At 36.4% G+C, this 72,089-nt stretch overlaps 3 protein-coding genes across 3 annotated transcripts; 2 read left to right on the plus strand and 1 right to left on the minus strand.

Moving 5' to 3' along the window:
- Positions 1-10,348: 10,348 nt before the first annotated feature.
- On the minus strand, positions 10,349-18,287 carry LOC144561376 (transglycosylase). Its single transcript, XM_078310340.1, has 14 exons — positions 18,147-18,287; positions 17,194-17,383; positions 16,911-16,961; positions 16,477-16,607; positions 15,621-15,737; positions 14,899-15,021; positions 14,743-14,810; positions 13,970-14,139; positions 13,045-13,098; positions 12,637-12,746; positions 12,300-12,413; positions 11,472-11,597; positions 10,873-10,931; positions 10,349-10,542 (listed from the first exon to the last, which is right to left on the minus strand). The coding sequence occupies exons 2-13, from the start codon at positions 17,365-17,367 to the stop codon at positions 10,904-10,906; spliced, it is 1,266 nt and encodes a 421-aa protein (XP_078166466.1). The 5' UTR covers positions 17,368-17,383; positions 18,147-18,287; the 3' UTR covers positions 10,349-10,542; positions 10,873-10,903.
- A 16,732-nt stretch (positions 18,288-35,019) lies between these two features.
- Positions 35,020-39,520, plus strand: GAPCP-2 (glyceraldehyde-3-phosphate dehydrogenase of plastid 2). Its single transcript, XM_078310341.1, has 14 exons — positions 35,020-35,322; positions 35,788-35,843; positions 36,120-36,178; positions 36,283-36,321; positions 36,418-36,518; positions 36,833-36,945; positions 37,114-37,213; positions 37,320-37,466; positions 37,629-37,689; positions 37,814-37,911; positions 38,420-38,562; positions 38,858-38,941; positions 39,059-39,148; positions 39,285-39,520. The coding sequence occupies exons 1-14, from the start codon at positions 35,218-35,220 to the stop codon at positions 39,337-39,339; spliced, it is 1,251 nt and encodes a 416-aa protein (XP_078166467.1). The 5' UTR covers positions 35,020-35,217; the 3' UTR covers positions 39,340-39,520.
- Positions 39,521-49,925: 10,405 nt separating this feature from the next.
- Positions 49,926-50,728, plus strand: LOC144561968 (uncharacterized). Its single transcript, XM_078311076.1, has 2 exons — positions 49,926-49,949; positions 49,997-50,728. The coding sequence occupies exons 1-2, from the start codon at positions 49,926-49,928 to the stop codon at positions 50,726-50,728; spliced, it is 756 nt and encodes a 251-aa protein (XP_078167202.1).
- Positions 50,729-72,089: the final 21,361 nt, after the last annotated feature.

Below are 72,089 nucleotides of genomic sequence, written 5' to 3' on the forward strand. Positions count from 1 at the left end.
TTCAAGGAACATGGTATTTGACAGACCCCGAATGAAACATTAAATAGAATTGTGTTCGTGTCATTTATGTTTTTCATTCAGTGTCAAAGTTCTACAGTATGAGGTATTTATCGTTCCCACTAAGAAATATATATGAGTAAGTGTTATCTAACGCTGTCCGTAAAAAGCAGCCATAACGGTAGCATTTCCATATATATAACTTAGCTGAGGAAGTGATAGTCTGCCAAGAATACTATTTGTCCCTCGTATCTCTATACGAGCTATAGCATCACTGGGCCCCTTGATAGAGTTAGATTATCTGCATGCGGTATAATTACAAGAGTAATTATATTTGATAATCTACTCAAGATCAAGAAAAGATACAGTTAACAAGGATGACACATATCTACCTTAAAACTGATCTGATAGCTACGAGACAGAAGAACTGACACAAGTAAATTGTTTACTGGATCGTGATATTGTACAGTACAGCATCATCTGTGTAATTGGATGGTCATGATGTGTTGCCAGATGCCACCCATGACTAACAGAAGTTAAAACAGTTTTAACTCTGTTTACCAACATAACACAGATCCTATTGGGTCACACCATATAGGAGCTACTCGGAGAATCTTACTGATTAATTATAAATTGATTATAATTAATATTAAGATGGTTATAATTAATTATACGTGATATAATTAAATTATAAATATCATTTAGAATGACAAGCAGAAACAACGGTTAATTTATAAACGTACACGTTACGTTGTATAAAAGTTACCGAACAATAACCGAAAAGAAATATAATTGTACATGACAATTATATATATATGATTTGGAATTTTAATTGTTAATTATGGATTTGAATTATGGGTTTAAAAGCCCAAAATAATCAAAGCCTTAATTAAAATTAAAGGCCCAAAGTCAAAGCCCAAAATCAAAGCCTTTTACTATTCATGCCTTAATGGGCCAAGGGCAAAATGGTCATTTCACACCTATGCCACCTTGCATGACACCTTAGGGGTGTAGAAGCATGGAGAAGAGTGTGGAAGGGTGTGGAAGGGGTATTTTGGTCTTTTCACATATTAAAGGATGAGGTGTCAAGGGCTTTTGGTAAATAGATTTGTTTTGAGGGGTATTTTGGTCTTTTGCGAACCTCCTCAAAACACTATAAATAGAGGGGTGAGGGTAGAGAGAAAATTTGCTAATTCACATGTTAATCTGATTACTTTGTTAATCGGTTTTTCTCTCTTCCCTGATTTCGGTTATTACGAGATTCGGAAAAATATATTTTTGCAAACTCTGCGGTATTTCGTGTTTTGCTTTTTAAGTGAAACTGAATAACTTGGAGTCTTAAATATATTTAATCTGTCCCTATTTCGGTGAATAGTGTTTCTGCAGAATTCCGCGGTTTACGGTATTTCTGGCAGAAGAAGTAAATCGCTCTCCGGTTAGTCCTGGTGGATAACCAATAGAGGTATCACACGTGTGATACTGCGAGTCGATTCCATCCCTGGTGAGGCTCTACTCGCTCGGTCTGCATTCCAACTAAGATTTGGAATCAAGGTATAAATTGTTATATTAATCTATTTAATTTGTAAATAGATTTAATGCTTTAGGAAATCAATTATGGAGTAGATCTGTAAATAGAATTAAACGAATCTTCTTGATTCATTTAATCCGTAGCTTAAGTTAGATGTAAAAATTTTTGTTTTACTCTTTCCGCAGCTTAAGCTAATTAAATGGGTTTGAACCGTTCCTCGAAACCCAACAAATTGAACCCAGTAATACCTGGGAACACCATCAGAACCAGTGAATAGGAGTTTCCGACAAGGAGGAATGTCATATCTGCTAGAAACTCCTATTTTAAGACGCAAATATTTCATGTTCTCACGATCCCGAGATAAGGGGTCAACTTGCAAGACAAAACCCCCTATCTCACTGATAAGGCGATTGAACTCAGAGCCATGTAACAAAGCTGAAGGCAAACCGTAAATTTTTACCCAGAACGAGAGAGGAGTCCATCCTCCATCATAAACTGATGGATCAAAAGCTTCCATGGGGAAGAGAATATCACCAAGCAAAATCTTGCTTTCTTTCAAAGCAATAGCCCTCCAGGTCTGATCAGGGGGGTAGAGCAAGAAACAGTCATCAGACAAAGGAATGGCCTTCCAGCTAAAATTATCAATTGGAAAACGCTCAGACAGTCGCTCCTGAATAAAAGGAGCACCCTTACGGTAATGATCTTTGATCACCACTCCCCTGCGAAGACTTTCCTCAAAGTCTCGAATAGTCTGTGTACAACCAAATCTCATGAGAGGGAGAGAACCTCCCAAGGATTTCATTTCAGGAGTAAGAGGTGGTCGGGAAGAAGAAGGAAGCATGGTAATGGCTTTGCAAGTATGTGATCGGTGACCTAAACGATTGCAAGCAAAGTAAACTAGAGCATTACGACAAGAGTTAGCCAAATGGCCACGATCGCCGCAACGAAAGCAAACAAGAGAGCCCTTCTTAGCCGAGGAAGAAAGAGAGGTGAGTTTATGACGAAGGCGGCTGGTCGCTTGGAAAACCCTAGAAGTCTCTGGAATGGAGGGATTCTTTGTCACACCGGAAGACGGAGCTATAGAAGGATTAGGCTGGCTAATAGATGTAACCGATGCAAAAGATCTCGGACCAGGTGAAACGACGTGGGGCTGCCAGGTGGAGAAAGCATCGGCTGAAGAAGTCGAAAGGGAGCGTTGTGCGTGACCCGGAGAGAGACAAGCGGGGCCATCACCAGCGAGAGAAGAGAGAGGATGTGCTAAAGACGAAATGGAGGGCAGTGGATTGGTTGGATCTAAGACACCCCCGGTAAGAAAGAGATCTCCTTATGGAGACATGTGAACTTCAAGTGACGCAGGCGGAGAGACAAGCGGCTGATGAGTTGGTGTTTGCAACTGGTGTGCACAGTCCAAGAACCGCAACATGGAAGCCTCCATCTCAGCAAACACAGAAGATATAGCCATAACGATCACAAGCCAAAAGAAACAGGCCAAGAACAGAAATCTTGAAAATCCGGTGAGGCTTGGCCCAAGAGCGAATTCACGATTTTTCAGAAATCTTGAACTCACAATACTCCAACAACTTGGACCATTCTTGAGATGCATGGAAAGACAGAATACATTTAAAAGACCTACACTATAATTTAAAAGACCTAAACTATTAATTTTCATGGAAAGAAAAAAAAACATTTATATAATATTTATTATTTATTAATTTATGGCTTGTACTATTATATAATATTTATTATGAAAAAAATTATACAATGTTTTTGATATATTTTTCTCAATTGATAATATATATTCTTCTAAAAATAACGGGACCATGATTATAATGTTTTTTCTATTATTTGTAATACTATCCATATGACGATGTATTCAATGTAATATATTTTTCAATAATTTTGGATTAAATTATATAAGCTATGATTTTTTTATAATTATATGTTATTCTTTGCTATTCAATAAACTTAACGACTATCGACAGGACAAATATAAAATTAATACTAAACGAAAAATAGAGTACAGATAAAATTTACTTTAGACATATATATTCGGAAAATCTTTACTTAACCCGTACCGTACCATTAGTATAGCTCTAATACATGGACTCTGAGGGTGTTTGATAAATCAAAGGTGTGTTTGAATTGCGAATAATAGTATGGGATCAATATTGTTTTTGGGTTAGTGATTATTTTTCTCCATTATTCTACGTTTAGATCATCTTAAGAATAGAACAATTTTTGAAGTTAGCGATATTCTTGTTATCCCATTTAAATGATGAAATAGCGCTTAGTTTCATTAGTAGAATTAACGCTATTTAATTCTCGATATTGCATCCGAACGCACCCTAAGTTTTTAATTTGTAATGCAAAATAAACGGTTTTTTTTTTTGGGGTTTCAAGAACACTAGATTGTGACAGTGCCAACGCAATAATTTTTTTGTTGAGCTAACTACTTTGGGGTTTGGGCATACAATGACTAATAAACCAATTAAAATCAAAATATGACAAAGGATCCGACAAGATGGCAGAATGGACCATGCATGATTAGTGCGCTCCTCGGTCAATATCGCATCTTACAAGGATCTTATATTCTCTTGAAAAAATAAATAACTTTTATTTTTTATTAGCTGCTTGTTGCATTGGATTCTTTAATTTTTACCTAACTAACTCTCACAATCTAATCCCGTGACAAGTGAAAAAATATATATGTAGGGTAATGAATTTGGTTGCCAGGAAATTGTTGTAAAAAAAGTTTCTTTCTATTTAATTAACAAGATTTGTCTTGCTATTTTAAAGTATTCCAACTCACTAAAATGGTTAATTTGATCATTTAACGAACTTTATAAGTCAAATAATATATTTTTTAAATGCTGAAATTGTAAAATTGACAATCATTTGGTGTTCTATTAAGTCAAATAATATTAAATATGAATTATTTCAAAATTTATATAATTTTATGAACAGTACAATTTTGTACCAAAGTTAATCATTTAAACGGAGAGTGTTGAAGTGAAGCGCCAATCATACCGTTACATTTCGTTTTTTTATGTTTCTAAACCAAACTCTGAATAAAAACATATAATACGTTTTATTCGCGAATAAAACGTTTTGGGGAGGGGGGAGGGGGGGGGGGGGGGCGGGGTTGGGTTTTTTTTTGTACCGAATTATTTCCGTATTATACTCGAATCACAAATTTTTGATTCCGTCAAACTGAATCTGAACTATTCGTTTATCACTATGCAAATTATGATTATGTATAGTTCCTTGAATTGAGAAAAAATTCCCAATTTTTCCGCCCACTCTTTTTGTTTTTTTAATAAATAATGGCCGAGCCTCTGGTCATGATTTCAATCTGCCCACTGGTAGTTAAAACTTTACAGCAGTAGTATCTGCCTTAGATTTGTTCTGTAATGAGTCTAACAACCAAACTAAGAGTAATGTTTTTATTAGTGTTCTAAATAGCGACGCAATAGCGGCGCTATAGTGTTTTTTGAACTTTTAACGCTAAGTTATGAAATAAAAGTGTGTTATTTTAGCTACGACCGCTATAGCGCACGCTATGCTATATAAGTTTTTATATAAAGGCCTGACTGAAAATTAATTTTAAAGATCATTTTTTTCAAGATCCAAATTAATTTTGCTTTTAAATAAAAAAAAAAGATAGATAGTTTATTCTATGATGCTTATTTTTTTAAATAGAAAAAATATATAATTTATATCATGATTCTTATGTTATTTTCAAATGAAAAAAGATAGATAGTTTATAATATTATTAGGGGTATGTTGAATAGCAATTTGAATTTTATACTGGTTCAATATGAATATTCTAATTTTTTAATCAATTTTGTGTTACTTATTGCTATATGAGACTTTAGATAATGTTGGTAATTAGTAGAAATATAAAAAATATTTTTTTTTTAAATAAAAACACTATATGATAGTTTTCACTATAGCTACGTTATTCGCAATAGTTTTTTTTTTCAGCTTTTTCGCTATGACGCGATAATCGCTAATTAGAACCTTAGTTTTTATATTAAAAAAAATGCAAACTAAGATTAATGTTCCCATAATATTTTACATTTTCTTGTATGCCCCTATATTTTAAATATTTGACAACACTCATAATTGTAAATGTTTGACAAATTTATGTATATTTTTCTGAACGCATGAGTTTATAGTTTAATTTAAACGAGTGCGTTTCTATAACAAGATATGCAAGAATTTGCATTGTCAGTGCTGGTGTTGAATTGTGCCAGCTGTCATACCGTTACATTTCTTAGCGGGTTTCAATTGATTTCCCTTTTTCAACATGTGGATGCATTGTTGAAAAACTCATCAAATTAAGGTGGAGAACTGTGATCCCCTGTCAAAAAGGCAAATAATTTGCTAAATTCTTTTTTTATTACTTAAAGCATGTAGATCTAGGGTTTTATACTGTTCAATAAGACTTATAGGAATTGACTATTGTATATTTAACCATAAATGAACAATTTACTTATTGATGTATTTAAAGCAAAAAAAAAAGGTTGTTAAGTTAGGATTTAGAATCCATTTAAATATATATTAGTATGCTGTAAATTAGATTTGTTATATTACTAACTCTAAACATCCTCATTTATAACTGTGTCCAGAAAACAAAACACTTGGAGCCTATTCGGTAACATGAAAATTTTGTGGGAATGAAATTTTTTAATATGGGAATGATACTTTCAATTTGTCAAAACGAAAGTTATTTAATCCATGGAAAATTTTAGAATATAGATGTTCGGCAAATGCATGAAAAAATTGTTAGGATGCTGGTTTTTTTTTTCTTTTCTTTTTATAGAAGATGTAATATTAAAACTAAACTATATTAAGTATATTTATACTAATCACTAATTATGGTCAATATAATTGGATATCTCAAATTCTCAAAAAATTTAAATGAGTGAATTAAGCTCCTTAATATAATTGTATAGAGCAAGGTGCAACTAATGAACGACCGCAAAATTACAAAAAACTCTTTAATCTTTGTCATTCACAACTTAGAAATCATATTGAAAAACTTATTGATATTTTAAAAATGCAGTTTCCGATTTAAAAGTTGCAACATATCACACAATTGATAAACAAGTGGACATAGTTCAAGCATCATGTATTACACACAATTTTATTGTATATCATAATGGCGTGGCGATGCCGCTTGGACTGTGAACGCTAAGGGCCCGTTTGGCAGCCCAGTAGGGAATAGCAATGGGTGTGGGAATAAAAAATTTTGAACTGAATTTTACTGTTCACCGTGGGAATAAAAACTTAGCTCTGAGCAAATTTTTTTTTCCCACGATGAACAGTAGGGAGCCGAACGGGCCCTAATTGAAAATAGATCCAAATAATATTGTGGACGTACCGAATGGAGATAAAGAGTATAGCGAAGAAGTCAAAAAACTTAACAATCAATGTCAAGCATAAAATGAAAAAAAAAAAAAAAAAGATGAAATTGTTAGGCTTATGTGGCATGATTATGTTAGTCATCAAAATAGAAATTTAACTTAAAAATTAGTCTTGTATTTTGTTCAATTAAAATTTCTTATACTTTTAAGTTCTATTTTGTTTAATTATTTTTAGTTTTGTTTAAATTATGTTTTGTTTAATTATTATGCTAATGTTGAAATGTTATTTAAAAATAATTATTTGTTCATCATTGTATTAATTTCTGAATTTATTTAATTATTATTTGAAATGTATTTAATTGTCATGAATTAAACGGGGCTCAGTTCCTCACTTCATGCTATTTAAAACGAATTGTATTCATTGTATGTATTCTCTTTTCTCCCCTCTAGTATTTGGAATAAAACGGAGCTCTAAAAGTAGAGTTTTTTTTTTAACTTCGCTCTGTTATAAAATAGAAAAGTTACCCACATAATTTTGAAAATAGAAATATACATTGGAGTCTCTGAACACTTCATAGGAAGAAATATGAGTAAAAAGGAAAAATAAAAGAGCTAGATCCTTAGTTGCTTTCATTAAATTTGTCATTCAAATTGGACCCAATTAAAAAGGAAAAAAAAAAGAGCCAGATCCTTAGATATAGAGTTACAAAGGAAAATAAAATAAAAGAGCCTAATAATCAAAATAAAATAATGATTAGCCCTATTAAATTCTTTAATTTGATTATATATTAAATTTATTAAATTGTGATTAAGCTAATAGTTTTAATTTTAAAATATGATATGTACAATTATATTGATCATAATCAGTAATTAGTATCAACACACTTAATATAATTTAATTTTAGTATTACATATTCTATAAAAAAAATTAAAATTCTAACAAATTGAATTCTAAAATGTATTTGCCGAACACATGTATTCTAAAATTAATTTTAGTAACAAATTTTCCATTTATTTGTTGAACACCTGTATTCTAAAATTTTCCAAGAGTTAAATAATTTTGGTTATTATAAATTGAATTCTCATTCCCATTTTCAAAAATTCTCATTCCTATAAAAGTTTCTGTTGCTGAACATACCCTTAGACCGATCTGTCAAATATTTATAACCAGGGATATTTTATCAAACATATAAAAACTAGGGGCAAGCAGGAAAATTCTAATATTTTATAATTTTGACTGACAGCTTAACTCGGTCAATACACCAACTTACATACATACCTTCTTCCATTCCTTTTATAATGAAAGCAACAGAAAATCAATTTGGCATATTAATGTATTACCAATATTCAATATTCAAGTTGGTTCAGAAATCAGAATGTAACATGCACCTGACACATTAAAAAACTTAAGCTAGTACCACTTGTCAGTGGTCCTAACTGATCGTAATTATAAGCTGATATTTCAATTATTACTTCTTAAATTACTGAATTTCCTCTGCTACAGCTTCTCTAGTTGGTTGAAATAACATACAAATCAATCGTTGCATTAACTGAAATAGATTATATATTTATTCGAAGTACAGCCATCTATCTGATTCAACTATATAACAGGCTAACACCAACCAAATGTCAACTTGCTTCTCTACTACATAATTAACTGACAAACTATGTGATGGTATTCAGGCTCAATTTAAAAGGTTGATCTAGTATTAATCAACTGATTAAGATATATGATAGTTATGACCGTTAAGTATACCAATAGGCGAGCAAAGATGTATAAACCCCTTTTGCCGAAATTTTTATTCATACCATATTAAAAAAAAAAAAAAAACCTTAAATTATGGGGATTTTGGAAAATACCAGGGCCTCCAAAGCCAATCTGCGGCTTCATTCTTGAGGGGTCGTAGATTGGTTTGGAGGTCTCACAAAAATTCAAATATATTTAATATTACAGTGCATTTTTTTAGTTTTTGGGGAGCTGCGAAGCTAATCTGCGGTCTCCCAAGAATGAGACTGCAGATTGGCTTGGAAGTTGTAGGCCCTGATATTTTTCAAAATTCCTCCAAAACATGTTTTTTTTTAGTAATGGTATAAATAATTCCATGATATGCAATGTTTGTTAACGTTACCAACCCATGATATGCAATGTTTTTTTTTATTATTCTGCATTTTATAACGTTATAATTTTTCAAAATTCCACAAAACATTGCATAATAATTTAACAATGCAGAATGAGTGAGTCTATGGTACTATGCATATTACGATTTGGCCCGTAATACGGCTCAATATTTGACTTTTCAAAATCTTAACTGTCAATTCAAACCGTTCATCTTGTTCTCCATATTAATATGTGTTTGGAGACCAAATTTTACATTTTTTGAAATTTTTTTACTATTTTTTTAGATTTATTGAAAATCACAATTTTTGGATGGTCCAAAATTTTCAGATCAAGTGATTTTCTAAATATCTAAAGAAATAGTAAAAAAATTTAAAAAAATTTAAACTCCAAACACATATTAATATGGAGAACAAGATAAACGGTTCGGATCAACCGTTAGGATTTTGAAAAGTCAAATATTGAGCCGTATTACGGACCAACCCATGATATGCATAGTACCATAGACTCACTCATGCAGAATTACACAAGATATATTTAACGAAGTTAAAAGATTAGTTCTTCATGTTGTGCATGTATTTGACCTAGGTTTTCTCCAAAGAGGTAAGGTCGGTTTGTCTGGGACCATACCCTATGAAATTGCATTGGAATGCCCACTTATCTTAAAAGTTAAAAAACCATTCCAACATTGGTCGAGAATTTGTGAAGATAAATGTTGTTCGGAAAGGAGACACAATGTGAGTAAATATAGGAGCTGATACAGAAAAAGGTACTTAACCAATTAACTATCCTTAAAACAAAATTATCTTTTGGGAGGAGAAAAATATACGGCCAAGGTGGGTCGCCGGACTTTTAAAGTGCATTGTTCGATTTTGGTCAATTTCAAATCTTCAATTCTCAAAATGCTAATTCAAATTTTATTTGTTTTCAAACACAGTTTTGTCCGCAAAGGCAAAAGCCTCGATCTATTTGAATTTTGAACAGAATAAAGAGGCCCAATTGAACCTCCGCTGCTAGCGTTGTTACCATAATGCAAACAAAATAATGAACACTACAGAAGTACAGATGACAGCAGCTAATGTTTTTGGCACCAAAACTTATTAATGGAAAAAAATTAATTAATAAAAATCGGATCGGTATCCGAAAATCTCGTTACATAGACAAGACGCCATAGTTAACAGCATTTTGCCTATGTAATTAATTAGATATTCATATAACGACCCGATTTTTTTTTTTCCATTTTCTATTAATACATAATTCGGCCAAAACTGAGTACAAGGACCTACATTTAAAAAATTTCAGAAAAAAAAAAAGAAATAAAGAAAGAAAGCGAACTAATTTGTTGTTACTGAAGAATGGTTTTTTATATTTTCTGACAAGTTTTTTATTCAATAGTACAAAGATACAACAATGACTAAATAGAAGATACAGCTGATAAATTTATAATAAAAGTGAGGACAAATAATAAGAATTACTAGAAAAATAATCAAGTGCCTCATCACCTATCACTGAAAGATTTCTCCAATTTATTCCTGTCATAAGAAAAAAGCCTGTGAGGAAAAGTAATGTAGCTCCTATCCTAGTAAATGCAAAATCACCTGAAACGACCTTAATCCATAATTTATTTTTGTGCACAGTTAAATCGAATTCTCTCAAATATTTTACTTGGTTCCTTCTCTTTTTCCAACTGAAGTGATTACATTATTATTTCAACCCACTACCTGACTCAGCCAAATAACACTTGGCATCACTAACATATTGGTTAAACTGAGAACCGGGAACTGCATACCAAAAGAAATGCGGGACATAAAATAAATATAAGCGTAGATAAATATTACATGAAAATCAACAAACTTATGTACCTTACACAAACCGATAAATGCAAGAGCATATTTATAGAATAGAACAGCTTCCTTGATCCCTAAAAGGTTGGCAAAATTAGGTAGAATTAGCATGTATTTGACTCATATAAATCATCTAACCGGCACAGCACCAAGCATACCAACTCTTTCATTCTTTTTTTCTCTTTTCTTACTGGAACTTCTATTCTGCTCAAAACTCAAAATTAAAACGGTTCATCTGGTGCATAGATGGTATTGCTTCATTTTCTGCAAGTAATTATAGTACTAATCTGACCAATAACATAAAGACCAGTACTGGAGTTGTACTGGACCTGACCTATGGTACACCCCAATATTTGCTCTAAACTAATATTCTCACCCAGGACAGGAGCAAAGCCGAAGCTACTGTTTAGGATCTTCATATTAATCTTAAGAAATTTTCAAAAGCTTTCAAGAAAACTTTTATTTGGGAGTAAATAAAATATGGTCATAGAAATCCTTGATCATAGGATAATGGGACATCTTAAGCACCTTCCTGTAAATTTTTCATATTAAATCCAAAAATGACAATTCTCAAATTTTCTTATTTTAATTATATTGAAATAGTAAGAAAATGTTACTTTTTAGAATCTTCATAGAATCTCAAAGTATCCTGGAATTTGGTCCAATGTGGGCCGGTCTCTTGAAGGTTCACATTTTCTGGCCCGCTCAAAAAAGCCTGTACTATGAACTCATAGCTTCTCTGCCTGAATATCAACCATTGAAAAACAGCAATTGCAAAAACGTTTATTAGAATTAAATTGGTTCAACCATTTTATTGTTAACATTGAATGCTTTCATCACAGTTTTTCTTTCTGAATTGTACTCCATGCTTCCTGTACTTGAAATTGACAACAAAAAAATATTGGGGCATTTTAGAATAGGAGCCTAGCATCAAATCAAGTTTATTTCAATCAAAGATTGACAAAATTGTCACTAACCTTTTCTTATTGACACAATCAAAAAGCTTCATTACGATTGTATAATGTGAAGCTTGCTTGATTTGGTTGTGGTTAAAATTTGTTAAACATGCAAAAATGTCTTTCGCATTACATTAATCTAGCCAAGATATGTATATTAAGAAAATACCAACAATGACGGCTATTAGTTCCCACTTGGAAGTTCAGACATTCAAAGAAAAATTTGCATAGCAAAAAAAGAGACAATTCATGGTAGGTAGTGTCAAAACAGACAACATTTGAAGGAGTGCACCTTTTCTATTATAATAAACCAGCAGTTTGGTCTTATACTCTATTTGATGAGATCTATAAATAATTATTGGGCATAAGCTGCAATTGCAATAAATGGTTTAACTTGCAGAAAATCCCAAATACTTGTCATTTCCACAAAAAAAAATATACTTCCTTCTTTTCAAAGTAAAAAATTATTAATTCAAAAATGCAACTGACCTCCCTTCATATTCTGATAGATATGCTAAGTAAGCCGCACCAAAGTACATAGATACAAAAGGATTGTATAGGTCATCCACTGAGATCACTTTGTATGCCCTATAACCTACATCACTATGAAGACACAAAAGCAAACAGATAAGTAGTTAAGTACATTGAGCAAGAACACGCATTATTGACACTACTTTATTATGGAAACCATTGAAAACAAGGCTGGTTCTTTGACATAAGCTACCAAACTCGTGACGAGTGCATTTGCATGGATCTTTTGAGTGGTTTATAGGTTATGCAAATACTGGGAAAAAAGGTCTACAAAAGTTCTTTCGAAGAGACGTACTTGTAAAGCCAGAGAGCAGTAGGATAGTCAATGCCAAGAAGACCTGTACGGGCCCTCAGTCCATTAACAAACCTCATACTGGTTACCTCTGCAAGAGCTGCTAGTGCTGACTGTACATATATGCATTATTTAAATTAGCACAGTAAATTGTTGCTGTCAGTGCATACTAGCCCAGTACCAGCTATGCATTAACTAGGTGCTGCCAGTTCAATTTTTATTTTTTAATAGGAAAAAGAAAAAAAGGAGATGGAACTTATTATTTTGTTAGTTCTGGCTCAAGATTGAAGCTTGAGTTCAGAGGTGTATACTGATATGAACTGGCCTGTATGTACCAGATAAGTCATTTTTAAAACAATTGACCTCATCAGCTGTTATGTCCTTGTATTAATTCTAGAGAGAGAAACTTACTGCTTTCACTCCTCTTGAACTGAAGTGCCGAGCAATTATTATTCCTGCTATTGCCTGATGTTTGCAGAAAATAGAATGAACAAGTTAGTTTTAAGTTTTTAACCCATAAGGTATCTTTGGCATTGATAGACAACCAAACCTATCACCACTTCCATTCTATAATAAAAGGATAACTACCCTGCTTTATCCTTGATTCATTAAAAAGAATAATAATAATTAGTAGGTGTTCTTGTAGCAAAAATGCAATAACTTCTATCTCATATATTGGTTTTTCAGAAGGTACACAAATATACCCAAAAAAAAACTTTTCCCTGACAAAAAAATCCAAATTGTTTTCAAATTTCAGTAGAGTGGCTCTCTCTCCAGCGACTCCAAAGGAGAAAAAAAAAGAAATCTCAAACCCTAGATCTACTTAGCCGCAGCCTCTCACTCCACACCTCTCGTCTCTACCTCCTTGAGAGGAGAAGAAAATGAGGGAGAGGGGAAGGAGCGGAGCTGAGAGCGCGGTATCGTCGCAGCTCGAAAAGTCGAGTCCTCATCTCGATCGGAGCGGGACGGTGAGTAAATCTGGTCATCAAAGCCCGGCGACGGTCTATAGAGCGGATCCGATCGTGGAGCAAGATGGGGATTAAGGTATTAGGGTGATTATGAGTGCATATTAGTAGGATTTTTTTTTTTGAAGGTTAGTATATAAGTAGAGGGTAGATTTAGTAAAAGAGTAGATCTAGGAATTTAGAGAATGATTAGAGTAATTTTGAGTAATTTAGATAATTTCAAGAGAATAAAGGAGTAGATCTAGGAATTAGAGTCACTTGACTCGCTTGTAAATATGTTTTTATCAATCGAATTGTTAGTAGGCAATAAAAGCCACTAACATTAAAAAAAATACACCCAAAAAAAAATATAAATATAGAAAGGCATATACCTTGACCTCCACTCTAGAGAGATATGGCTTCTTTTGGGCGTCAAGAGAGAAACGAACCCGGCCCCGCCTCTCTCCTGATTTTGCCCACTCCCTTACTACTTCAGGACTATTCCATATTGCATCCATGTCTTCAAATGATACTCTTGCATCCCAAAATGCCCATTCCTCGCCTAAAGTCCATTTTTTTTTTTCACAATAAATCACATCAAAGGGCATCTTTGCCAAATGATAGAGGTATACAGAAATTATTATTCTGGTTAAGTTTCTCACAGCATTTCAAATACTATGCACATTGCTATCCATGTCAGATGCATCTCAATAAATTACTTGCTTAATAGTTACCTATGATATTTAGCTGCTTCATTAAAAAAAATTAGGGGCATTTTTTCTGTTTTTTTTATGGAAGGTGTGGGCGGGGTGGGGAGCAGGGGCTTTAAACCTCAGATAAGCATTGATCTGGAGTTGAAGCCAAAATAAAACATTCAACTAATTCCTTAAAATGTTCGTTATCTAAGCTTAATATTCTTACAAGCATATTGCTTGGAAGAAAGATTTTGGTCAATTGGTAGATGCAGAAAGTAACTTTTCAAATCAAAATTTCTAGAAATATTAATATCATGTCTCAATTTTGACCTACAATTAAAAAATTTCAAGTGGGTTTAGTCCCACATCTGTTTTCATGCCTCAAAATAATGCCTGATGCACTTGAATTTGAGACTTAACAGTCCAACCATTACATGAAAAGTATTGATCAAGTAATAAACTTAGAATACCTGATTTTCCAGGAGTAGCAGTTGTAGAGTTGCTCGCTGCACCTGTCGGTAGCCTAATCTCATCTTCCCTGGGAAAAAAAATAACTTGTAAAATTTTTAGAAAAATATTGGAATGAATAAATATGAATAAGTCAAGGGAAGGGATGCAGGAAAAACCTCCTGGAGGCGAGACTCTCTTTTACAGACATATATCTCTGGAAATATATCAGAGTAGATTTATGTGCGGCTTTCTTTTTACCACCTTTGTACGCTCTTATTACAAATTCTTCGTTTCTTTCCCTGTAAAATATGCTTCATTAGAATTCATCTTCATGCTAAACACTGCAAAACTGCTTATAATACCTTGTTTGAATAGAAGGTAGAGAAAAGGAAGGGGACGGGAGGCAAAGGAAAGTGTAGCAACGATTTTTATTTGATTGGAATTTTAATAGGAGGGTAAGGTTAGTGGAGGTTACTTTTTTATTTAACCTCCCATAACCTCTTAAAGCTTATATTTTGCTACTCTTCGGGCAACAAATGCAATATAGACAAACAAAAATTACATTTGATGCTTGGTTCTTCTAGTTTGAAAAAAATTATGTCTTCATTAAATTTCTGTTATACAGCTCCCAAATGCTTAGATACTGTAAATCAAGGTCAAATAGAGAGCTAATTAAGACAAGATTGGATAAACAAGCATAACATGGTGCAAAAATGGGTTGCATTGTGGCTCAATTACACTACTGACTACTGAGATTAATCCCCTGATGAGAATTAACAAAGCTTAAGTGCATATTCTGGGAACCAAATGCCTCACTAGTCTGGTACTGACTACTGAACAAACAATAGCTAGTACAAGAATATGCCAGCGGAAATTACAAAAGTAGGCATGAACATACTTGCCGTCACAAGAGGAGAGCCACTTTATATAAGCCGCGCCAAAATACACATTTACAAAGGGCCTGTATAGCATGTCTGGGTTGCCTTCTATCTCATAAGCTCTATAACCCATTTCCCTACAGTTTGAAAAAGTACAACTCAGAAATTAAAATATAAATAAATATAAAAAAAGTTCGTTAGATATAATAGTGAGGGCCTCTTGATATTGTTCATGTTACTTTTCCTTATTAATCCCTAGAAGAACTCAACAAATTGATTTTTGCCTACTAAGTAAGAGAGCATTTTATCTTCTTTTTTTGTCACACCAAGAGTGCAAGAACACAAAGAATTTGGATATAACCAACTAACAATGGCACAGAAGGCACCCATTATTTATATCAAATAAAAGATGAAGGGCAGTAGGTGAGGAGTCTCATGATATTTGGATTAAAATAGCTACTGTTGTTTTCTTTTTTAAAAAAAAGGACAAAGTTCTGCTCAGATTTTTCACACAATTGTGGAAGAAAAGGAAACACAGAAGTAGCGTGGTATCATGAAGAAAAAACAGCAGCGATAAGGTATATTGGGGTGGTTATTTATACATGGGGTCCCTACAAAATGTTAATTATAAAGAATATGACTAAAAGCATGAAACTATCCTAAACATCCATGTTCAAATAGATAAAATGCTGACTTATTACACCTTTCATGATAAATATGTGAAAAATGAGGTGTTCTTAGGGGAATTTTATAGAAACATAGATCTGTGGGGAAGATTTCAAGTTTCAAGGGCATCAGCAATACTTTTAGATAAACCAGAGGCCGAAATGAAACTTTCTCGTTTTGAAAGCTAAGATGTCTTAATTGTAAATGCACCTTGCAAGCCAATCAGCTGTCTCGGGTGCCACTTGCATGAGACCTACCCTGGTTTCCTTCAATTTCTTGTTATACTGCTCTAAGAAGAGTTTTCTGTCACTGACTATCTCACATAGAGCACAAATCATATCCTGCACCAAAAAAAGTCAAATTAAAATTAAAAATTTACCAAAGTCTAAAATAATATTTTAATCACATAAATTTGAACAGAATGATACCCCAAATAAGCAGATAAGTTCTCTCAATTTACCCTCAATGTGTGATTAAACTTGATAGTCTGAAATCAGACTGAGAAATCAAGTTGAAAATAAAGCAACACCAAAAAAACAAATTAAAGTAAAACGTAACAAAACTCAAGTAACCAGTCGAATTACCATACACTGCTAAATACAAGAAATAAACTGGTGAAAATATAATCGAGATGGAAAGGATACCGGGTGAAGCTGCGAGTTGAAATGCCTATCGATGGTAAGTTTAGCAATAGCCTGAAAGATTCCAATATTACAATTATTTAATGTCTTACATTGTATTTCTTATTTTTGAGAGATAATGCACGCACGATAACTCTAATATTGTCAGAGGTGATAACTCAAAGCTTTTACAAGGTCTAAATGTAAGTCCTTTATTTTGAGTAGCTGTTACCAGGGAATTTTACCAGCCATGACCTGCACCAGAACATCAAACCAGGACTTATACCAACACAGAAGGTACACATACCAGCATCTCTGTCTGTGTCAGGTATAGCTCGCCATCTGGGTCCCGCGAGATGTGAACCTTTTCCCCTATCTTCTCCCCAGCATCTATCCATTCCTTGCTGACATCAGCAGTGTGCCACATTACCTTCATGTCGTCTGGGTCAACACAATCATCCCAGTATCTGAAACTCGGCATATTTACACTAGTACACCTATAAATTTTTAATTGAGAATATACTTGGGTTAATTCACAATTGTAAGGGAAAATTGCAAGTTCAATTATCATTAATTCATTGTTGAGGATAATATGATTTTGGGTGCACAAAGTTACTAGTACTTGATCATAAATGGTGGTCAAGTTGACAGTAATTCTGGTTGAAATTGAGAAATGATGGTAATTAAATGATGATCAATGGTAATTTGCACAATTGTGGTCAGAGTAAAGCTTGACTAATTTAGGATAAACTCCAACAGCTGGCCCTTATTTGCCAACTGTCAGCTATATTTGGTTAAGTGAATAAGAATTTTTTGTTTGAATAACTGGTACCACACTGGCAATTAAGATCTAGCGGCATTATGCCACGTACAAAATTTCAGCATATACTGTGTACCGGACAAAACTTATCTCCTTGGGAAATAACAAAATTGCACAATATTTTCCGGGTTTCCTTTTTTATGGTATACAGGTTTTCTCCTATCCTAGACAAACTCGGTCTGTAGAATTGTAAATTGTTAACTCCAACTTAGCAATTGAGCATAAGTTGCCAGCAGTTTCTCAACTTTACCAAACAGGTGGATCACGGAAATTTTTCCAGTTCTTTTAGAAAAACGAAAAGGGGAATTGTCTGAGATTCTCAGGTTGGTGCAATGCAACAAAAGGCGAAGCAAACACGAAATATCCTCGGAATATGAAAGCAATCGAGTTCGTCCCTTAAATTATGAAAATTGAAAAGAAGGAAGAGAAACATATCTTACTCGGAGTAAATGCAGAATTATGAAGCCCGAATTTCAGATCTTTCCCTAAATTTTTATTTTTATGAAAAGAGTAGAGAGAAGTTAAGATTTGAGAAAGAAACCGAAACGGCAGCGAAATAGGTGGCAAAGCGACTATAAATGATCCCTTGTTCGTCCTCAGATGACACGGGCCGAGCGTCGGAAGCGGGAGGCTTTAAGTTTAAGTCATTCGAAAGCACAACTGGAATGTGTCACTACAAGTGGGACCCAGATAGATCGTGTGTTCGTGAAAAGCTACTTTTAGATTTGTCGGTATGGTTAGTGAGTGTCTCTCAGGAGAATAAAACGATAAGATTCTCTCCAATAATGCAGTTTATTTTTAGATCATGAAACCGTTAAAACAATAGATAAGCATCCGATCTCAATCTATCCATAGAGATCTCCCTTGATTTGTTTATTGTATGACCTATTACTGGAGAGGATCCCCAGAAGTACTTATTACTTTATTAGCGGAGAACAATCATTTCTCCGAGCTGTCTTCGTGTGCATGAAGGTTGCTGCTAGCGCCAGATTTTACCAAGTAGATTTTCTGTGGAGCGCTCTGTGCTAACATTCAAGGATTTTTTCTTTTTCTGTTCACCCGCTAAAATTGAACCTTCAACAAAAAGTCAATTGTTTCTTTACTTTTCGCTTCATTGATTCCAATAATGTTGAGGATTTTTTCTAGTTAAATAAAGAATGCTTATTAAATTTTAGAACAATTTTAACTTATCCTTGAATTATTATGCAAATGGCATGTTAAATATTTTTAGATCAAATATTCAAAATCAACATTTAAAATTTTAAACTAAACAGTGGCATTTTGCAAACGTGAAATAAAGTGAAATATATAGATTTTAAAACTAGAGTATCGAACTTAATTGGAAAAATAAAAAAAGTGGGAAATTTGAAATGAGGAAGATCGAAACTGGTTAGACAAGTTCTTCAGGAATTGATTTTAAATATGGAATTACAATTAAAATTGCAAAAATGTTAGAGCTAACCAGTGTTGTAAATAACGGTATACGGTCGTCGGACGAACAGGGTACCGCCAAGTAATTAATCGGAAATAATCGGTCAATTAGTCGGAAAAATTTATGACGGTTTGATCACCGCCAACGACTAATCGCCCAATTAATCGGCCTATTTGTTTGTCACTATGCTTCTATCCAGAGTCTAGAGGCATTTTTGAACAAACTATTTGTATTTTATTGGATTGGGTCTTTTGATGCTGCTTGTTTGATGGATATTAAGTGGGGATTAATTAGGGGTATTTTGACCTTTGAGGTGGTTGGAAGAACAGTGTGTGTGTGTGTGTTGGGGGAGGTTGCGTTTTTATGTTTGCTGATATCATATGAACTCTGTAAGTTTCTACATGTTAATAGAGAAGTGGTGGTCTTTAAAACTACTTTCTTCAAAAATAAAAATAAAAAAAGGAAAAAAATGCTAGTCCTGACTTGCTTAAAAGCCAATTTTTAAAATGTTAAAAGAATGGAAAGTTGAACAGTTCGAATCGACTGTTTGAATTTTAAAAATAAAGATAAATATGATGATTGGAGTAGAAAAGTCGAAAATAATGGTAGCATTTAAATTTTTTTAACCCTACTCAATTTATAATTAGTTTTCCAAAATTTTATCCATAGCGCACAATCACATCTAACATATTTTTATTAGTAAGCGGGTCTAAGACAATTTTATTTAATCGTTAAAATCATTATTCATACAAAAGGGACCTGATTATGAAGCAAATTCCATTTCGGATGTTGCACGAAGAACTTCATTTTTAAGTGCAAACCCCCAACTTATTCCTTCGCAACAGACAAATATGGATTAAAAAATTTATATTTTTTTAGTCAAATTTTAATTACACACTTAGTGCAAAAAGTAATAAAAACATTAAGGAAGCTGATAACAGTATTCGCAGGGGGCTACCGAAAATTAAATGTGAAAAAATAAAAGTGGTCTATGTAATTCCGCTGGATTATCTACTGTTTGATTATAAAAGTTGATTAAATCATATCATTTTTTTAATTTAATTATTTTTAATGTTATTAATGAAAATTTCGGTATGTAATATGTGATGACATGAGTTTCAGCCTATCAATGTTGTTTCGCATTCAGAAATTAATGAAGTCGACGATATTTATTTATAACCTCTCTTTTTTGTACGTGGGACATTTTGACTCGTACAAAACCCATTTGATTGAAAAATCGACTCAGCAGCGCCCGAAATGTTTATTTATACTCTAATAAAAAAAAATAAACAAAATCATCTCATATTTTGAAGAATTTGAAAAATACTCAGGCCGTCAAACTGTTATGCAGTTCAAAAATTAAGAGTCGTCCTATGCCCCTGCGCCTCCTAGACTGATTTTGCGGCTCCATTGTTATATATATATATTTTTTTTTGTAAATGGCACCAAGGTTTTAATAAATTGGCACAAATATCAAAGTTCTGCGGTTCCATTGTTATGATTTTTAAATTGGCATAAATATCAAGAATTTTACTGTATCTCAGGTCAATCAAAGTTTTTTAAAATAACAATTGAAATTATTAAAAAAAATAAATGGGACCGCAAAATTATTTGAAGGATTTTAAACTGGAGTTGCATAATTATTGGGCGGCTCTTAGTCTTTGAGACCGCTGGGACATTTGACGTCCTGATATTTCTTGAATTCTTTGAAATCTGTGGTGATTTTTTTATTTTTTATTAGGGTATAAATAAAAATACCATTTTATTAAAATTAATAAACCAAAACACCAAATTGGACTGGAATTATTAAATTTCGCATGGCCGCTGCGAGGGGAAGCGGGCACTTATTTGGGCCGCTTTGGGGGCCAGCGGCCACATTGATTTTGCCTTTTTTTTTTCTTCTTTTTTTCTTTTTTTCTTTTTTGGAAAACAGAATTTTTTTTTTTGTATTAAAATATTAGAAATGTTGAATATATTTCTTTGAAAATAGATGAAATACAATATAATTTGATTTATTAGAAAGACTGCAACAAATAACCCGGATCAATATTTTTCAGATCGGATTTTTCGCGGCTGTAAGAAAAATTAATATATTTCTTTATGTGTTATTGGAAAAAAAAATAAAAAAAATAAGATTCTAAGTTATTGATCCCGGTTCAAAAGTCACTTCTAAGTAATCCAGAAAATATTGTGACCTTTCTAGTACATTTAATTTATAAAAAGTTGTATCTATTTTGATAATTCTTTTTGAAAAACAAAAATTAAATAAATTAAAGATTTTGATTTTGATTTTTTTCAAAAATAGATACAACTTTTTATAAATTAAATGTACTAGAAGGATCACAATATTTTCTGGATTACCTAGAAGTGACTTTTGAACCGGGATCAATAACTCAGAATCTAAGTATTTTTATTATTTTCCAATAACACATAAAGAAATATATTAATTTTTCTTACAGCCGCGAAAAATCCGGCCTGAAAAATATTGATCCGGGTTATTTGTTGCAGTCTTTCTAATAAATCAAATTATATTGTATTTCATCTATTTTCAAAGAAATATATTCAACATTTCTAATATTTTAATACAAAAAAATTCTGTTTTTCAAAAAAAAAAAAAAAAAAAGCAAAATCAATGTGGCCGCTGGCCCCCAAAGCGGCCCAAATAAGTGCCTGCTTCCCCCTGAAGCGGCCCGGTTCCAAGTGCCCGCTTCCCCAGGAAGCGGCCATGCGAAAAATATAATTTCCAGCCGAAATTGATGTTTTGGTTTAATAATTTAAAAAAATGGTATTTTTAAAAATTTCGGGCAGAGCTGCGCCAAATTAATTTCCCCGTCAGATTGGTAGTTGGTCTTTTCATCCCTTGGATCTGCTCGTTTATTCAATTGAACAATCCAACGGCGCAAACAAGAGAGAATATGCTTATGTCATATTCGATCACGCATTGTGGCCATATTTTATGTAGTAAACCTCCATGTCTCTAGGTTAGGGGTCTAATTTGTAATTTTGTGTCGCTTTCAACTTTCACATATTTGGTTAGGAATGCGCCATCATTGAATGCTAAAACCTTGACCCCCCCCCCCCCCTCTATTTTCTTGGATTTAAGGGTGTTTAACTGGTTTTGTTTGTTTGTGTAACACCGTGAAAAAAAAAATATATATATATATATAATAAAATTTTAAATGCAAATTGAATTAAAAGCCTAATTGTTAAATTAAATTGTATATATATATATGTATATTCTTCTTTTAGTAATATCAAACAAGTGGAGGGTCTATTTTGAAAAATGTCCAAAATGCATGTAAACAATTCAACCCCCTCTCTCCCTTCGTTGCTCCCTTGTGTGTTTGCTGCCAAAAGAAAGAGAAGGAGAGATCATCTCTTCTCTCTCAAAAATCCACCAAGAAACCTTGAGAAATTGAAGAAAAGAATGGAAATTGTTGAGAATCTCTCCTTCTAGTGGCCATCTAGCTTCCCCATTGGTACTCCATTTCTCTCCTCTCTCATCAAAAATCTGAATTTTATCTCCATTGCTAGGGTTTTGCTCAAATCTGAAATGTTTGTATAAATGATGAGTAATCTATCTCCATTATGCTTCTAGGTTGTTAATTTAGTGATTCTCTTCTCAATTCTATCTTAATCTTGATTTTCTATCTAGGGTTTGGTTCAAATCCGAAAATTAGAGAAATATTTTGATTTGTCTAGTCTAATCCAACAAACAAAGGTGTTGATTGGTAAGTTCTTCTCTCACTCTCTTAAAATCTGAAATTATTTTGATTATGATTGATTTAGGGTTTGTGTAGTTGGGAAAATTGATAAATCTGAATTTTTATGTGACATTGTCGATTTATGCAATGTTCTTGACTTCATGAAGTTAATTAGTGTTGTTGTGCTTGATTCAAACCGGCCCTTGCAAATTTTATAGTTACTACTAAGGCTTGAGTGTTTTGATCAGTTGAAACTCTCGTGTTAAATTAAGTTTGCCTATTGAAATTTGAAATGGATTGAATCAGTTTTGATGACCTCTTCTCTCAACCTACGTATGTCATTGATTAATTAAATTTCCTTTGCTTGAATGACTTGTCAACAATTGCTTGATTTTCCTTCTAAAATTCTGAATTAGTCATGATTACCCTTGAAGGGTTGATTAACCTATTTATACAACTTTGAATAACCAAAATTACCCTCCTCTCTATGCTGGTATTGATTTCCAGTTTAATAGTATTCCGTTTCAGCATTTTCTGGTATACTGGTATGCTATTCTGAGTTGCCCAAGGTCATTTCTGTAATTTTTCAGCATTCTGCATAGTTTTGCGTTATTCTGCAACATTTCAGGGTCTGTTCTGTAAATTTCCAGTATTCTGAACAGCTCTAGGCCAATTCTGGTAAATGACAGGGTTTGTAGTGTAAAAATTCGGGTCTGACAAGGTTTAGGGACTGATTGGTGACAGAAAATAAAATTGTTTAGAAAACAGTCCCTGGCTAGGGACCTCTTTGTAACAGGATGTAAAAAGTTGTAGGATAAGTCTTGTCTAATGGGAATTTCATAGAAATACTAGTTGCAAAATGTATTAAACTTAAGTAATGTTTTCAAAATAAATTTGAATAGAAGAAATTATTATTTTGAAGTTAATTTAATAATTTGTGAGCACAGATAGCTACTCAAGAATAAATAAATAGGAGACCAAGTTGGTATAAGTTGATCTCTTTTCTTTGTTCCCTCTTTTGTGCATGTTGTTGTTCAATTGGAATTCTAAAAGGTGAACTTTGCATATTCTATAATGTCCAACGTATTGAATCAAAATAGCAAGTGTTGATGAACAAACTTGATTTACCATTAAATTCGTGACTGCACAGTGAGCAGATTTTTAGGCTGATTAAGGAGCTAATTTGAATGGGCAATTCTAAATCATTCTGGACAAGTGAAGAGTCTATTTGATGCGTCTCGGAGTCTAGTTTCTAGCGGTTCAAGTTTCAAGTTGTTTGGAGTTTCCTATAAAAAGTTATTGCAATTTTAGTAACCAAGTGTCAGAATTTAGGGCTGCTGTCTATAATTCTGTTTTCATTTATTTTGTGTTCTTGTTTACTCTTTCTCAAATAGCGCTCTCTATTTTTAACACCAAGAAGGTGGATACAAAGTTAAATGGATTATGTTAAGGAAAGTATATAGAAAATAATATCACTCAAGTAAGCATATCAATCGTCGAACAAATATTGAATTAAGTATATATGTTAATATAGGTGTAGGCTTGGTTGAGCAAGATTTTGCGGGATCTTTCGAGACGTCCGAACCATAAGTGCGAGATACGCTCTTCATAATCAGGTGCGGGGGTTCACGGGATCTGTTTTGATTTGTATTTCTTTGAACTAAATAACTGTGCATATATATATATATATATACCTATTGGATTTCTAATTGAACCATTGTGCATACTAACATGTTGAATCTCTGCTTGAAAGCATTATTCGCCGCATTGCATGAGGAAAAGTAATAGTATAATTGAATTGATATGATTGTGATGATCTAGCATGTTGGTATGGTTTTATCGATTTCTGTTCTATCGTTTCTGATAATTGAATGGAACCACAGTACTTAATTGAATTGAATTGAATGAATGAATTGTAATTGCAAAGTCTAGAGTCGACGCTAGACTTTGATTCAGGACCCATATGCGCATACGGAGAATGACCCTAATTGACCCAGTACCGGTTGGGTGAGGGAAATTGAATTGTGATTGTAGGAGTAGTGAAACTGTGGTAAATTGAATGTTTATTTGGTCACTCTTTGATAAGAGTGATGATCCGTTGCATAATCACGAGATATGCGACCATAAATCGGAATTGATGAATTGATATGAATGTACGACTATAAACCAGATAATAGAATGGTTAAGCCCGATACGATAGATAGTTGATATCTATCATTTATAACCGGACTTGGTAAGTTATCAGTTAAGCCCAGAAAATTCTGAGAATTTCTCGATTGCTTTTGAATGTGATATGAGTTGGATTTCATTTGATTCTATTCTTGGTGCATGTGCATTCATTATTATTGCATAATTGAATTGATACTCAAATGCGGTGTGTGTTTAGTTCTGGTAATGGATTTCTTACAAATCCAGTAGCCCTAATTAAATTCCGCACTGAGGAAACGGATGACAAGTTTTCTCACCCCCCCCCATCCCCCTCGGGGAATTTTATTTGATTGAATGTGTTTCAGGTAAACGCGAGTAAAAGGGACTCGAGCTCGACAAGTGAGGCATAATCCGGATAGATTTAGGGTATGCCAACTCAATGTGTCCATTTTGGTGTTTGATTAAACCATCGCATGGTATTTTGTTGTATAGCCTCTTATCGGACCATGTCATGTTGATTGTAACCCTAAATACGACATAAATATACATACTTTATGTTAATATAGATTATTATGTTTTAAATGTGCTTGAAATGGTATTGGAAATAGGTATTATATGTTTGTGAGTATATGTCGAAAATATATAAATCATATTTGTATAAATATGATTTTTGACTACTTAAATGGTAAGTTAGATTGGTTGTAAACCGTTATTATGTTAGGTTTACATCGTACTTGCCTTGTGAGTATATAGGAGACTATATATTCATGGCGGGACTGCACGACCCCATGTTTCGGGGTGTGACAGTTTGGTTTTAATTGAATTGAATTGAATTAAAAAAAAAATTAGTTGTTCGGTTTAATTGATTCGGTCCGGTTTGAAAATTATAAAAGTTCGGTGTTCTGTTACGGTTTAATTTTTAAAATTAAATGAGCTAAAGTATTAGTAAATATTACTTATCTAGTTAGCACTTAAATTTGTAGGATAAATTAAAAATGTTCATACTACTTATGTTACGTTACGAAATTTTTATAATTAATTTCAAATGAATTAAAAGCAAGAATCGAAAATCGTGCTAACAAAATAGGAGTTTAAAACCTTAATTAAGGTTCATCTAAGTAAGTAAGTTAAGTGTGAATCGAAACCGCGTTGAAATTTTGAGATTTTGAAACTTTAGAGGCTGAGTGCGGATGGGTTGACCCGCACTGCGGGTGGGTGCACCCGCACTCATGCAATTCTGTGTTGGTCTGAGATTTCCTAAGTGCTGAGTGCGGATGGGTTGACCCGCACTGCGGGTGGGTGCATCCGCACTCATGAATTTCTGTGTTGACCTGAATTTTTCTGAAATTCTTCTAAGTCCTCAGTGCGGATGGATTGACGCGCACTGCGGGTGGAATGCATCTGCACTAGGCTCGGACTTTTCCTGAAATTATGTCGAAAATTTACCAAGTTCCGACTGCGGGTGAAGTGACCCGCACTGCGGGTGAAGCCACCCGCACTGCGGGTGAAGCCACCCGCACTGCGGATGATTTCTGTGTTAAAGTTCATTTTTTGAAAACCGACTAAGTGCCGAGTGCGGGTGAAGCCACCCGCACTGAGGATGGGTGCGTCCGCACTCAGGGTGATTTAACCCTAAAACTCAAATCCGATTTCTCTCTCTCTTCCACTTCATTTCTTTCCCCATTTTTAAGTGATTTTCACCCGAGAGAGAGAAAAAGAGCGAGAGAGTTTCCCGTTCCTCTCAGACCCCCGATTGTTACGAGAAATCGAAACTGGAACCGAGTAAGCGCCCGTGAATCTCTTCCAACTCCCTGATTCGGTATTCTTTTCTCTCCTTTTCTCTTTCTAAACCTCGAATTTTCTCGATTTCTCAGATTCTCATTTTAAACTCGAGATTTGTGTTCGAATTGCTCGAGGATTAGTTCCTCTACACTCCTTGCTTGTTTATTTGTCAATCTTTTTCCCGATTTCTTCCGATTTGTTGATTTTGGATTTCTAGGGTTTCGTGCCAAAATTGAAACTGGGCATAACCCAACCAATTAGACTTGTAATCGGTAGGGTTGCCTCCTGATCTTGAATTTCTAGAACATTTAACGACTGATTTGAGATTTGACCAAATTAGGGTTTAACCAAACGGTAAATCGAACTGTTACGAGAACCAAAATAGAGAACTGGTTGATATCTCCATATTATATCTAAATTACAACCCTGATTTACACTGAAACCTGTGCTTTAAAGTCTATAAATGTGGACTTTTTACTTATATTTCGATGAAATGTGGTACTGCTATGCTTTGTTTGGTATTTTGCAGGAAAAATGGCAAAAAACTGGATCTGACTACTTTTCATACGGCCCATATGACATTTTGTACGGCCCGTACAGGATCTGCCCAACTACACATAAGGTTCCACAACAGAGGCACAAAGTCTCCAAGACAAAGCACAGGCATACGGCCCGTACGGGGTCCCCTACGGCCCGTAGGGCGCTAATTCGGAAAATCCAGCTGGAATATGAAATGATCATAATTTAAGGAGGCCGAAAAGGAAGCCTTTTGGGGCGCGATCTGGGGCATTAAATGAGATATTTCCTCACCAAAAAGGGGGGATTCACCACTGGAACTTGGACAACCTTTCTTGGAGCAAAAGACAAGAGGAGGAGAGGAGGAAGGGAAGTGAAAAACGCGAGTTTGCAACGGATCTTCGGATTTCTCCACTGTTTTGTCATGAACTCTTTTATCTTCTGTTATTTGTGTTATCTTATGAACATGAGTAGCTAATTTACTTTGTTTCTAGGGCTAAGATGTAGTTTCTAGTTTGGTTTTGTTTGCATGCTACTTGGATTTTGTGTTGAATGCTTTGTTTTAACTTTGTTGAGTAGTATTTTGATTGCTTTATTTGTGCTTGCTTGAATTGATTAGTCATCCCGTTAGATGAATGCGCACATCTAAGTGTTAGGAGCCAAGTCTATGACATTTAATCCAACCGAATAAAGTATATGAAGTAGGGTTAAACCAAGGAGTACCCGAAAGGTGAAACTTTCCTTGAGGCGAAAGTCCTTGGATACTTTTAGTAAACCAACAAGTAACTTAGATAAATTAGGCCAAAATGCGAAAGTTGAGGTTTAACGCATCTAAGAGGGAAGTATTTGAGTCCGGTAATCGGGTACTAGGCCAAAATGCGAAAGTTGAGGTTAGGTATCTAGATCTGGTCGATAGAAACCCTAAACATTAGTATCAACACAGAAAACAGTAGCTGCAGCATTAACTCGGGGTCCCCTACGGGCCGTATGGGAAGCCATACAGGCCGTATGCCTCGGGGCTGAACAGAAATAAAATCTGAACCCTGGAAACGCCTTTTTATTAATTGAAAACAACTTTAATTCTTTTTATTGCATTTTTAAACTTGTCATAAATCATTAGAATTGTCAGAACCAAACCAAACCAATTTTCTCTTACTTCTAGAATCTCAAGTAATTTTAGGATAAGTCCGGTCATTTTCTTCCGTCCCTGTGGATCGATACCTGAGCATACTCATCGATAGGATAGTGCACTTGCTATCTGATTTGACAGAGTATAACAAAGGTTTAAAAGGTATAGCTTGCTATACTGAAACTTTGTAGCATATATTCTGTGCGAACACTGGTACCTAAATTGTTACCAAATGGAGAGTTTGTATGGTCCAGAGGACCTAGATAAGATTATGTGCGGTTTTAGAGGATTTTGGTAAGAAATAATGAACCGAACGAATTGATACCAAAAACATAGGAATTGATTAAAGAAGGTATAAGTCCTAGAAGTAACTCGAGTAAACCTCTCGATCATGAACCAATGTTAAACCTAGTATACGTGTAATATAGGTGTAGGCTCGGTCGAGCAAGACGTTACGAGGCATTTCGAGATGCCTGAACCATAATTTAAGCGGTACACTCGTCGTATTCAGGTGCGGAATTCTTGGACTTGTTTGATACTTTATTTTCAGGAATTAAACTGTGTATTCGTTTGTCATGTTGAATATCATTGATTGCATCATTGAATTGTGTAAAGCATTTGCATAGCCCAATCAAATTAAACTCGAATTGATGTGACTTGAGTGATTTGCATGCTGGTATGGTTGTAGGTTGTGTCGATCTATTATGATCTGATTTGATTGAAAGTCACCACGATTTGGATATGTATGTGAATGGATTTACGAAGTTAAGCACTTGGATCCAATGAATTTGCAAAGTCGGGCAGTATACTGGCTTTGATTCCCAGGATCCTAATGGCCTTAAGTGAACGGCCCTCAATGTTTCCCAGTACCGGTTGGGACGAGGGAGGGTGATTATGTTATGAGGTGTGAATTGGAATCGTGGGTGACTAGTGTGTAACGTCTATGGCTCGGTGGCATTCTCCTACGTGTTAATGCATTTGGACGGTCAATTGAATATGACGAATATTGGAAACGATTCTAAAAAGGATTTTCTTTATGTGATTTGAACCAGACCTTAATAACTGTTAAGCCAAGCGATTACAGATGGGTGTCAGATAAAGGGTCCAGCTCGGTTGGCCATCTGTAGGTGTCAGTAACCCTACATATGTGGGTTTGATAAAGGGTCCAGCTCGAAAGAACATCTGTAATTGCTACAAGCCCTAATGAATTGAGTTAAGCCAAAATATCTGTTGTGTTTGAAATTCATCTTGGAAATTCCGTAAACTGTGATTCATCTGATAAATTGTTGTCGAGCATTGGCATTCTGTTATTTATGAATATATATCTGTTTGAACTGTTTTGGTTTGGGTTTCATTGTTGAATATAGAGTTTGATTGCAAGTCCAATAATCTAAACTGTGGCAAATTTCGCACTGGGAATTTATTCTCACCCCCACCCTTCGGGTTATATTACAGGTACTGGTGCGACTGATTCCGGAGAGGCACGCAAGTAGTAGGCCCTAGTAGCTTACCATTACATGACCCTAGATTCGTTTTGTTGTATAGATTTAGGGTAGGCCTCATGGTTAGTATCCGGATGAGATACTTTTGTTGTATTATATTCTGACCAGACTGTGTACTCTGATTATATATTTAGAAACTCGTTTTATATTACTTGTGGTTGTGTTTGAATTGTGAGTAGCCTTGTAAGCATACACGGCGTTGTATGCTTACGGCGGGAGACTGTTGCGACCCGTGGCCGCGGGGTGTGACAACTTCGGTTTTAAACAGCTTAACCAAATTACAGTCTGGCTTGTGATCCAATTCAATTTATATTCATCTGAATCGAAGAATAATTTTGAAGTGCAAATTTTAATTCGAAATGAACTGAATCGGCCAATGAAAATCTTTTATGAATTGATGATGACATAAACACCACTAACGTCAACAAAACATTAATTTATTACAAAATTATAAAGAAACAATTCTAAACAAAACTTGAGAAATTAATGTAATAATAATACGTTGCTTTATGTATATTTGATTGAAAATCGTCTTTAAATAGTGACAAAATTGTGCTTACTTTTTTTTTCTCTTGGCTTTGATGGTTACATCTTCAATCTGTGACAAATCGATGCAAGACAAAATAAGGATTTATAACTGAACACTGTACCAAATAGAATTATAATTTATTCAAATAAAACCAATTTTAATTTGATTTAAATCATTGAAACCTTAAAGTTATTATTTGAATGTAAAAGTAAGACCTATAATATTATTCCTAAATAATCTCTAACTATTACTAGGTCATGGTTATAGTACGCGGATCACTAGTTTCTACGCGCTCTTGTCCGAAACCTACTTCTTAGATATATTTCACTTCTTCAAGTTCCTTTTTATTGCTTCGTTCCATGTCAATCGTGGCCAACCTCTACCTCTCATTGTGTTTTCGATACGCCTTATCATTATAGATCGAACTGATCATGAATCTCATTTAATTGAAAATTCAAACTTTTATATAATTACTTACACAAACATTACGATTTCTTCAATTAGATAAAATAAATAACTCTATGTGAGTTCATGACACATATCATGGTATGATATAACAACTATATATCACGTTTTGCGGTGTTTCTCAAACGATCAAACTACATTCTTTTATGAAATGACATATTTTTCTTTACGATTGATAATGCAGTGCCTCTAATTTACAAAGGAGTTTAACTGAATCAAATATAAAAAAAAAAAATGTTACTTCGTCCAAGGGTAGTAACTAAATTGCAGATAATTAAAAGTAAACAACGACAACTTGTTGCATTTATTATTTTAACTCGTTAAAATGCAGATCCAAAATGAAGAAAGCGTAGTGATAGTGGGATACGGTCGGTGTAAGCATTTAATGAGACCAACATTTGTATATTAAAAGTCTCAAAAGCCAAATGGACGGTCAAGACTTGTGCACATAATATTTCGAAGTACCTTTGTAGTTGTGAATCCGTATCACGGCAGGTACCTGAGGTGCAAGACTTGGTCCAGCTAAGTTAATCTGGACCGTCCATTTTTTAAAATTGTACCCTAGATACTTGGGGGGACCAACATTTTGTGCACATAACATTTGTTGGTGTGTTCGTACTTCGTAGGGTTTACAAGTTACAATCGCCTGCTCAGCAACAGAGCCACCTAACCCTGTGTTTTCTTCCCTTTCTGTCAACTTGATCTAACTAACAAACAAACCTTTCTCAAAATATAATATTGGGTACCGAACAAACACGAGATATGCCGTAGGCGATATTCCTACCCCCTATTTCTTTCGAGTGCGTATCCTCTGAGATATCTCATATTTTGCGTGACCGACGTGTCCGGTGTCTATTCGGGAATGACGTAGGGGCCAGTATTATTTGAGCTTTGAGATTTGCGCGGAATGTATTGGAACGAATTCGTATCCTCTGCATTAACTCAGAAGGAGATCTTTTGAGTTAATGAATTCTGATCATCCGATCTGTTTTAAAATTCGTACGCACTAGATCCGCACTAATACTAAAGGGCCCCTATATCATTAGCAGGAATCAGATTGGCTCCATTTAAAATCCGACGGTTGAGATTCATTAATTCAAAAGATTCCTTTTTGAGTTAATGCAGATGATACGCATTCTATTGGAACGGTTGAGATTTTCCAAAAAGTCAAGCAAAATATGACATATCTCAGAGCATGCGAATTCTTTTTTTTTTTTTTGATGAATTTATTTCTTCCTTGGTCTGTAATTGAAACAATCAATACACAGACAAACACAGTTACACAGTATCAAGCGACAGACCAAAATTTTTAAATATACAGTTAAAAAAAAAGAAACAAATAAGTACGGTTTGATCAAAATATTATTTTTAACACAACCGCAACTCGACGATACGGACATAAATTAAGTGTCCGCAACGTTAAATGATGGATACACATATTTTCCTGAAAAGTTTGATTTACACGGCTTTGAACGAGATTTTCTGATTTTCATGCTTTGATTGATTTTCATACTTTCATCAATCTTTGATTGGTTAAAAAAATTTACGGGGGTCCACAAAATCAATGCAACTAGCTTTGATCACAATTCACACACACACAAAAAAAGTATGTATTTGCCATTTAATGTTATGCACACTCAATTTGTGTCCGCAGCATAAAATTACAATCGTGTTTAAAATAAAATTCTGACTAAATCATATTTATTTGGCTTATTATTTTTTAACGGTAAAAGTAAAAATTTCGGGGCGACGGAATTTTGTCACCGGTCAATCATTTATTTTCGTGAATATATGAATAGTAGCCTTGACCATATCAATGGCAAACTATTATGTTAATCGGATGAAGTCTCATTTTACATCATGTAATCTGATATAGTAATTATAAATAAAGTGTACTTATATGTGTACTTATAAATAAAGTATTAATGTTTGTGACAGAAAATGGAATGTGCAACTGTGAATTTGCGAAGTAAGAATTTTGATTTACTTTGTAATTATATTTTTGTTGTCAAAGTTCAAACGGTTGATCTGAACCATTCAATGTGATCTTCACATTAATATATATATACATAAGCCACTGTTGGATCAACGATTTTCAAAGTGACTTAATAAATAGTAAAAAAATTCAGAAAAATGTAAAATTTGGTCTCCAAGCACAATTTAATATGGAGAACAACTTGAACGATTCGGATCGATGTTTTGAACTTTGAAAATTGAAAAACGAATTTGTAACACCAAAGCTCAGGAACTACCACTTTAATCTTAGCCAACCTCTATATATATATATATATATATACTAATTTTTAGATAAATAGAAAATTCATTAATTAATAAAATTTTGGACCATAAAAAACATTAATTTTCTATCTATTAAATTTTAAACAGTGAACATCTCTAGAAAAAATGTAGATTTATGTCTCTCATCACATTTTAATATGAATATCGTGTTGAGCGATTCAGATTAACTATTTGAATTAAAATATATATATATATATATATATATATACGAGAGATGAGGTAAAACATGGTTCTTACTTCACAACTCACCATAGCCCACCTCGAGAGATACATACTTTTTTAGACTATACATTGTTAGATTTTAGACAAATTGTTATGGTAAAATTGCATTTAAAGAGGTCAAAATGGTACGAATTAATAAAAATAAAGCTCTGATTTTAGAACATACTAAATAAATAATAAATAATATTTAGTTACATGTCATAATTAGTTATATATTTAAACTTTTGACATATAATATATGATATATGGTGATTGGTTAATGTGAACTAATTTAAGTTAACAAAGTTCACTATTAATTATTTGGGGAGCAAAGGACAGTCTACTATTACATATTTGGTAACACCAAAAATCATGATTAATGAACAGATGGTAGGTCGAAAATTAGATGGGGCAGCAAGAACGACAGAAATTCTTCCTTCAAATCCGTGCATTTCTTCGGGTCTCCAAATATCTAGCAAAAGCAAATAGAAGTTTCGTTATTTTTTTAATTTATTTTAATATCTAAAAGCAAAAAGCAAAAATATTTTTAATTAATCAGTGGAGGATCAATTTTGAATTATAGAAGTCAAACACACAATAAAAATCAATTTTACAATACATATGATATTTTAATCTATATCATATTGAAAATCATACTTAAACACAATCTTTTAAAAAAAAAAATAGTGATTAATTGACCCTATTCATATTTAATGGATTGGCTCTTGGACATACCTTTGACGATTTTAAAGTTTTCTTTTTTTACATATTGAAAATTACATTTGTCATTGTTAAAAAAAGAAAGTTGGGTACTCTATAAAAATGATGGAGCTTCAGGTATCTAAAATAAATATTATGTTTGTCCAGAGTAAAATCAACTTAATCTAATTTTATCTGTTTTATTTATTGTCTACGATCAAATGCATCAAATTTTGATGAAATATTATCCGTTCAATCCATCATTAACTTTGTTGGATGTGTTAATAATTATTTATTATTTTAAAATGTGATCACATAATTGTATATACTGTTGTAATACAAGACCATATGCATAAGAGATATGTATCACATCAATAACTAACTTAAAAAAAAATCATCACATGAATTTTTTTGGTATTTAACAAACTTATACTATTATTTTATTATTTTGATTAGTTTCTAAAGAATTCCATTTAGTTTTAAGTTTTCTTTATTTTAAATACACATTATTATATCCTATAGCATCTACAATTCTACATGTAGTAGGTCGCTTTATTATTTATTTTTTTGAAAACATGACAGTAGCTGTCATGTGATATTTATTAAGTCACTTTATTATATTAGTTAAAGCTTTAATTACACGAGTCTCAACAAAATGGCGAATTTAATTTGATGAATTATCGTCCGTCGATTTGCTTAGAAACCTTTTCAACATAAGATGGTCGGTGCATTTCAATTTCGGGAAATAAATCTGCTGTTATTCAGATTCCAACAACCGTTCACATTTTTCCCATGAGCAAATCTGGACGAAGAAATTTTTTCATGCGCGAATCTCAACGAAGATCAATTTTTAGCAGACGTATGTGTACGCTGGAAAATAGAGTGTGGAAATATCATCGAGTTGGCATGGCAATGACATAAAGAACTCCGCCGGAAAGAAGAACCTCGTGCTCTTTGCTTCTATTCTATTATATATATAAAAAGAAATCCTATCTATCGCCTTCGTCTCCCATTTTCTAGGGTTTCTTTGGAGAACTCCAAGCGCAAAAGCTCTCTGTAGTCCATACATACAAAGGAAGAATCCTCTTTTCTTTTAGTACCCAATAATGGCTACTTACTCTTCTCTTCTCCGATCTGCATCTCCAATTGTTGCTGGATCTCGCGATCTCTTCGCTTCAAACAGTGCATGTCGCGTTTCCGATTCTTTTAAGGTCATAAAATTTACTCACTTTTGGTTTTTGGTGGTGGTCTCTTTAACTCTTTTGCCTTTCATTCCTTTTTTGTGGGCAATTAGAACTGATGAAGTCTTGTGTAGAAATGTGATTTCTTACCTTATTCCTCTTTAAGGCTTTGATTTTGTTGGTAAATGTCGTTGGATTAATTCCTTAACCGTGTCTACTTATCGGACAGTAATATATCAATTGATTTGTTTAAAACTTTTAAGGGAAATACATATAATTGGAAGTGATTTTTGTTAGCTTTATTTCTCGTTTACTGGTACCATTATTTCTGATTTGGGTTCAATCCAGTCAATGCCACCTTTATTCTTTACGTACACGCATAGTGCACAGTTCCAAAAGAAATGCTTTAAAATGATGAAATTGGTAAAAATCTGCTATACTATTGCAACTCCCCTTAAACTAATATTCTGGAATTCTGATAATTTTTGTGGTCAGGTTATTTGCATTAAGAGTTCAAGTGCTTTTGGTTCTATTCATGCATCCTCTTCACAGTTGAGTCCTTCACTTAATTTTAATTTTAAAAGAGAAATTTTGTGCTTACCCATAAAAGACCTTAACTGTCCAAATTATTCCTGTAAAATGAGAACTCTTTTTTTATGGTTTTTTTCTTTCTAGATAATGGTGTATATGAAACTTTGAGATTTTCATGCCACACAAGAAATTATCCTTAATAAACCCTATTATATATAGTTTTATTAGATAGGTATGGACTTTCTCACCTGTACAATCTTCCCCCAATAATCATTAGTTTTTTGGTCTAAATATAGTGCTAGACATGTTGAGCCTGTCAGAGCTACTGCTACTCAGGCTCCTCCTGCTGTCCCTAGTAAGTTTTTCTTTGATTAATATGTTTTATGGTTTTATTTGTTGTATGCAATTTTCTGTTTGAAATTATGCTTTTATTTATCTCCGAAATTTTGGTTTCTTTAGAGTCATCTAGCGGAGGCAAGACAAAGGTTGGCATCAATGGTAATTCCTATATGTTTTATTAATTTTACACCAGCTTTTGTCTTTTTTAATTTTTCTTTTTTCCACTTATGAATTAAAATTTTATTTTACATTTAGGATTCGGAAGGATTGGAAGATTGGTACTGCGCATTGCTACAATGAGAGATGACATTGAAGTTGTTGCCGTAAATGATCCTTTTATTGATGCCAAATACATGGTATGTATTGGATATGCACTGTACCAGGAAGCTGGGTACCCAACCATAATATTAAGTTTTTTGTGTGGCAACATAATGCTTAGGTTTGTTAAAACCTTGTTAATATGATCAAAAGAAAGCTAAGAAGCATGCAAGTATCTTACCTTTCTGTTTTCTCGCACACTTACGTGTCAGATGTAAATACCAGAGATTGTAAGCTTTATTGTGTACTATATTTCTTGTTATAAGATCCTGGTTTACATCAGATTATTGTGAATTTGGTAGGACTAAAGATATATATTTTTTTATTATTTTTCAATTTTTATATTGTACAGGCATATATGTTCAAATATGATTCAACTCATGGGCCATACAAGGGAACTATTAAGGTGATTAACGAGTCAACCCTTGAGATTGATGGGAAGAAGGTGTCTGTTACATCCAAAAGGTTTGCTATTGTCATGGCTTATCTTGTTATTTTGTTTTCTATACAACCTTATTGGTTAAAAAAAAGTAGCATTTACCATATTGCTGGACTTGTACATAAACACATTATAACCATATTATCATTTTAAAAATAAGATAGTGTATAATGCAATGCTTGGTGTACATATAGAGATCCAGCTGAGATCCCATGGGCTGATTTTGGTGCTGAGTATGTTGTGGAATCTTCTGGGGTTTTCACTACTGTCGACAAAGCTTCAGCTCACTTGAAGGTTCTATCTCAGTGTTTTCCTTGTTTTTCTTTGCAATTTTTTTTTTCATATTGTAATGTGCCATACCCATTTCATTTCCAGCTGAACTTTTTATGGTCTTTTACAGGGAGGTGCCAAGAAAGTAGTAATATCTGCACCTTCCGCTGATGCGCCTATGTTTGTGGTGGGTGTAAATGAGAAAACCTACAACCCTAGCATGAATGTTGTCTCCAATGCTAGTTGCACCACCAACTGCCTTGCTCCCCTTGCCAAGGTATTGTAGCTAGTCATACCATTTACATGCATCTGTGTGGATAGTGACTTGCGGCTTCATCTAGAACTCTTTTAAGTGTTGTTTTGTAATAAATAGGCACTGTATAATCTTGTCCGATAGTTACTGTTCTTCATTAGCATATAATCATACGACAAAATGCAGGTAGTGCATGAGGAGTTTGGCATAGTTGAAGGTCTCATGACTACTGTTCATGCAACCACAGGTTGATTTTGGCTCTATTTTTTTTTTCTTAATTCACTATATACAACTACATATGATTCTTTCTTTCCACAGTTGGTGGTAATTTATGTAAAATCATGGAATTTATGCTCCTATTTTGGATCCAGCAACACAAAAGACAGTGGATGGACCGTCCATGAAAGACTGGAGAGGTGGCCGTGGTGCTGCCCAGAACATCATACCCAGCTCTACTGGTGCTGCTAAGGTAAATAAATACCCAGCCCTTAGGCTATGTAATTATGCTTCGATTCAAGTTTAGCTTCATTTTTACCTTAGTATATGCAGTTTAGCAAAAAGGATAAGTTTGTAGAACTAGTTACGAGAAGGGTACTTGATGAATGATGCAGCTCCTAGTTCTGTTCAAGTTTTGGCCTGAACATAAATGATTTTGACCTTCTTACTCCTATATTTATGTTTTGTTGAAAGATAAAAAAGAAATTATACTCAGTGCTGTATAATTTATACTCTACTGAAGATATTCCAGAAAATGACTTGTTTGATATCTGTTTACAGTAAGGTTTTTTTTTTTTCGATTGTTGAAATGAGAAATGATTTTAGATCACCCAAATGATTCAATCTTGGATGTTAAGAGATAAAATTGTAATATTAAGAGTACTGCTATGGTAAGTTGGTGATGCATCAAGGACCGTGCTTGTAAATTTTCTCTGTACTTTTATTTTTTTAAAACTTGAATTACCTGGATATAATGCCAGGCTGTAGGGAAGGTGCTTCCGGAACTAAATGGGAAGCTAACTGGCATGGCTTTCAGGGTACCAACACCTAATGTTTCAGTTGTTGATTTAACATGCCGCCTTGAGAACAGCGCCTCGTATGAAGATGTCAAAGCAGCTGTCAAGTATGTCTCCTTAGTTTTAGTAAATATGCTCATATCACAATGAATACTTGTATTGCTCTCTCCTTAACCTGCTTGTTCTACAAGTTCTTTGTTTATGGGGGTTGTTCCTTCCGCTAATCCCATTTGGATATTACTTGGCATAAGTTTCCTGTTTTTCCTCTGAGTTCTATTTCTATTTGTTCTTTTGGCTCAGTTGGTCAACTGAGCTAAAAACTGAACTATAACACAGAGGTTTGTTGGGTTCAATGGGCTTTCTGTATCATAAATAATTTTGGGGCAATTGTGCATTTTTCAGGTATGCATCAGAAGGGCCTCTGAAAGGTATACTTGGCTACACTGATGAGGATGTTGTTTCCAACGATTTTGTTGGTGACTGCAGGTAATTATTTTCACTATCTTTTCCCGTATCAGAGCAAATTTTGTATTTTGAACTGTTAAAAATGCCACGATGCTCCCTGGCTGTCTGGTACTAAATACTATGTTGGCGATATCTTAGGTCGAGCATATTTGATGCCAAGGCTGGTATTGGATTAAGCTCGTCATTCATGAAGCTCGTCTCCTGGTACGACAATGAGTGGGGTTACAGGTAATATTCTATTTGTTTCTTTTTTCAACAAAATTAAATCTCTGTTCTCTCTCCATTGTTCAACTTTTTCTCAGAAAATCTATACTTCAACCTTTCCAATCGTAACTAATTAGTAACTTCCCTTTCTTAAATTCAGTAACCGGGTGTTAGATCTGATTGAGCATATGGCACTGGTGTCTGCTAGCCACTAGGGCATCTTTTGTTCTTGGAATGATTTAGATTACTATTAAAGTTAAAATTTTGATGGAAGGAAAGGCTTGTTTTTATTTTTGAGATTATATAATAATTATGCAGCAGATTAAGCTGTATGTTCTGTTTGTAGTGGGATGTTTGGAATTGACTCTTGAGATTTCATAGTTCTTCAACCTTAAACCCTTGCATGTTAACCTAAAATAACTGCAAAATCTTTAGTGAGATGCATTTCCTGTGTAATGTTGTCATAGTTTGGAAGACTTTTTAGTTGTTAGAATGGTTCAGTTAATTTGGTTTTAACTAAATCAAATTTATTTTGGATAAGTTGGTTCGGTTGTTTGGATTAAAATAATGAGAATTTGATATATATATTTTTTAATTTACATCTTGATTTCAACAACTGAAAATAAAATAATTTAAACAAACTGAAATGAACTTGAGGTTTTCATACTAATTCGGTTTGTCTGAATAAAATAAAAGTTCGTTTTATTTGTTTTGATTTCTAATTTGGTTGATCAGGTTTTTTATGCACATGTTTTAATGTGTAAATTGAATAAGGATTTAGTCGGACAAATTGTAGTTTTGTTTTAATCAATTCGACCAATAAGTACTTCAAATAGTAGTTGTGGTAAAGACTATTATCATTGGACTCGTGAAATCGGAATAATTGTTTCTGCTAGCATCATCTTCTATTGGAGGTTCATATTCAAGCTTTCCATATAAACTAAAATTTTAAAAATTACAGATTATATGGGGATCAATCAACAACAACTATCTAATCCACGACTCATTTCTCCTTTAAAATAATTACCTCAACCCAGACAACATCATTTGTGTCTAACAATAATAAAGTAATTTATTATTAGAAAGCGTCTAATTGTTTACAACTAGTTATTCATAGTTTGTTCACAAAAAAAATTATCATTTAACTTGTGTAAATCCTGTAAAATTTCAATTCTATACTGTAATCTTATATAACAAATCATATACAAAATGCACTTTAAAATTATAACATCCAGCGGGACCACTTGTGTACTTGCAACTTGCACAACTTGGCGAACTAACTGTATTTGCTGCGGAATCACTTAGTGTACTTCTCTAACTTATAGTTAATGACAATTTTAAAACTTTCTAGAGCATTTTAAAACTGAACCACTTCTCAAACTTACAGTTTTTTCAAATAAACTCCAGAAATTATGCGAAATTATTTTTTTTGCATCAAAATTATTTTTTTGAAATTAAATTTATTTTATTTTTTTTGAAAAAAAAATTCATAATTTTTTTTCTTCAATTATTAATATTTATATATGCATTTATAGCCTGTAAATTAACACTACACATACTGTAAAACATACAGATGCAAACTATAGAACTTCAATACTGTAAAATTCTCAAATGCAAACTATAAAACTAACATATACAAACTATAAAAATGTAAACCATAAAACTGAGATAAACATAATGCAAACTTCCATACTATAAATTTAAAAGATGTAAACAGTAAAACTAACAGATGCAAACTATAAAACATCAATACATCAACTATTCACAACCACATTGTTAAACATTAGTAACTGTTCACAAGCATAAACTATCACTATTAAAAACATCATTGTTCAACAGTAGCAAAAACAAACAATAACATTCTAAATACAAATTCATACATTCCACACAAGCATATTATTCAACATACAAAATTTTTTACTTCATAACCCTTTGTTTAGTATTGTTTGATGAGTTAGAAGCCTCATCACTAGAACAATGCATTATTTAGAAATATCATCCTGCAAAAAAAAAAAAACAAAAACAAATAAGATTATAAAACTGTGAACTATATCCTGTAAAACACTCAACATATCATGTAAAAATGTAAATTATATCCTATGAAATTGTGAACTACATACTGTAAACCTTTAAACATCAATAATAATAGATAATATAAAATGATGCATATATCATGTAAAACTGTGAACTATATCCGGTAAAATAATCTACATAACATTTAAACTTGATTCATATATCCTATAAAATACTGTATAGATCCTGTAAATCTATTAGAAAAATACTGAAAATTTAAATAAATAAAAATGTTAAACCAGATCCTGTAAATATTGCATATATTTGTAAACTATTGCATATATATCATGTGAAACTTAAACAGATCAATACAATAAAGAAAAAGTAATATAATGCATAGCTCATATAAAATATATGATATATTATGTAAAACTATGAAACATATCCTAAAAAATAATCTACAATAATTTAAAGCCTAACTGACCAATCATATAAATTAATGTATAAAACCTATAAACTGATTACATGCATCCTGAAAATTTAAATCCGTAAATAACTCACTCAATTTAAATTTCACTGCTGCCCTTCAATCAAAATTGCAAATGATAAAGATCATAGATGATTCGTCGTGTTCTTCTTTCAAAAGTGAAATCAATTACTGTAAAATAAAATATCGAATCCTGTAAGTTCTTTAATCAAAAAGTTCAAAACGACAACATTACGAAAACGATCTATGTAATTTTGAATTAAAATATCAAATTCAAAATAAAAAATTCAAATCAGACATTGAAATAATGTGAGATCCGATATTACTCACGCGACGGAGTTGAGCACGAGGTCTCTCTTGGAGAGATGACGTCAACAATTATCGCTGCTGATCTCGAGAACTCATCGAAGAGAGAGATAGGCGGAGAGAGAGATCGGCGAGGAGAGACCGTTGCGGCCGTCGCTGTGCGTCGCTTGAAGGAGAATCAAGCAAAGAAACGATGCAATTTAAATCGTAAATGATGAAGATCAGAGATCATTCATCATGTTCTTCTTTTAAAAGTGAAATCGAATACCGTAAAACAAAATATCGAATCAAGTTCTTAAATCAGAAAATTCAAATTGATAACATTACCATTTGTGTACCAGACGCAAGTCAATGCTCTCACCGCGATTTAGATTTTTTTTCCAAAATCAACGTGAGTCTCTTTTTGATGAATCTTGGCAGAGCTGCTAGATATGTATTAAGGAAATGCAAAACCAGCGAACCATTACATCTAATTATATGAAATTGTGAATTTAAATCAAGACACATAAAAGCAGTCAAAAGAAAACAAACACCAGCGCCGACCCTCTATAACTTGTTCTACCAGTAAGAAATCAATGCAAGTCTCCGCGAGTTTTTTTGTTTTTTTCAAAATCAACGTGATTTCTCATAGTGGATTTGATTCCTTCGTCAACGTGAGTCTCACTGATGAAAAATGAATTTTCAGAGTTCGATCGAATTTTAGATCTAGAAATTTTTGTCTCCGTAAAGTGAGAAAAAAAAAAAAAAAAAAAATCGCCTCAGAAAGAAAACAAGTTGATCGAAGGAAAATTTTGAAAATGAGATTTAAAAAAGTAAATAGAGGCACGAAAAGAAGGTTAAATAGACAGAGTAAGTGGTCAGTTAGAAGATGGGACCGGTGTCCGTTAAAATTAGTTAAACAAGGAATGGATAAAACGTGAACAATGTGTTGTGGATAGAAATCTTTTCTCTAAAAGAAGAGTCATGTGAAATTTTTTATTCTTAGACGTATTCACTTCAAATAATTTTTAGCATAAACATATCTAGATAATTCGTTTTAATATAAAACTAGTTGCTTGCTTTTAGTATTATAACTATGGAAAATAGACCGTACGTGTGACTGTTTATTTTAAAAATATTAAACGAGTTACCTTTAACAAATTCTTATGAAAACTTAGGTAATTTATTTTTAACATTATTTAGTTCTTTTTAGCACAATTATAATTCATGTCTGGTGATGGTTCATAAATCACGTGTATTGAGAAATATAAATATATAGGCGTTAAACAGAACAATGAAATATAAAAGAAACCAACTAATTTTTTACAAGAATAACATTTTTGTTAAAAGTACAGAGTCTTTTGGTAATTTTTCTCAATTATTATGTCTTAAAAACAATTAACTGTTAAAGATAATTAATTACATATAACACATATATGTTAAGAAAATTAAATATTGGGCGCATCCATCAGTCCCTGTTTTCTGCCGTTTCTATAAAGTTGCCATTTGGTCTCTGCTAATTTAAGTTTGTACATGTTTGGTCCACAAAGTCATTTTCCAGCAGAAGAAATTGATCAAGTAGCAATCTGTGCTGATGTGGCATAATTCAAATTATTAATTTATTAAGTTTGAAAAATGAAAATTGGTGGAAGTCCTCATAAACGCTGTTAGTTTGAATTGGACCTTTTAATTGAAGATCACTCACTCACTCAATTTTCTTTTTTTTTTGAAAACTTGATAGTAGCTACTCATTCATCTTTCTTTGGAATAAAAAAAATGCTGCGGAAGCCGAAATGGTTTCCAGACTGAAGGGGTATTCGGCAACGCTCCTTAAGGGATCAAGGATTAAGATTTTAATCCTTGCTAAGGAGCACTTATTCGGTGAAGTAAGAGGATTAAGAATGAAAACTTAATATGAATAAAATATATTATGTAGTATGTAAAGACCTAAATACTCTTATATCAAATGTATCATTGTTGCTATGCAATTAAATTAAGAAGGCTCATTACATTATAATATAGTTTACATAATTACATTTAATTAAAATTAAGTAATTTAGTCAATAAAATCAATAACTAATTGTATTTGCCCAAAATTTAGATTGAGCGGACAGTCCTTCACCAAAAACATTTAAAAAATAAAAAATTTCATTTTTTTTGGCAAATTGGCATAAATTGGCATTCATGAACTATGGTAAGATTCATACAACATCAGATATGGGAGCAACGCCTATGCTATCCTGATGCATTCCAGAAACACAATTGACACAACAAAGTTGGGAGTGCTGCAAATTTTACATATTACAATAAAACAAATGCCCAAAATAATTACATTAAAGCATCATAAACTGATCACAACAAAACACAATTGATACATACTTAGATTTGGTGTTTGAGAAAAAAATTTAAGTTTCAATATCATACTCACTTATATTTGTTTAATTAGCAACTAGTTCATCTGAAGCGATATCACTAAAGCGTTGGTATCAATTCCAACGATTAACATGTACCAATTGCACCTGCAATAAGAACAATTTAATATTAGTGAGCAATAAGAACAGATTAACATGTACCAATTGTGCCTTGGTATCAATTCCAACGAGCACCAATTGGTCGTAGTATTACGAACTGGTATGTACCAAAAATGGTACCGATAACTGTTAGGCTCGATTTAAGGAGTAAATTATATGAAAATTCTGAACACCACGAACGCAGCAAGTTTGAATAGTTGTGGGCTTCACGCTAGTCTTTTTTATGCACTGATACTGAAAATAAATATGATTAATGAAATGAGTCAAAATTCAGATTGACTAAATAAGACTAATAATTCACCGGTACAGAAGGCAAGAATGATACCGCATCTGTAAGCCCTTTGGATCCTGCAAAGAAAAATATTATAGAATAAGAATTATGTTGAGAATACGCAAATTGGTATAAATTGACAAAATTAATAATAAAAAATTATCCTATAAGCACAAATAAATGCTAATTGTTCTTTTGTTTTCTCTAGAATTTGGTCTAACAGGCGTTTTCACCTCAAATTGCACAAATTCTACATCATCCAGAACTTCATTCCAAATTTGAAATAAAGCTAACTTGAAATCCAAATTTTGTTTCAATTCATAACAGCCTACAAGACCGCTAACTCTGATCATGACAAAGAAACTTCGACCAAAACACCTGATTTGGAAACAATAAATCAAAGAAGAGAACGAAAATCTGGTAAAAGAGAGTTTTAATGAGTTTGTTGTCGGCGTCGAAAATCTTAACAAATACTTTCCCCACCACCTCCGATGCAATAAGAGGGAATTTTAAACAAAATGAGGCAACAAAAACACATCAAGACAGATCTCGATCAATAGAGCGTCTCGGTGTGAAACCTCCTATGACATCGAATCGGTTAGTCTGTCGCCGGTGAGCTCGTGAGAGAGGCAAAGTAGCAATATGTGCTGATGTGGCATAATTCAATTATTAATTTATTAAGTTTGAAAAATGAAAATTGGTGGAAGTCCTCATAAACGCTGTTAATTTGAATTGGGCCTTTTAATAGAAGATCACTCATTCATCTTTCTTTAGAATAAAAAAATGCTGCGGAAGCCGAAATGGTTTCCGGACCGAATCATTCAAGCATCAAAGTTGAAACCTTGAACTGTATAGTCTGTATATGGACCACAATGGAAGGTGCATCAGAATTTAGGGTCCGTTAACGCAATTTGTTAGAAAAGAAAAAAAAAAAATACAAAATTGAAATAACGGCGCCGTTAGCCACTTTTCTCTGGAGAAATATATCTGTGCAGGGGACCCATCGTCCATCGAATCAGGAAATAATTCCGTTGAAGAGATGATGTGATGTGGCTAGGGGTGTCAACGGGTACGATAAGAGTTGGATGAAGGCATTTTTTATACCTGTACATGTTATAAATTATTTTCATCCACAATCTAACCTTATCCGCTAAACCCTAAACTCTAAACCTTACCCGTACCTTACCTTTATCAATTACTAGTGTCATACCCATGCATTGCAACGGGGATATATTATAAGAAACAAATATATCAATGAAAATAATAATTATCTAAAAATTAAAACACATGTTAATAGAAAATTTATATGATTATGTATTTTTAATTAACTTTAATCGTTATCTCTGATAACAATTTGATGATGTGATAATTTTTTATTTTTTAAGTACCAATGATATCAAATAATAGCTCCATTCGAATCTAATATCAAATATCATATAACAATTCAATATCAACATATAATATGATATCAAAAAACATAAATAAAAAGTGTTATCGTGTGTATGTATAGGACACACACACACACACATATTATAAGAAAAATATATATTCATACACATGTTCCAATTTGTTTTCAATTTATAACACACACACACACACATTGATATATTCTATATCGGAAATATATTATAAATTGCCCGCACCAATATGTATAGAAACAAAGAAAGAGAAATAAGGAAATAAAAAAAAATGATTTCCATTGTGATCCGTATAGAAACGAAGAAGGAAACAATAAATAAAAAAATAGAAGGTGGAGTCTTCTCAATTGAAGATGAGAAATATGAAAAAAAAAAGAAACAGATAAATATATCGCTAAATTTTAGAATTTATTCAATTTTAATTGTAACGTATCGTGCGGCAGCATATGTGGTGGGCATGTTTTTAACTAAATTTAGACTTCTATACATAAAACATATGCATTTAATCAAAAGAAGACAAAATATATAATTGGAGAGCTTAGATTAAATCCAAAGTTTCATCTCTCAATCGTAGCCGTTGGCGGATCGGACACCCAACGTGCTTAATAATAGAATAGAGATAGTTGTTGAATAACGAAACAGTAGCTGGTAAATAACGGATAATGTTAATATAACAATTATTTTTTATTATTTCCTAAATAAAATATTAAAACATATTCATTTCACACATATGTACGCGTTTTAAAGATCTAAACTTTATTGGAATTTGCTAGAATTTATTTACGTTTTCATTGGTTAATTAAATATAACACAATTATCTAGAGTAGTTGGAAAATGAATATTCATTACTCATTAATATATATAATATATAATTTTATTTATTTTATAATTACTCGATCGGGTAACAGGTATGGAATAAGCTTTTCCCCCTTACCCATTTAAATAACAAAAAAAAATCTTTACCCGTACCTGTGTCCGATAAGTTTAAGAAAAATAATCTTATCCACACTGGCGAAGATGATTTCTTATTAGAACTCAGACGGGATAGAATCCCATATTATTGGTTGGGTTTAGCTTACCCAATTTCTTAAGTATCGAGGTCAGATTCAATAATTCAGAATGAAAAAAAGACAAAATCGTTCCATTATGAGTTTCAATTTATTCATTTTGAATCCTTTCTATCTTCTACTTTTTTTTTATTTCCTTTTTTCTTGGATTCTTGAACCTATGAATTTATATTATTCCATTTCAATCTCTTTCCAATACCTCCCAAGGAAAATCCCCAATTGGATCCAAAATTGACGGGTTAGTGTAAGCTTATCCATGCGGTTATGCACTCTTGAAAAGGAATAACTTTATGAAAGATCCTGGCTTTTGTGCTAGATTCTTTCAATGACCTATGTTGTCTTGATCGTGGCTCAAACCAAATGAGCAAAACATAATAAAAAATAGAATAAAATGATCAAGAAGGGTGAGAGTAGGCAAATGCCTACCCCTGGATTCAATTGTTTTTTAGATTTAGTGGTATTTTATACTTGTGCCTACCCCTAAATGAATATAATGTCTACTCCTGAATTTAATTTACAGTCCAGTAGAAGAAAATTGCGTAGAAATGTAAGTCAGTCCAAATTGATTTGCGTGACAGAAAGAAAGAAAGAAAAAAAAGACATAATCTAATTAGCTATTCCACTTAGTAGAATCATTGATTTGTTAGGAGAAAAAAGAGGTCCGTTACTAAGGATATAAATATGTACTATGTCGTGATTAGTCACGTTGTAATTTGGATCACGTATCGTGTCGTGCTATGACCAAATTTGAAAGGATGATCATGACACGTGAATGGTCACAACACATTAATCACGCCACTACCTCACATGACGTGTCCAAATGTGACCGGTCACATTTGTCAAGTTTGGTCACGTTTAACTATTTTTTTCATAATTTAGGTTAGATTATTTAAGATTCACCACTCGATTAAGATCTAACGGTCCTAATTACACGTGACCATGTGTCATAACGTGACCATATCTTTTACGTGATGTGACTTTCTGTGCCAAATTTTTAAAAAATAGTCATGTCATGTGGATGGTCACATATGTAACCAGCACACTTGTTGGAAACAAAAATAATGGCTAACCTAACAGAGAAATTGTTAAGAAGAAGAAGAGAAGGCAGAGAAAGTTTCTGCAGCAAAATCTATAATTAACTTGTTATTCTCATACACTCCAAACACAAATACAAAAGCTGATTATATAGCCTCACATATATTAAATAACTGACTACCTAAATTTAGAACTTTTGACTCCCTAAATTAACTAACAGCTCTTATATTTTAGCTACTGTTACAAATAAGTAATGCTAAATATAGCTCCACTAACATTAAATAACTATCCACTTATATTTCTGCTGCAACAAATCTAAATATAGCTTTTCTGCTGCAACAAATCTAAATAAAACTGAAACACGTCTAAAGCTGGTCTAATCTATTTTTCACCTTCAACAGTTTGTGTTTCAACACTCCCCCTCAGCGGTAAAACAATTACATCTGGGATACACCTATGAGTTCCCTGTTAAGCTCGAACTTCTCCTTGGTCAGCACCTTCGTAAAAATGTCTGCATACTATTTGTCAGATCGACAAAATTTCAGCTGCACTTCTTGCTTCTCGACTGCATCTCTAGTGTAGTGATACTTGATGGCAATGTTCTTGATTCTGTCATGGCTTATTGGATTCTCGCTGATTGCTATGGCAGATTTACTGTCACTGTAGATGGTGACTGGTTCCTCCACTTTGCTGTTGACATCCTCCAATATTCTTTTAAGCCAAATGGCATGTGCAACAGCTCTTGCTGCTGCAACGTATTCTGCCTCGGCTGATGACAAGGCAACCACCGTTTATTTCTTGGATGACCATGAGCAAATACCTAATCCAAGTGAGAACGCATAGCCCGAAGTACTCTTCATGTCATCTTGGCATCCCGCCCAGTCGCTATCGGTATAACCAATCAGCTTTGAGCTCTTGACCGGTTTGTACCATATGCCATATGCAACAGTACATTTGATGTACCTTAGAACTCGTTTTGCCGCTGTAACATGCTTTTGTGTAGGACAATCCATATACCTTGATAAAAGGCTTGAGCTGAACATGATGTCTGGCCTTTTTGTAGTCAAGTACAGTAAACTTCCAACCAAACTGCGGTATTCAGTTGGATCTGCTTTTGCCGAACCATCTTCCTTCTTGAATTTTTCAAATGGAACAAGTGGTGTTGTGACACTCTTGCAATCTTGTAATCTATTCTTTTTTAATATGTTTTCCGCATATTTCTTCTGAGATATGAATATCCCATCTTGAACTTGAGCCACTTCTATACCTAAGAAGTATTTCATCAATCCAATGTCACTCATGTCATAGGTATTCATCATCTCTCCTTTAAACCTTTGCATCATTTCTTCACTGTTTCCCGTGTAGATTAAATCATCTACATATAGAGCAACTGATAGGGCCATGTTCCCAAGGCCCTTGTAGCCTCAAACTGGATCATGAACAAGTCCGGGATTAGGATCTCGTTTTGCGAGGCCAGCCCGGGACACAATGCAAAGTCCAGGATTGAGGCCCATAATAAGTTGGCCCAGCTATGACCAAGATAGCCTACACCCCGGTATAAGGCCCAAAGCCGCTCCCGGGTCAATAACCGCTTGTAACTGGCAGCCACGTCGGCTACCGACCTCTCCGCTGTCCACACAGCCACGATCACACGATCATAAGTGGCTACCACCACATAACCATATAACTGACCCATGTTCTGGATTACCCTGGCAGAGGTAAGGCGGTACGTAGGTCATGATATATAAGACCCTTCCCTCTGCAGGGAAAAGGGGTAAGAGAAGTCACAACAGGACACGCGGTAAGTACTGCGTTAGTAAGAGAAGAAGGAAGAGAACAGAAACCCATCTACTTCGTATCCCACGTTTTGTGCGATGCAGAGACGCGGTACACTCACGTTGAGAAAGCCGCGTATGCCCTCATCAAGGCAGGTCGGAATTTAAGACCATACTTTCAATCTCATCCAATCAAGGTATATACCGGAGTGCCTTTGAAGAAGGCATTCGCAAATTTCGAATCATCCGGACGCTTGTTGGCCTGGGCACTAGAACTGTCCGAGTTTGACATATCTTTCCACCCAAAAAGTTCACTCAAGTCCCAAATTTTCGTCGACTTCATAGCAGAGTACTCCGGTGCGCCTAAGGAATGGGAGGGGCAATGGAAACTATATGTCCATGGAGCCTCTTCATTACAAGGGGCCAGGGCTGGCGTATCCCTGCTCGGCCCACGAGGAGAGTTGTTAAATTATGCACTGCATTTTCAGTTCCCGGTTACCAATAACACGGCTGAATATGAGGCACTTATCGCGGGGTTGCGACTGGCTAAGGAGGTAGGTGCTCGTGAAGTCTGCTTACACAGCGATTCAGAGTTAGCAGTACGACAGCTTAACGAGGAATGTCGAACGATCGACGACAAGCTGCGTAGATACCGCGAGCATTTCCAAACTTTGAAGAGGCACTTTGATGAGGTGCAAATACAACACGTCCCGCGGACATAGAACAACCAAGCTGACGCATTATCCAAACTCGGAGCCGCAGGAAACCTCGATAAGGACAGACCAATCATCGTAATGGAAGTGCCTACTTCGAGCATAATGGAGGAAAGCCGGGAGATGTTAATGACTGAGACCAAGGAAACGTGGATGACACCAATGCTCTCGTTCCTCACCTCGGGTGCACTACCAGAAGATCCCCTAGCAGCCCGGCGCATTAAGAAAATAGCCCCCCGTACACCGTTTTTAACAACTGTCTCTATAAGCGAGGTTATGTCCGGCCATGGTTGAAGTGTATACCCGAAGATGACGCGAAATGAATCCGGCTGGACATTCACGAAGGATTATGCGGGAGCCATCAGGGGGCAAAGACTCTAGCCAAGCGCGCCATCCGGGCAGAATTTTACTGGCCAACTATGCAACAAGACACTGCGAATCTAGTCAGGAAATGCGACAAGTGCCAATTCCATTGCAAACTCAGCAACGTCCCCCCGTACGACCAGGTCTCTATCTCGGGGGCCTGGCCCTTCGATCTTTGGGGAATTGACATAGTTGGACCTTTCCCGAAGGCTTCGCTAAATAAGAAGTGGATAATAGTGGCGGTCGAATACTTCACCAAATGGGTAGAGGCCGAAGCCCTCTCCGAGATCACGGCTGTGGCCGCAAAAAAATTTATCTGGCGGAATATCATCTGCCGCTTTGGTGTCCCCTACGCTATCATCTCGGAAAACGGGACGCAATTTAATGCAGCAATGACGATGAAATTTCTCGCCAACCTCGGCATCCACAACAACTTCGCAAGCGTCAGCCACCCCGCCAACAACGGGCTTGCGGAGGTAACCAATCGCACAATATTAGATGGCTTAAAAAAGAAGGTGGCAGCTAACCGGAAGAATTGGCCCGACATGCTTGACCAGGTGCTGTGGGCATACCACACCACACCTAGAGAAGCCACGCAGCAGAGCCCATACTACCTTGTATACGGGATGGAGTCTGTCACCCCGATAGAGCTCATTCAGCCATCCCTTCGAGTCATGTCCTATGCACCGCACGACAATGAGGACGCCCGCGCCACCGACTTGGAGTTTGTGACAGAAGCTCGCGAGCAAGCAAGGGTTCGCACGGAAGAATACCAAAGACGCATCAAACGCGCATTCGACAGGAAAGTGGTACCCCGGGATTTTTCACCCGGGGACTTGGTGCTGAAAATGGTGGAAGCCTCAGGCAGGCACGTCAGAAAACTTGGGCCCAATTGGAAGGCCCTTATCGAGTGGTATGCCCTCGACGAAAAGGTGCGTATAAGCTAGAAGACATGGAAGGACGCAATCTCATCCGACCGTGGAATGTTATCCACCTCCGCAAGTTCTACATTTAAATAGCACCATGCCGAAATACATTTGCTGTCCGCAATTATTTCGATGTATCCTATTTGATTTTTTCTTTCGCATTTTTTTTTTATTTTAAGGGCTTGAGGCCTCGAGGACTGTAAGGGGATGCATACCCGACCTCGGACGGCTGTAGGTGATAGGTGTCGTGTATTGAGATTTATGATAATGTTTTTAGTTCATGAGTAACTTTGGTGAAGTAGACAGCATACGCAATTATGTTTCGCTTATAAATAAATAACGAGGTTCGCAAAAGACGAAAGCCTATGAGGCGACGGAGCGAACCTCGCATATAGACAAATAACGAGGTTTGTAAATGACGAAAGCCTATGTGGCGACGGAGCGAACCTCGCATAAAACTTAGCAACGAGTTTCATAAAAGACGAAAGCCTATGTGGCGACGGAACGAACCTCGCATATAAATAAACAACGAGGTTCGTAAAAGACGAAAGCCTATGTGGCGACGGAACGAACCTCACATATAAATAAATAACGAGGTTCGCAAAAGACGAATGCCTATGAGGCGACGGAGCGAACCTCACATATAGACAAATAACGAGGTTCGTAAAAGACGAAAGCCTATGTGGCGACGGAACGAACCTCGCATCTAAGCAAATAACGAGGTTCGTAAATGACGAAAGCCTATGTGGCGACAGAGCGAACCTCGCATCTAAGCAAATAATGAGGTTCGTAAAAGACGAAAGCCTATGAGGCGACGAAACGAACCTCGCATTATGAAGACTCATACCACCCCCTCTGCCTTACGAAGAACAGGGAGACACCATCAAGATCAATGCAAAAAGAGGGGAGGAGAAAGGGAGAAGTACCCCCCCCTCTACGAAAACAAAACGCAGCACCAAAAAGCAGAAGAATACGAAAAAAGGATCGCCTGTAAGAAAGGTAATAAGTTACAAAAATTTCTGTTACCTCCCCACATCCCGGGGAGTAAATTCGCAAATTCAACCGTTATACCTTCCTAGCAGGATGGCTATGTTTTAAATATTATACCCATTTCTGTTATTACCCCCACATCCCGGGGGCTTCAAATTACATAATTTTAGCAAGACAAACAAAAAAAAGCTACTACCAGCCAACCACCAACTCTTCGTGCCATTCGACCCCATCTGCCAACGATGTCCCACTTGACCTACATAATTATAACGATGTAAGGTAAAGACATGACAATATCGGGCTAAGGGGTAAATGAGGTTAATGTAAGTATGCCTTACCTGGCGCGATCACGACGCTGGAGAATGAGGGGAAGACACATCCATTCCAGAAGTCCCTGCGGTCTCCGTGATCGGCTCTCCCTCAGCACAGGCGGTCGGTAGTACGATCGCATCTGCAGGCGGATTATCAGGATTGTCATTCACATGACCATCAGGATCAGCTTCAAGTGGAACGGGATCTTCATCGTTCGGCAGAAGGGGAGGGCCGTTGGGGTTTGCGGGGTCCGTCTCGACGGGATCCTCGCCTTGCCGCTCCTCGGGAGGGGCCGGGCAAACCCCGTCACTTGTTTCTCCCTCTCCCCTAATCCACCCTGCGCTAGGATCATTCACGTTCACAGGCCAGTTGAACACTTTCCATGGACAAGCGATGGTCGCGGGTTCAGCGCTAAAGAAATGTTCCGGAGGCTTCACGAGTTGGCCGTTGGCATTCCGCAGTCTATCCTTTTTCCTATCCCAGGTAAACCCGGGAAGGCGCAAGGGGTAGCTGTCCTCCCTTTTGATATGCACGAACCCGCAGCGGCGGGGGTCGAAGGGATATATCTTGCTCAGCCTTTTTAATTCCTTGTAAATAGCTGCCTTCGTTAAATTGCCTGTGGCAATTCGGACAGCCTCAGCAAAGGCGTTGCTGTTCAAAATCTTGTCTATAGCACGACGAGATATATCCTCCTCCCTACAAGCAAGGTCTCCCTTTACTTTGCCCAATTCCTCGTTTCGAGTTTTTAATTCCTCTTCCATTTCGGTAATTTTCGCACGAGCCTTTGCTAACTCTTCTTCTTTCTGAGTTAGCGCGGCTTGTTGTTTTACGAGAGTCCCTTTGTAGTTGTCCATCTCCCTTTTCAGAGCTCGAATTTCCTCGAGTCTGATGTTTGAGAGACGGTTTCGACTAAGCATCTGATCCCTGAAAAAATCCCTCTCAATAATAGCTGAAGTAGCCTTAGAAACACCGGGCTTAGGGGCGTGAAGCTGAAAAGTCTCTTTCTCCAATTTATCCCACAGGGAACCAATAATGACCCCGGAATGGTGCTGATAGTGCATCGCCAGGCCGAGAACACCTCGAGAATCATTCTCGATCATCTGATGCTCCTCCAACGAGGAAGTCACGCGAAACGCCTCTCGAGCATATCTCGCCCGATCTTCGTTAGTAGGGGTGATGTTCCACTGCATGTCATTATACCCCAGAAAGTAAACCCCCAAACTGTCAGGGTACTCTTTCGGGAAGTGGGTTTTCCACACCGTTCCCTTCCCCTTATCCGATTTGGGGATGATTGCTCGGAGTTGCTTGCGGAATTCCTCCTCGAGCTCGTCGGGCAGCTCCGCGAGGTACTCTTAGGGGGGAAGGGAAGAAAATGAAGTCTGTATCGCAACGGCCGAAGTTGGGATAGGAGGGGCACCCACCGGTGTAGTCCGGGTAGGAGTTGAGACTGGGCGCTTTGCCACCGCCTTCCTACCTGAAGGATCTTCGGAAGGTTTTCTCTTCTTGGAAGGTTCGGGGAGGGCTACCTTCGCCTTCTCCGCAGCACTGGATCTCGGGGGTGGGACCCGAGAAGATGTTCCCAAACCCACTCCGGGTTTCGGAGCTGCGGCTTCCGGAGCTGCTGAGGGTGTCTTTGGAGCCGCACGAGAAGACTCCTTTATAGCTCCAGCAAATAACTTATTAGCCGGATCGAGGGGAAGAGGAAGTGGAGAAGTAAACTGGTAAGCAGGGCGCATGCTTCCAAAGGCTACAAGAACAAAGTAAAAATATAAACCGTTAGAATAATAGTGGCATAAGAAATGACTATGTGAAATGTAAGCATGATGCAAGGCAAGGGGCTGCAGATATGGGAACACTAACATTCGACGAAGGCAGTGATGAGTTCCATTCGGACTTTGTCTGAGGGAGAGAGAGAGAACACTAACTCCATGGCGTCTTTTTTCGCCTTCTTGGACAACGGAGTAGGTTTTCTCAGGGTTCTCCATTCGGTCCGGACTCCCCGCCAACAATCTAAATCTCCCGCGTTTTGAAGGTACACCCAAGTGTGGTTCCAGTCATCAAATTTATTCGATTTAGCAGCCCTTGAAGTATCGAACAGACAAGGGCTGGGGGTGCGCCTCCTTATACCTACACAACATCCATTCACCCACATCTGGTTAAAAAAGGTCCCGAACACGGGAACAGTCGACTTTTGATTCTCCAGTTCGGAGGAGAACTGCTTAAACATTTCCTCGAAGCTGGAGATATAACACCACGATGTTGCCGAAATTTGTGCTGGAGCGATGTCAAGGTCAGCCAGCAACCTTCGAAGGAAGGAGGACAACTTCACCCTAAACCCGCAATAGGGCATTTTCCAGTAAACCGCGACCCCCTTCTCGGAGTCGTGGGCACAGTCGCCTGGACCGGGAACAGTGAAGTGGAGTTTATCCCGCATAAATTCTCCCATATGTTCCTCCGGAACAAGGGTCTGGTAAAAACGATCCAAGTATCCCTCGACCCTAACGTCGGCTTTAGAACCTATTTTGGCCGATTCGGGGAAAGTGTGATCATTTGGGTACCCCGGCCGGGGAACTAAAGGGTCGAACTCCTTTTTTTTTAGGACCTGGCTCGATTTGGACCCCGTAGCTAGCCGGATCTTCTTGCGGGGAGGCTCAGGTTCCTCCCGCTCCCCCTCCAGCCCGACCTGGTGCGGGAGAACCTCGAAACTTGTATCATTTGTTCCCTGAGAGCTTGAGCAACCTGAGTTTGTTGCTTCAGTGTCTTCCTCCGAGGTCGTGCTACTACGAGCTTCCCTTACTTGGCCTCTTAGGGCATGAGGGGGCGGTATCATCGGACCTTTACCACCCCCGTAACGATGCGGAGGAGGCAGGTCGGAACCAAGAGACCGACCAAGATCAACTCCCTCGTTTGACCGGGGTGGAGAGGCTTCTTGGGAAAAGACCCAGGGGATATCAGAGGAATCGGCCATGTCACTAAGTTATAAGACAACAGAGGAACAGGTTTACTTCGATGCAAAGATAGTCAAGTATGCTTTTATGGTTATTATACATGCCGGGTTAAGTGCTATACACCTGCTAAAAGGTTTTACCATTTCCGGGGTTAAACTACGATATGCGATGTACGAGTTAATGCAACAGGAATTATCTCGAGTAAATTCGATCCGGGGTCAATTGTCCGATGTAGAATATGGGCGCTGAGCTCGATAGATTGACGTCCCGAGATAAACCGTGTGCAAGATAATGGAATGAAAATAAGAGAAGGGTCGGTACCTTATATAGTTGCATTATGTATCTTGGGCGCCAACTTCGAGGATCGAAGTGTGTGACATCTTCTCGTATGTGCTCGGCGTACGCATGACCCATCCGTGTCATTCAGGCTGGTAGACACGTGGCGCTCTTCCATTCGCCTTCGTAGTAGCAATGATAACTTTCCTCGAGTAGCGCTCCTCGCCGTTTAACGATTTTTGACTAACTCTTGATTGGATAAAGGTCACTTCACGCGTCCTCTGGAATTTCCGGAGACAAGGCTATATATACGGGTTTTTATCAGCAGATTTCGACTTAACCTTTCCCCCCATAAGAAGTAAGTGCGTCTGAGATGAGTGATCCCCAACCTAACCTGGAAAAATGGAAAGTCTTCATCGATTTCGTTCTCGAAGACGGAGCCGACAAATGCCAACAGGCATTTAACATATTGTGCGAGATCGGGCATTATGAATTAATGACCCCGCAAAACCAGAATAGCCCGGTCGATGTCCCGGCAAACCTTCCTCGGGCAGGAGCAACGACGCCGCAGTCCACCGCGGAAGCAATCAACCCGATGTACATGAACAAATGCGCCATTTGTCTGCTGAGAGGGCACTATTTGGACATGTTCATATGCGAGGGGTGTGAGCAAAGCTTCCACCCCGGATGTATTTCTGATCGATTACCCTGGGACAGAGGTGACACACGCTTCAGTACCTTTTTGTGCCCGACTTGTGCCTCTGAACGTCATCTCTTCCCGCCTTACAGTTTAGAATAATCATATGTAGTTCCATTGAGAACGTTTGATGTATGGAATTTATGAGGGATGTATTTTGCTGTAAACTACTCTATCTCGGAACATATAAGGCACTTATCCCGCCTTCACTTTGCTATTTTCATGATCTCTTACTTTATTAGAATAGTTAATTACGTCCACTTTATCGATTTCTATGAAAAATAGCACGGTTTCGTTTTCTGCGAACATTTAATGCTGCCTGACAAACGGTCAAGTCAAACCTTGAAAATACGCTACGCCATCGACTCAATTTAATGGCGTCGCTTAGGAAATATGAAAAGGAAACAGCTCGACTAATCGAGACGAGATGACATTTATGATCGCCATCCTATTTATTACCGACGCAAAGACCTTTCGCCTTTAAATACCGCCTAAGACATCTTTCCACCGCGCACCCTTCCCTCCTGTCTCATCTCTATCTCTATGCCTTTCAAACGGTTAGCTCGCAAAGGCAAGCGCCTTGCGACAGAATCTCGAGACCCAAACTCGGCCCCATTACATCCTGTTCCCTCTACTCCCGGGATACGAGCCCGAATAACCCCCGAGAAGATGAAGGGGTTACTCAAGTACTGGGACCCTGGAATGGGTATTAGATAATGAGAATCTCCGATTAGGAGATCTCGTTGAATGGGGGCTGGCCATTAATGAAGCCATCGATGGTGATGAGATCGATTGGGCCCAGCTCGAGGAAAGCAGCTCGGATGAAGCTGACCGAGATTCTGGCCTGCAAGATGCCTACGGTGTTTCTATTGACACCTGTGGGGTTTGTGGGAAGGTCGACATCCGAACCCGCATTCCTTCTTGCTGGTTTTGCCATAAGAAGGCACATACCTCGTGCTTACGGTGGGTCGCCCGGGAAGATCCCCGCAAGCCGGGGCATTTTGTGTGTGGCAATGTCCACCCCCGACACGGGTTTGGTTCTTGGAAGGGTAACATGCCTTCATGCAACCTTCCCCTGTTATGCTCTGCTGGTCCGGTGTGACGTTTGTTGTTGTTCAAAAGCGACATCACACCCGCCTATTTGCCGAGCATGGGGAACCCAAATATATATTCTCTTGTGGTAGGCTAATAGGCTTAGCCGTTTTCTTTTGTTGCAGGCTAATATAGTTCCCGATATGTATGCTGCCATTTCTAATGATAAAGTTTTATTTTTATTTTTGTGATTGGCTATCAATTGTTCCTACTAACCTCGGGGGCTACTCCTGATGTATTAACATTGATAAAAAAAAACACTCCGCGTCTATTCTAACTTCGGTTTGTAAACCGTGTATATCCCGCGTTTGACTCGTAATCCACGCACTAAGAATAATCTCAAACCGCGTATTGAACAACAGAATTCGTGTAAAATAATAAATTTACCACGTCTGTACTAATATATATAATCAGAAAACTCCGAATATAAGCCACAACTCAGAAAACACAACATGAGCACCAACCCCGGACAAAATTCGAATAATACCGTCTCTTCCCGAGATAAGGAAAATTTCTGTCCGACGTGTAAACAGTACGCAAGCGACGAGAAATATTTACATGCTTGGAATGTAGAGAAACATGGCATCCCCCGTGTATAACGGAATACCTACCAAAAGATGAAAATGACCCGCGATGGCGAGCATTCTTTTGCCAACCTTACGCTAAATACTTATCCAAACGGCGCTATACCCCGAAAAGGAAATACACACAGTGGCAATCCGACTCCGAATAAGTTCCTCTGAATTAAGCATTTATTGTAACCTTATGTTCAAACGGTGAAACCGTTAAAATGTACGCTACGGATTGAAATAAGAATAAACTATTTACCCCGGGATACGTTCTTTTTACTTTTTGATTTATCGTTTGGGAACGACTTCAAGTCAAAAGCATCTGTACGAGATACCTTTTGACTTCGGGGGCTGATGATAGGGCCATGTTCCCAAGGCCCTTGTAGCCTCAAACTGGATCATGAACAAGTCCGGGATTAGGACCTCGTTTTGTGAGGCCAGCCCGGGACACAATGCAAAGTCTAGGATTGAGGCCCATAATAAGTTGGCCCAGCTATGACCAAGATAGCCTACACCCCGGTATAAGGCCCAAAGCCGCTCCCGAGTCAATAACCGCTTGTAACTGGCAGCCACATCGGCTACCGACCTCTCCGCTGTCCACACAGCCACGATCACACGATCATAAGTGGCTACCACCACATAACCATATAACTGACCCATGTTCTGGATTACCCTGGCAGGGGTAAGGTGGTACGTAGGTCATGATATATAAGACCCTTCCTTCTGCAGGGAAAAGGGGGCAACGAGTAATACTCACTGATTCCCTTACACTTAGACACACTCCCCTAAGATATCATATAGGTAAGAGTTCGATATCTCGGAGATTCTCCTTCTTGACCCCGAGGTAACCCATCTACTTCCGGGATTCAACCCTCGAGGTCCTTACTTGACTTCCTCAAGTCGACCACTTCTCGGCCTGCGAACTCAAGCAGGACGAGCCTAGCCCAGCAAGAACATACGGCCTGCTACTTGACATAGCCCGTATCAGCAACGATTAAAATCTGAGTACCTCTTTTCTTGATATAGAGAGTAGGTTCAGACTTGCTCTTCTCAAACTCGTTTTGCAGAAAATATTTGTCAATTTGACTGTACCACGCTCTTGGAGCCTGTTTCAGTCCATAGAGCGCCTTCCTCAATTTGTAGACTTTGTTATCTCCCCCTTGAACTGAAAACCCTTTGGGTTGCTCAACAAAAATTTCTTCATTAAGTTCTCCATTCAAAAAGGCTGATTTGACATCAAGCTGAAAAATGCACCATTTTTGTTGTGCTGCTAGGGCGATGACTATACGGATTGTTTCTAACCGTGCAACTGGTGCGTATGTCTCAAAATAGTCAATTCCAGGTTTTTGCTTGGACCCCTTTGCAATGAGTCTTGCCTTAAACTTTTGAACTGAACCATCTGGATTCAACTTGGTCTTGTAGATCCATTTAACACCAATGACACTTCTATCAATTGGTCTGTCCACTAACTCCCATGTTTTATTCTTTTCAATCATCCCAATTTCTTGCTCCATCGCTTCTCTCCAGTTTTCTTGGTGTTGGGCCTGCTCGAATGGCAGCAGTCCAAGAAGTGTCCAATCATCACTCTTCATGGTTGTACACCGTCAACAACTTGAAACTACATTTTTCTGGCATTTGAGCCAGCCGTATATCATGGTTGTACACCAGCTTCAACGGCCTCTGACGATTAAGCCCTAGATTCTCCACCTTGAGGGCTTTTTCATCAAACAAAATATTTCTACTCACCATAATTTGGACACTTCTTGGACTGCTGCCATCATTTTCTTTTATATGCGCTCCTACCGTGTCCTTGTTGCTTGCATCAATCTTGCTTTCAGTGTGTGCCATGAAGAGTGATGATTGCTCATTTTCCTCTACAACATTGGCTTGCTCTTCCTCACGCTTCTTCTTGTAGCAATCAGCCTTCACATGGCCGATTCTGTGACAATAGTGGCATTCAACGCCTTGCTTGCCTTGTTCGTCTTCCCTCTTCTTCTTGTAGCAATCTGCCTTGACGTGATCGAACTTGTGGCAATAGTAGCACTCAATATCCTTCTTTGTTGTTTGTTGTTGTTGACGGTTGTCTCCGCTGCTCGTGCCTCTTCCACGAAAACCCAGATGTGGAGTATGCTTCAATTGTAACACGAAATTTCTTTTGTCTTCCATTCCAATATTCGCCAGCACTTGGCCATGCCGATCAATTATCCTGCAGCCATGCTTCTCAAAATGCAATGCATAACCATTTTGAACCAGTTGTCCCACGCTTAGCAGATTTTGCTTCAAATCCGGTACTAGGAGCACATCCCTTATCAACCGTGAACCCATCTTAGTATGTATTACGACGCTGCCCTTGCCCTTGGCTTGAACCAATGCGCCATTTCCCATTCGAACATTTGTTGTAAATGAGGTGTTGATTTCATGGAAGATCTGATGGTTGCCGGTCATATGACTTGTACAATCGCTGTCTATATACCAGATGTCGCCTCTTTCTTCACTGGCAGATTGACATGCATAGAAGATTGTTTCAGAATTCTCTCTTTATTCTGAGAAGTTGACTTGAGCAGGAGGTGGCTGTGCTTGATTGGGTTGTGGAGAGTTGTTTGTTCTGCAAAGCCGAGCTATATGGCCTTTCTTCTTACATTTGTTACATTGTTTGGTAGTCTAACAATATTTTGTATCGTGGCTATCCCTCTTGCAGATTTCACACCATCGGTTGGCCTTACTAGATTTTGCATTCTCATTTGTTTCGGTTTGTTCAAGATTTTCTGTTTTTTGGAAAATTCCAGATTTGAAGGCTGGACTTGCTTTGAATGCGTTTTCATTAGACATGTGTCTTAGTAATTTTCTCTCTTCATGCGCTTCAAGAGAACTAATCAACTGTTGTATGGGTGAGGTTTCAAGGTCTTTGGACTCCTCTATAGCCGTGACTATGGAGTCAAAACTCTCAGGAAGGCTAATCAACATCTTTTCTACAAGTTTATGTTCGGTAATAATCACCAAGCGAACGCATTTGATTTACTAAATCCATAACTTGTGAAAAATACTCTTTTACCTTCTCTGAATATTTCATTTGCATGTTTTGGTATTGCCTTCGTAAGGTTTGTAATTTGACAACTTGCACCTTAGACGATCCTTTGAACTCTTGCTGCAACATGTCCCAAGCATCCTTTGATTTGGTTGCGTTGATGATGCGTGAGAAGATATTTTCTGCTACCCCTTGTTGAATAAGGAATAGCGCTCGTGCATCTTTCATCTTGTCTTCCTTCAACTGTCTTTTCTCTTCTTCTTTTAGTTGGTGTCCGGCGGCATACGTGGTATACCCATCTTCAACGATATCCCACAAACCTTGTGAGATAGTAGAGTCTCCATCTTCACTTTCCATATGCCGTAGTTGTTACCGGTCAGCATAGGAGCTGGGAATTGCGCCATGGCTGCGCCTGAAGACATTCTTTCAATGCTTCGTCGATGGGAGATATTCTTCTACTCTTTGGATTGCGCCCTTTATGGCTCTGATACCAATTGTAGGAAACAAAAATAATGGCTAACCTAACAGAGAAATTGTAAAGAAGAAGAAGAGAAGGCAGAGAAAGTTTCTGCAGCAAAATCTATAATTAACTTGTTATTCTCGTACACTCCAAACACAAATACAAAAGCTGATTATATAGCCTCACATATATTAAATAACTGACTACCTAAATTTAGAACTTTTCACTCCCTAAATTAACTAGCAGCTCTTCTATTTTAGCTACAGTTACAAATAAGTAATGCTAAATATAGCTCCACTAACATTAAATAACTACCCACTTATATTTCTGCTGCAACAAATCTAAATATAGCTTTTCTGCTGTAACAAATCTAAATAAAACTGAAACACGTCTAAAGCTGGTCTAATCTATTTTTCACCTTCAACAGTTTGTGTTTCAACAACACTTGCCGTGTTGAAACTGTGTCATGCCGTGATGTATTCGGTCGTGCTATGCCTTTTTTAGATCCATATTCAGTACTTCGCTCCGATTTGTCCGAAGAAAAAAAATTATACTATTATCAATATTTTGTACCTACCACAAGTGTATTGCATTTACAACTCCAATACAACAATCAAATTGAAGGTGTTTGGAACACTCTAGTAGTGTCTCCAAATGGCAAGATAATAGGGCATTTATCTAATACAACAATCCAAATGAAGTTTTTTGGAGCACTCTAGTAGTGTCTCTATATGGCAAGATAATAGGGCATTTACAACCCAAATACAACACTCCAACTGAAGGTGTTTCGAGCACTCTATTAGTGTCTCCAAATGGCAAGATAATAAGGCATTTATAACCCTAGTATAACTCTCCAATTGAAGGTTATTGGATTACTCTATTAGTGTCTCTATATATATGCATTTACAACCCTAATACAACACTCGAGTTGAAGGTATTTGGAGCACTCTAGTAGTATCTCTAGATGGCAAGATAATAGGGCATTTACAACCGTAATACAACACTCCAATTGAAGGAGTTCGGAGCACTCTAGTAGTGTCCCTTTATTTCAAGATAATAGGGAATTTACAACCCTAATACAACACTCCAATTGAAGTTGTTAAGAGCACAGTAGTACTGTCTCTATATGGCATTTTCAACCCTAATACAATACTCCAATTGAAGCTTTTTGGAGCACACTAGTACTGTCTCTATATGGCATGATAATAGTGCATTTCTAACCTGAATACAACACTCCAAATGAAGTTGTTTGGAGTACCCTAGCAGTGTCTCCAGATTGCATAAAAATAGGGCATTTACAACCTTAATACAACACTCCTATTGAAGGTGTTTGGAGCACTCCAGTAGTGCCTTTATTAGGCAAGATAATATGGCATATATAACCCTAATACAACACTCCAATTAAAGGTTTTTGGAGCACTCTAGTAGTGTCCCTTTATGGCAAAATAATAGAGCATTCACAACCCAAATACAACACTCCAATTGACGGGGCTTGGAGCACTCTAGTAGTGTCTCAATATGGCAAGACAATAGGCATTACAACTGAAATACAACACTCCAACTGAAGGTGTTTGGAGCACTCTATTATTGTCTCCAAATGGCAAGATAATTGGGCATTTATAACCCTAATACAATACTCCAATTGAAGGTTATTGGATTACTCTATTAGTGTCTCTATATGGCAATATAAAATATGCATTTACAATCCTAATACAACACTCCAGTTGAAGGTATTTGGAGCACTCTAGTAGTTTCTCTATATGGCATTTACAACCCAAATACAACACTGCAATAGAAGGTGTGTGGAGCATTCTAGTAGTGTCTCTATATAACAAGATAATAGAGAATTTACAACCCAATTACAACACTACAATTGTAGGTGCCCGGAGTACTCTATTCAAATGGAAAGATAATAGTGCATTTACAACTCTAATTCAACACTCCAATTAAAGGTATTTGGAGAACTCTATTAGTGTCTCTAGATGACAAGATAATAGGGCATTTACAACCCTAATACAACACTCCAATTGAAGATGACTAGAGCACCCTAGTAGTGTCTACATATGGCAAGATAATAGAGCATTTATAACCCTAACACAACACTTCGATTGTAAGTTTTGGAGCACACTAGTAGTGTTTTCTTTATGGCAAGATAATAGGGTATTTACAACCCAAATACAACACCCCAATTGATGGTGTTTGGAGCACTCTAGTAGTGTCTCTATAGGGCAAGAAAATAGGGCATTTATAACCCAAATACAACACCCCAATTGATGGTGTTTGGAGCACTCTAGTAGTGTCTCTATAGGGCAAGAAAATAGGGCATTTACAACCCAAATACAACACTACAATTGTAGGTATCTGGAGCACTCTAGTAGTGTCTCCAGATGACAAGATAATAGGGCATTTACAACCGAAATACAACACTCCAATTGATGGTGTATGGAGCACTCTAGTAGTGTGTCTATAGGGCAAGAAAATAGGGCATTTACAACCCAAATACAACACTCCAATCGAAGGTGTTTAGAGCACTCTAGTAGTGTCTCTATATGGCATGATAATTGAGCATTTACAACCCAAATACAACACTACAATTGTAGATATCTGGAGCACTCTAGTAGTGTCTCCAGATAACAAGATAATAGGGCATTTACAACTCAAATACAACACTCCAATTGATGGTGTTTGGAGCACTCTAGTAGTGTCTCTATAGGGCAAGATAATAGGGCATTTACAAACCAAATACAACACTCCAATCAAAGGTGTTTAGAGCAAGCTAGTAGTGTCTCTATATAGCAAGATAATAGAGCATTTACAACCCAAATACAACCCTCCAATTGTAGGTGTCTAGAGCACCCTAGTAGTGTCTCCAGATGACAAGATAATGGGGCATTTACAACCCAAAAACAACACTCCAATTGATGGTCTTTGGAGCACTCTAGTAGTGTCTCTTTAGGGCAAGATAATACGGCATTTACAAACCAAATACAAAACTCCAACTGTAGGTGTCTGGAGCACTCTAGTAGTGTCTCCAAATGGAAAGGTAATAGGGCATTTATAACCCTAATACAACACTCCAATTGTAGGTGTCTGGAGCACTCTAGTAGTGTCTCCAAATGGAAAGACAATTGGGCATTTATAACCCAAATACAAAACTGCAGTTGAATGTTTCTGGAGCACTCTAGTAGCATCAGTATATGGCAAGATAATAGTGCATTTACAACCCTAATTCACCACTCCAATTAAAGGTATTTCGAGCACTCTAGCAGTGTCTCTATGGGGCATGATAATAGGGCATTTACAACCCAAACACAACACTCCAATCGAAGGTGTTTAGAGCACTCAAGTAGTGTCTCTATATGGCTTGATAATAGAGCGTTTACAACCCAAATACAACACTCCAATCGAATGTGTCTGGAGCACTATAGTGGTGTCTCCAGATGACAAGATAAAAGGGCATTTACAACCGAAATACAACACTCCAATTGATGGTGTCCAGTCTCCAAATAACAAGATAATAGTGCATTTAAACCCCTAATATAACACTCCAATTGAAGATGTTTGGAGCACCCTAGTAGGGTCTCTATCGGGCATGATAATAGGGCATTTACAACCCAAATACAACACTCCAATCGAAGGTGTTTAGAGCACTCTAGTAGTGTCTCTATATGGCTTGATAATAGAACGTTTACAACCCAAATACAACACTCCAATCGAATGTGTCTGGAGCACTATAGTGGTGTCTCCAGATGACAAGATAATAGGGTATTTACAACCGAAATACAACACTCCAATTGAAGATGTTTGGAGCACCCTAGTAGTGTCTCCACATGACAAGATAATAGGGCATTTACAATCCAAATACAGCACTCCAATTGATGGTATTTGGAGCACTTTAGTAGTCTCTCTATAGGGCAAGATAATAGGGCATTTACAACCCAAATACAACACTCCAATCGAAGGTGTTTAGAGCACTCTAGTAGTGTGTCTATATGGCAAGATAATAGAGCATTTACAAACTAAATACAACACTCCAATTGTAGGTGTCTGGAGCACTCTAGTAGTGTCTCCAAATGGAAAGACAATAGGTCATTTATAACCCAAATACAAAACTCCAGTTGAATGTTTTTGGAGCACTCTAGTAGCATTAGTATATGGCAAGATAATAGAGCATTTACAACCCTAATTCACCACTCCAATTAAAGGTATTTCGAGCACTCTAGTAGTGTCTCTGGATGGCAAGATAATAGGGCATTTAAACCCCTAATACAACACTCCAATTGAAGATGTTTGGAGCACCCTAGTAGTGTCTCTATGGGGCAAGATAATAGGCCATTTACAACCCAAATACAACACTCCAATCGAAGGTGTTTAGAGCACTCTAGTAGTGTCTCTATATGGCTTGATAATAGAGCGTTTACAACCCAAAGACAACACTCCAATCGGTGTCTAGAGCACTCTAGTAGTGTCTCCAGATGACAAGATAATAGGGCATTTATAACCGAAATACAACACTCTGGTGTCTAGAGCACTCAAGTTGTGTCTCCAGATGACAGGATAATACGGCAATTAGAGCCCAAATACAACACTCCAATTGATTGTGTTTGGGGCCACTCTAGTAGTGTCTCTATAGGGCAAGATTATAGGGCAGTTACAACCCAAATACAACACTCCAATCGAAGGTGTTTAGAGCACTCTAGTAGTGTCTCTATAGGGCAAGATAATAAGGTATTTACAACCCAAATACAACACACCAATCGAAGGTGTTTAGAGCACTCTAGTAGTGTCTCTATAGGGCAAGATAATAGAGCGTTTTCAACCCAAATACAACACCCCAATCGAAGGTGTTTAGAGCACTCTAGTAGTGTCTCTATATGGCTTGATAATAGAGCGTTTACAACCGAAATACAACACTCCATTTGATGGTGTCTGGAGAACTCCAAATACAACACTCCAATCGAAGGTGTTTAGAGCACTCTAGTAGTGTCTCTATATGGCAAGATAATAGAACGTTTACAACCCAAATACAACCCCCCAATCGAATGTGTCTGGAGAACTCTAGTAGTGTCTCCAGATGACAAGATAATTGAGCATTTACAACCCAAATACAACACTCCAATTGATGGTGTCTAAAGCATTCTAGTAGTGTCTCCAGATGATAAGATAATAGGGCATTTACAATCCAAATACAACACTCCAATTGATGGTTTTTCGAGCACTCTAGTAGTGTCTCTATAGGGCAAGATAATAGGGCATTTACAACCCAAATACAACACTCCAATCGAAGGTGTTTAGAGCACTCTAGTAGTGTCTCTATATGGCAAGATAATAGAGCATTTACAAACTAAATACAACACTCCAATTGTAGGTGTCTGGAGCACTCTAGTAGTGTCTCCAAATGGAAAGACAATAGGGCATTTATAACCCAAATACAAAACTCCAGTTGAATGTTTTTGGAGCACTCTAGTAGCATCAGTATATGGCAAGATAATAGAGCATTTACAACCCTAATTCACCACTCCAATTAAAGGTATTTCGAGCACTCTAGTAGTGTCTCTTGATGGCAAGATAATAGGGCATTTAAACCCCTAATACGACACTCCAATTGAAGATGTTTGGAGCATCCTAGTAGTGTCTCTATGGGGCAAGATAATAAGACATTTACAACCCAAAGACAACACTCCAATTGAAGCTGTTTAGAGCACCCTAGTAGTGTCTCTATATGGCTTGATAATATATCGTTTACTACCCAAATACAACACTCCAATCGGTGTCTAGAGCACTCTAGTAGTGTCTCCAGATAACAATATATTAGGGCATTTATAACCGGAAATACAACACTCCAATTGATGGTGTCTAGAGCACTCTAGTTGTGTCTCCAGATGACAGGATAATAGGGCAATTAGAGCCCAAATACAACACTCCAATTGATGGTGTTTGGGGCACTCAAGTAGTGTCTCTATAGGGCAAGATAATAGGGCATTTACAACCCAAATGCAACACTCCAATCGAAGGTGTACTCTAGTAGTGTCTCTATAGGGCAAGATAATAAGGCATTTACAACCCAAATACAACACACCAATCGAAGGTGTTTAGAGCACTCTAGTAGTGTCTCTATATGGCAAGATAATAGAGCATTTACAACCCAAATACAACCCTCAAATTGTAGGTGTTTGGAGCACTCTAGTAGTGTCTCCAGATGACAAGATAATAGGGCATTTACAACTCAAATGCAACACTCCAATTGATGTTATTTGGAGCACTCTAGTAGTGTCTCTATAGGGCAAGATAATAGGGCATTTACAACCCAAATACAACACTCCAATCGAAGGTGTTTACGGCACTCTAGTAGTGTCTCTATATGGCAAGATAATAAAGCATTTACAAACCAAATACAACACTCCCATCGAAGTTGTTTAAAGCACTTTAGTAGTGTCTCTATATGGAAAATAATAGAGCATTACAACCCAAATACAACCCTCAATTTGTAGGTGTCTGGAGCACTCTAGTAGTGTCTCCAGATGACAAGATAATAGGACATTTACAACCCAAATATAACAGTCTCATTGATGGTATTTGGACCATTCTAGTAGTATCTCTATAGGGAAAGATAAAACGGCATTTAAAACCCAAATACAACACTCCAATTGAAGGTGTTTAGAACACTCTAGTAGTATCTCTATATGTCAAGATAATAGAACATTTACAAACCAAATACAACACTCCAATTGTTGGTGCCTGGAGCACTCTAGTAGTGTCTCCAAATGGAAAGACAATAGGGCATTTATAACCCAAATACAAAACTCCAGTTGAATTTTTTTGGAGCACACTAGTAGCATCAGTATATAGCAAGAAAATAGTGCATTTTCAACCCTAATTCACCATTCCAATTAAGGGTATTTCGAGCACTCTAGTAGTGTCTCTAGATGTCAAGATAATAGGGCATTTAAACCCCTAATATAAAACTCCAATTGAAGATGTTTGGATCACCCTAGTAGTGTCTCTATGGGGCAAGATAATAGGGCATTTACAACCCAAATACAACACTCCAATCGAAGGTGTTTAGAGCACTCTAGTAGTGTCTCTATATGGCTTGATAATAGAGCGTTTACAACCCAAATACAACACTCCAATTGAATGTGTCTGGAGCACTATAGTGGTGTCTCCAGATGACAAGATAATAGGGCATTTACAACCGAAATACAACACTCCAATTGATGGTGTCTAGAGCACTCTAGTAGTGTCTCCAGATGACAAGATAATAGGGTATTTATATCCCAAATACAACACTCCAATTGATGGTGCTTGGAGCACTCTAGTAGTTTCTCTATATGACAAGATAGTAGTGCATTTACAACCCAAATACAACACACCAATCGAAGGTGTTTACAGCACTCTAGTAGTGTCTCTATATGGCAAGATAATAGAGCATTTACAACCCAAATACAACCCTCAAATTGTAGGTGTTTGGAGCACTCTAGTAGTGTCTCCAGATGACCAGATAATAGGGCATTTACAACTCAAATGCAACACTCCAATGGTAGGTGTCTGGAGCACACTAGTAGTGTCTCCAGATGACAAGATAATAGGGCATTTACAACCCAAATACAACACTCCAATTGATGGTGTTTGGAGCACTCTAGTAGTGTCTCTATAGGGCAAGATAAGAGGGTATTTACAACACAAATACAACACTCCAATCGAAGGTGTTTAAAGCACTCTAGTAGTGTCTATATGGCAAGATAATAGAGCGTTTACAATCCAAATACAACACCCCAATCGAATGTGTATGGAGCACTCTAGTAGTGTCTCCAGATGACAAGATAATAGGGCATTTACAACCGAAATACAACACTCCAATTGATAGTGTCTAGAGCACTCTAGTAGTGTTTCCAGATGACAAGATAATAAGGCATTTACAACCCAAATACAACACTCCAATTGATGGTGTTTGGAGCACTCTAGTAGTGTCTCTATAGGGCAAGAGAATAGGGCATTTACAACCCAAATACAACACTCCAATCGAAGGTGTTTAGAGCACTCTAGTAGTGTCTCTATATGGCAAGATAATAGAGCATTTACAACCCAAATACAACACTCTAATTGTAGGTGTCTGGAGCACTCTAGTAGTGTCTCTAGATGACAAGATAATAGGGCATTTACAACCCAAATACAACACTCCAATCGAAGGTGTCTGGAGCACTTTAGTAGTGTCTCTATAGGGTAAGATAATAGGGCATTTACAACCCAAATACAACACTCCAATTGTAGGTGTCTTGAGCACGCTAGTAGTGTCTCTAGATGACAAGATAATAGGGCATTTACAACCCAAATACAACACTTCAATTGATAGTGTTTGGGGCACTCAAGTAGTATCTCTATAGGGCAAGATAATAGGGCATTTACAACTCAAATACAACACTCCAATCGAAGGTGTTTAGAGCACTCTAGTAGTTTCTCTATATGGCAAGATAATAGAGCATTTACAACCTAAATACAACCCTCCAATGGTAGGTGTCTGGAGCACACTAGTAGTGTCTCCAGATGACAAGATAATAGGGCATTTACAACCCAAATACAACATTCCAATTGATGGTGTTTGGAGCACTCTAGTAGTGTCTCTATAGGGCAAGATAAGAGGGTATTTACAATACAAATACAACACTCCAATCGAAGGTGTTTAAAGCACTCTAGTAGTGTCTATATGGCAAGATAATAGAGCGTTTACAATCCAAATACAACACCCCAATCAAATGTGTCTGGAGCACTCTAGTAGTGTCTCCAGATGACAAGATAATAGAGCATTTACAACCCAAATACAACACTCCAATCGAAGGTGTTTAGAGCACTCTAGTAGTGTCTTTATATGGCTTGATAATAGAGCGTTTACAACCCAAATACAACACTCCAATTGAATGTGTCTGGAGCACTATAGTGGTGTCTCCAGATGACAAGATAATAGGGCCTTTACAACCGAAATACAACACTCCAATTGATGGTGTCTAGAGCACTCTAGTAGTGTCTCCAGATGACAAGATAATTGGGTATTTACATGCCAAATACAACACTCCAATTGATGGTGCTTGGAGCACTCTAGTAGTTTCTCTATATGACAAGATAGTAGTGCATTTACAACCCAAATACAACACACCAATCGAAGGTGTTTAGAGCACTCTAGTAGTGTCTCTATATGGCAAGATAGTAGAGCATTTACAACCCAAATACAACCCTCAAATTGTAGGTGTTTGGAGCACTCTAGTAGTGTCTCCAGATGACCAGATAATAGGGCATTTACAACTCAAATGCAACACTCCAATGGTAGGTGTCTGGAGCACACTAGTAGTGTCTCCAGATAACAAGATAATAGGGCATTTACAAACCAAATACAACACTCCAATTGATGGTGTTTGGAGCAATCTAGTAGTGTCTCTATAGGGCAAGATAAGAGGGTATTTACAACACAAATACAACACTCCAATCGAAGGTGTTTAAAGCACTCTAGTAGTGTCTATATGGCAAGATAATAGAGCGTTTACAATCCAAATACAACACCCCAATCGAATGTGTATGGAGCACTCTAGTAGTGTCTCCAGATGACAAGATAATAGGGCATTTACAACCGAAATACAACACTCCAATTGATAGTGTCTAGAGCACTCTAGTAGTGTATCCAGATGACAAGATAATAAGGCATTTACAACCCAAATACAAC

Source organism: Carex rostrata, chromosome 11 (assembly GCF_964058835.1).
Source record: "Carex rostrata chromosome 11, lpCarRost1.2, whole genome shotgun sequence".
NCBI classification, from domain to species: Eukaryota; Viridiplantae; Streptophyta; class Magnoliopsida; order Poales; family Cyperaceae; genus Carex; species Carex rostrata.

Coding starts and splice junctions, on each gene's coding strand:
- LOC144561376 (XM_078310340.1), bottom strand. CDS start 17,367: ATGCCGAGTTTCAGATACTGGGATGATTGTGTTGACCCAGACGACATG. Junction 14,140..14,742: donor TGCTACTCCTGGAAAATCAG/GTATTCTAAGTT, acceptor AATGGACTTTAG/GCGAGGAATGGGCATTTTGG. Junction 12,414..12,636: donor ACTGCTCTCTGGCTTTACAA/GTACGTCTCTTC, acceptor GTGTCTTCATAG/TGATGTAGGTTATAGGGCAT.
- GAPCP-2 (XM_078310341.1), top strand. CDS start 35,218: ATGGCTACTTACTCTTCTCTTCTCCGATCTGCATCTCCAATTGTTGCT. Junction 35,844..36,119: donor ATTCATGCATCCTCTTCACA/GTTGAGTCCTTC, acceptor GTCTAAATATAG/TGCTAGACATGTTGAGCCTG. Junction 38,942..39,058: donor GATTTTGTTGGTGACTGCAG/GTAATTATTTTC, acceptor GCGATATCTTAG/GTCGAGCATATTTGATGCCA.
- LOC144561968 (XM_078311076.1), top strand. CDS start 49,926: ATGTTCTGGATTACCCTGGCAGAG. Junction 49,950..49,996: donor TCTGGATTACCCTGGCAGAG/GTAAGGCGGTAC, acceptor TTCCCTCTGCAG/GGAAAAGGGGTAAGAGAAGT.